The sequence below is a fragment of the Myodes glareolus genome, chromosome 8, assembly GCF_982192425.1.
Source record: "Myodes glareolus chromosome 8, mMyoGla1.1, whole genome shotgun sequence".
Taxonomy (NCBI): domain Eukaryota; kingdom Metazoa; phylum Chordata; class Mammalia; order Rodentia; family Cricetidae; genus Myodes; species Myodes glareolus.
Window position 1 is genome coordinate 19,099,316 of NC_142033.1, and position 55,763 is coordinate 19,155,078.

Consider the following 55,763-nt stretch of genomic DNA (forward strand, 5'->3'; position numbering starts at 1 on the left):
GAATATTATGCCCTCTTGAAGTATACTTGTTACAATCTTTATTTTAAAACAAAATGATTCATTGAAGAAGAAATATTCTTTTAAAAATCTTGAATGAGTAACAATCAAATTTATCACTGGATTATTTGGTATTATTTCATCTTGTATGTTAATCAAACAAACACCATTCCTAAAATGCTATCATTTCTACTTAAAAGATGTGGGAATAAAACCACACCAATAAACAACAATTATCTTGGGTTATCTTGTTACTAAGTGTTGATCTTGAGATATTGAATAATGTAGTCTAACACCTCAAATTACTTTGTTTTTATTACAGAGGAGGTGCAAAATATAGAATTCCTTCACTACCATAGATTGGAAGATCCTGCAAATTCTCTTTTAGGGGAGCATGTTCAGAAGAATCATCATCGTCATAAATGTTATGGTTACTTAAATTCTAAGGATACAGGAGACACATGAGAAACGAAGTGCACTTGTGTTAATAGTGAGATCAGCTTCCTGGCAGCCTCACTGGTTGTATATATCCAGAGACATTGCTATCCTTTATGGCTAACCTGAGGATGGGTTAAATTTCTTTATATAACCTCTGGCTTACTCAGATGCCTTTGCATTGTATAGTCCTTAGGGCATTTGGAGACTTCCTGAGAGCTCTCATCTAGGGCTTTCCGGAAGTCAGCAGATGATGAAGGTGACATTTGCAAACATGAAGATAGGTGATGAGGACACTCTGGGGGTGTACATATCTCTTCACTTACTGGAGCACCTTTCTACTTCTCTGTTATCAAACCAGAATATTCCCCTGCATTCGATCACACTAGATAATGATATGGCTGTTAAAATAATTATTGAATAGAAATTTCTTCTCCATATTAGAAAATTCACTAATTAACCCTGCATCTAAGATTTAGAGAGCCTACACACTAGCTTTAAGATCATGTCTAGACTCTCTATACTTTTTTGTTATATTTATTTTATAATAACTACATAGTTTTATATGGAGGTATATATTTATTTTTTGTAGAGAAATATGATTATTTTTGCACAAGTTGGAGCAAAGATGATGTGATACTGGACACGTCTAATTGGGTCACCCCAGCCAGGATGAGTCAGCAGTTTGAAATAGAAGTGAAATATTCTGAGCTGTACCACTGGCCCTTTAAGCAGTTATAAAAAATAGGTAGCTCAATATTTCACACAAGGGCAAACTTTCAAATAAGCAGGCAAAATTTAGCATTTATTATTTAATTTTATATAGTCTTGTTTAGTTCTCAAGCTTTAATTTACCAATATTTATGTGATATATTCTGTCTAGGTATAACTCAATTACAAATAAAGAGCATAGCAAGATGGCATGTAGCCTTAGAGGGTCAGGCAGGAGGATTATGAATTTGAGACCAGGCTGGGCTGTATAGTGAAATACTATTTTAAACAAAATAAGTAAAAAATTTACTTTATAATTTTGTAACTATATGCATTTAAAAATTAATGATGAAATATATAATATTAAATTGACTAAAGTTTTTGTACAGCAGTCACACGGTTACAAAAAATTAGTAAATACTTAGGGGAATTAAGAAATGCATTTCAAATGCTGTAGTAAAAATCAGTGAAAGTGTTATTTAAATGTTAAAATATTAAATGATTACTTCTGTGTTGATTAAATTCCAGGTTTTTAGAATATTTCCCCACTAAAACAATGACAAAAGAGAGTGAGTTGTTTATTTTTTTAAAAAAAGCTTTTAGAGTGTTTACTAAAATAATTAATGATTATTTATATTCAAAATAATTGTGGACTGTTGCAAGGAGGGCCTGCTTGTTTGTTCTGGCCACTTGGCTAGCTTAGCACTGAAAAAAACCACAAAGAAATTGTTTTACTGCCTGACCCATTAGCTCTAGCCTCTTGTTGGCTAACTCTCACATCTTGATTTAACCCATTTTTATTAATCTGTATATTGCCATGTGGAAGTGACTTACCAGCAAAGATTCAGCATATCTGACTCTGGTGGTGGCTCCATAGCATCTCTCTGACTTTGCCTTCTTTCTCTCAGCATTCTGTTTAATTTTCCCCACCTACCTAAGTTCTGCCCTATCAACAGGACCAAAGCAGTTTCTTTATTAACCAATGAAAGCAACACAAAGACAGAAGAACCTCCTACACCAGTGGACAGCCAGAACTATCTAGTTGCAATATCAAATTTCATAATTTACTTAAATATATAGTATTTTCAATTAGATTATTCTTGATATTATGATATCATACAAAATAGCATTTTATAGAATCATTTTCAATTTCTGACTTGGATTAAATTTTTTGCCTAACATATATGCACATACACACATATAATTATATAATGTACACACATATATTTGATTATGTAGATACATTCTATTTTAATGTATACTAATCTATTTTAGCTCTTTCTTAGAAAAATAGTTTTTTCAGGTTATTTTGCAAATCCTCAAATAAGATCTATGATTATATCAAATTAATTTATCAACCCTCTAGTATTATATATTAAGTTTAAATTAAACACACATAAAATTTACAGTCTCAAAACTCCATTATGTATTGGCAGTACCATTTATTAATTACAAGTTAAAATATATTGCACCTTTACCCCTTTAGTCCTTTCCATACCCTACACTGCTCTCTCTTAGATTCACATCTTCTTATTTTTTGTTTTATATATATATATATATATATATATATATGTGTGTGTGTGTGTGTGTGTGTGTGTACTTATATGTACACACACATATATACATAAACACATACATCTGTATATACTTACATACATATGTGTGTGTGTGTGTGTGTGTCTGTGTACATTTAAGAACAATCTGTTGAGTCTGTTTAATGTTTCTTGCATGAAAGTGCCATTTAAATGCATACAAAATAGCAAGATTGACTTAAGCAAGTGTACACACTAAGTTTACAATGGGTAACATTCTGAGTGGAACACAGTGGTGTTAGTTTACTTGGAAAAAATTTTAGCAGGCTTGATAGTAGATTGTAAAAGCCCAATAAAATATTTTATTATAAAAGCCCAAGTTGCTGTGGCAAGATGTTTTCATTAATAAAATTATAAATTTTGGGTAAATGGGGTATTTATATTTAAATATAAAGGACTACTAGTTATTTACAATTATTGAGTTTACAACATAATATCCCTGTTGTCTAGAATTATTTTTATAAAACAAGGTAACCCAGATTCTTTTATTTACTTACTGTTCCTTCCATTACCATATTAAAAATGCACATGAAAACAAAAAATTTCATTGTCAATTTCTATGAAGAAAAATAAAATCATGTTTATTAAATATTAAGTATCAACATTGGAAGAAGTCTTCTGCTCACAGGGAATAGTAGTAAAATAAGGAAGGAAAATTAATTTTCTCTTTCTAGAAGACATTTTATGTAGATTTCTTCATCATTTTATAATCCTCCCAGATGAGAGAAAGCAAGCTGTCTTGATCTGGAATACATCCCTACAAGCAGTATAGTCTCTGGAGCTGTCATTGCTTTATCTCAGTCATACGTTTCAGCTCATAGAGGAATAACTGCATTTACTCATGCAGAATGCTATTCTTTTCTTTTGTAAGTCTTTTGGGTGGGATAGACCAGTTGCTGGTACCCCATTTCTCTAGAACATGACAATGTTTTGAGTATTGTTAACACTCATTGCTAGCAACCCTTCTCTTATACACCTTCATGATCATGAATCACATTGTCTTTAGTGTCTTCATTTTCCTGGTGGTTAGGCATCAAACTCCTACCCAAGGAGTAAAAGGGTGTGTGAAATTACCATGACCCCTTCTGTACATACTCCAAATAGTCCATCAAGTAAGTCATTATTTAACTTTATTCTCGGAATTTGCCATTACAAGCTATGTATGCTTAGAGTCTCATGTTCCTACAAACTAGCACATAAATATGTGGGGATGTATAAATTGCCCAGGTTTAGTTTCACCAAGAATATGTCTTATTTTAATTGGTTGGAACATTCTTCTTTAAAAAAAGATTTAGCATTTTTACTATTTTAAAAATAGATTGATTTTGTTGATGGTTCTCTCCTTGAACAAGATATAGTCCAGTCCTCTCCTCTGTTTGCCCCCTTCCCATTCCCTTCTGCTGTTTCCCCAGGGTTATGCAGCCCTTTCCCAAATTCATGACTTTTGGTTTTGTTTTATGACCCATTTAGCTTAGCCAGAGCCATCTGTTGTTGGAAGGGAATTATGCCCTGAATCTGGTAGGCTTATCAATGGATATGTATATGAAGGCATAGTTCCCTGTTGCCATGAATCTGTCAGTAGCAGTTTTATTTTTCAATTGTACAATATTATGTAAGTCCAAGGTTTGGAAAATTCTTTAGGAAAATGATTTGCAACCCCAAACGATCATGTTTTATCTAACGTTGTCTATTTGTATTGCACGTTGGATTGAAACAAAATAGTTGAAACTCATGTGCCCCCTCTGTATACCATCATCCTATCAACTATTAGTTAGGTCACTTAAGACTCCATTTGCAAAACAAACCATGAAAGTAACATCTCACAAGTTCATGCTACTGATAAATATTGTTAAAATAATAAATTTTTCTTCAGACATTGCTTTTCATTAGTCTCCAGCTCTTTTTTTTCCTTATGGAACAAATTCAATTATATTCCGATTTAAATGTTTCCTCCACCTAGTGATTTTGACATTTAAAATGTCTTTACAATACAATTTGGTATTGCAAAGAGAATTTCTTTTGATATAGAAAAGCACATAAATAGCACATAAATACTTCTGAAAATTTGCAGAAGTATAGCATTCATATTTAGAACTTGGAACAACATAATAGAACATCTATACCTATCTATCTATCTATCTATCCATCTATCATTTACCTATCTATCTATCTACCTATCTATCCATCTATCATTTACCTATCTATCTAATATATATCTATCCTCTATCTACATCTGTTTCTTTACCTGTCATCTATCTGTCAGCTCATCTGTTTCCTACCCATTTTGAAATTAAATGTGTCAGGTGAAACATGTTAGTACTATGTCATTAATGTATTTCTTTTCCATAAGTACTGAAACCCTCAGTTATAATTGGATAAGGTAAACAAAATTTTACTTTTCTTAAGTTAGCCAATATTGTCAGCAGCAACCAGTCTTGTAGAAGCAGGCCACTTGTTCATCTGGGCTGCCCAGAGCTGAAATAATCACACAGAAACTATATTAATCAAATCACTGCTTGGCCTATTAGTTCCAGCTTCTTATTGGCTAATTCTTACATCTTAATTTAACCCATCTCTATTAATCTGTGCATCACCTCGAGGTCATGGCCTACCAGCAATGTTTCAGCATATCTGTCTCTGGCGGTGGCTCCATGGCTTCTCTTCTACTCTGCCTCCTTTCTCCCCGCATTCAGTTTAGTTTTCTCTGCCTAGCTTTTTTATCTATAGCTTGCTATAGGCCCAAAGCAGTTCCTTTATTAACCAATGATATTTACAGCATACAGAGGGGAATCACACATCACATTCTGACCCCTCCAGAAGTCTAAAACAATTTTTTAAAATAATTATTTCTCATATGTAAATGGAATAAATTTCAGTGATAATTGGTAAAAAAATTATCAGGTACAAAATATTTTGGCCCCAAAATTGATCAATTCTGATGGCTTTGTTATGCCAAATAAAATGCTGTATGAAAATAAAATAATGCTATCAATTCACATTTATATTGTCTTCAGATATTAGGACTTTAGATAGTCTTAAAATTGAGTAGTCATTACAGCCACCAGCAATTAAAAAATACTTCATGAGATCCCTGACAGTTTGTGTTCCGAAATCATTTTCTTGTCTATATTTGTGTATTAAGTAATTCCTGATCTCTTTAGATTGAAATAAACATACTGTTCTAAAGTATCTTAATTTTCAGTCTCCATGTGATAAATCATTTTTCTCCTGAAGAAAATACCTAAATACAGCAGACACAGTGCATAATTTTTAATCATGGTGCCTGGTTTCCAAACTTCGAGATGGGCAGATGCTTCTGGATCTGAGCTGAGATTCAAAACCACAGCTATCTAAACTCTTCATACTTCGCTTGTATCTGTTCTCTTACCAGTGGCCGTTTCCCTGATTTCTATCTATCTTAGGCCATTTAATCTTTTTCTATTATGAAATAGAATCATATCAAATCTAGATTTGAAATGTAAGAAAAAGATTCAGAGGCAAACCCAATGCATTCTTAGTAAAATTATAGAGTTGTCTTTTTTTATTGGCAAATATTTTATTAACATCTGATTCATGTATTTGACTTCTTGTCCTTTTTATAATGGAAACAAGAAGTAAATGGTAATAGATAAAATAAGATCAGATGAAATTTTTCATGATTGCTCTGAGTTTTGTATTAGAAAAAAGGTAGTAATTGGGTAGATTACTATGCAGTGATTTAAGAGCTTAAAGCAAAGGTCCAGAAATAAGGCCTGAGTTATGATGGTGTCACTGTAAGCATGCTTAGAGACCATTAAATTCTTGAAAGTTAGAAGTTTTTGCTCACCAGATTTATTGAAAATCAGACATATAACTTTAGAGAAAAAGGAAACAAGGACAACATTCAGTGTTTAGTCTTAGCAACTGACAAAACAGTCCCAGTCCAAGGGAAAATGTGTGGGGGAAGGTTAGGGTCAGAATGAAAGGGGGATCCCGGGACTGGTGAGGCTGCCACCAAGACTTCCGAGGAAGAGGTCTCCGGCTGGTAAGTGTTGTCATGTCTGTGAGGAAATCACAGGACTGATACTGATTGAACGGTAAAATGTACAAATTGAACCTGCTGTAGCTGCTGCCATGCTATCCTGAGGAGCAGATGCAGAAGAGCTATGGAAAATGGCTGGGATGGGAATGGTGTCCTGCTGCTTCTTCCTTGAGCATTATTTTAGGAAAAGTTTAGTAAGTAGCTGAAGAAGGAGGAATATGATGCATAACATTGAGGAACATGAAAGGATGGCTTTGAGCTGGGGTGTGTGTGTGTGTACTTGCATGTGTATTCACACATCTATCTGTCTATCTATCATTTATCTATCTATCATCTGTTTATCTATCTATATATTTTATCTATCTATCATTGATTTATCTATCATCTGTTTATCTATCTATATATTTATGCATTATTTATCTATCTTCCATCAATCTATCCATCCAGTCACCCATTTTCTTGGATTATTCATAATGTACTACCTCCTTCTACATATATTTTGGTTTCCATTTAACTAATAAACTTTTTCATTCTAAGTAGGAGGAACATTTCTGTTTATAAATGAAAAGAGTTTTTTTTTAACAGATATTTTGCTTCCAAGAAAATATTCAAGTGATTGGGTATCTTTACTTGAATTGAGGAAGTAACACAAACTTGCATTTTTGAAGGTTAATGAGCCTAACTGCCCCACCTACTATACTTAGTATACTTTTCCCACTATCTTCAATACGGAACGTACTACCAATTCTACTTGGAAACTGATGTCTAAACACAACCCAGTCTATTTGCTTATTAGTTTAGAGGCTGAAGACCACCACAATGTCTAATTCAACTGCTGGAACGTTTTAGAGCATTACATATTTTTTTATTCATTTTTTTAAAATTTTACTATTTATTTAATTGTGTTGTGTACAGGCATGTGCACATGTGCCACAGCTTGTGTGTGAGGGTCACAGGACAATTTACAGTAGTCACTTCTCTCCTACCATGTGGGCCCAGTGCCTTTATCTGCTGAGGCATCTCAACATCCCTAACATTGCACATGGAGTCTGTGAAGTGTTTTTGGTCTTTAAATAGCTATTCTTTATTAGGCATGGTGGCATATCCTTTAATCAAAGCCACCCAGAAGCAGAAGCAGGGGGATTTCTGTGAGTTTGAGGCCAACATGATCTACATAGAAATTTCCAGGAAAGCTACATAATGAGGCTCTGTCTTAAAAATTATTCTTCATATGGCACATGAGATATTCAAATCACCAGAGTTCATCCCAGCAAAAGTCTTATGCTTTTTATTTTTATTAGGTATAATAATAAGAGAAGTCATTAATATTTCCACCCAGTTATGCCAGAAACAATATGTTTTGGTCTGGAAGAAAGAGTAAAAGAACACTATATGCTTGTCACTGAATAAGAGGCTACAAGTCATATATAATATATATATATATTATATGACAGATTCATGTTTTAGGAATGTTAATATCCTGATGAATGTCATAATTGAGTTGTTACTTGCTATTTCATTATGTTGATTATCTAGCCACACCTATGGTGGGCTTCATGGATAGGTCTAGGAAGCTTTTGGTCATGGAAGTCTTATTGTTCTTGCTTTTCTATAGTCTAATTCTTGGAAAAGAGGCAATATTTTTCAAAATCTTCTATAACATTTTATAAGACTATTGCGAAAGACAATCTCCATATAGCACATAAGCCAATTTCTGTGAGAACAAAATGATGATCTTACAAAAATAAGAATCACTAAAGAACTGTATTGATTCCCTTAGGTTTGTCTTATTAATGATCAAAATTATTCACTTTTATTCAAAAAGTCTTTCTTAGTATTTTTTTGTTAATGTGAACACTCCTTTATTTATTCTTGCTTGGAAATGAGAAAAAACATCAGTCGCATGTACAGGCCTTCAACAATATAGAAAAAATTAGCAACAGCATCCATTGAGATCACCACTTAACCAATAAAATGATTTTGAACATATTTTAAAACATAAAGAAGTCTTTGTAACCTGGGAATTGAAAATATAAATCTTGTAAGGCTGCATCTGTGCATGGGTAGGGTGGTAACCTATGTTTATGAAAATGTAAAATCTATATATTATCATGGTCAAACCGTGGCAGGAATGTGTGGGGTTGCCAACTTGTTTAGGATGGGATCCAAGATTTATCTCGCTTAATGGATAAAGTTTCAAACTGCCTTCTAAATGATGCTTTATACTTATAAATAAGATAATTTCTTAGCTTTTATCAGAGAGGCTTCCTGTTTGTAGTAGATAGTGGCTAATATAAACTTTCAATTCACTTATAATTCATGCAGTTGTGGAGAAGAGGTTGCTATGAAGCTCTCGTCCCTGAGATATTTAACACACACACACACACACACACACACACACACACACACACACACACACACACACACACAAAACGACATGGAGAAGCAAGGGGTGGAAAGATTTTAAGAGACGGACAATGTGGCGGCGGAATGCTGCAAAACAGTGTCAGCAGGACCTGACAGGGCTGTTGCGCTCATCACTTCAGCTGCGGCTGCCTGAGAGAGATCGGCTTCTGCTCTGTGCTCCATTCTGCCTTGAGAACTTGAAGTCCGTCTGGCCACTGGCTTACTTGCACTCAAGGAGGTGAAGTATATTTTGGAAAGGCTCAGGATATGAAAATCAGTCTTTAAACCTAGGAGTCTCTCCAGGTGCCCATACTGAGCTTGCCCTGCATATCGGACTTCTGGATTTCCAACAGTTGATATTCTAAAGCTGAATTCTTAGAAGTCAGGTCTTTAATTTTCTTCCTAAACATCTCCTTGGCCTTTTCCATCTCATTAGTCAGTTTCTTCCTTTCTTCCTCCTCCCATCTACCAACTAACTTCCGGAAGTCCTCTTTTGTTTTCTGCACTTCACAGTCCTTAGATATGCTGACTGTGCGGCCTTGCTGGGCAGCCTCTAGCTGAGCCTTCGTGAACTGCAGCTGCTGCTTCAACCTGTGGATCTCCCTCTGGAGCTTGTCATTCTGTGCCTTTGTACTGCCCCCATGACAAGCAGATGCAAGGTGGCGGCGATGAATGTGGCTCTGTAGAAAAGCTTGGTTCATAAAAACTTTGTCACAAAAACGGCACTGGTAATGACAGGCTTCGACCTGGCCCAGCATCAGCTGCTGGGAAGACAGCATCTTCTTCCAGCCCCTGCACTCTTGCTTGAGCCGTCTGATCTCGTCAGCCTGCTTGGTGAGTAGCTGTTGGTTCTGCTCACAACCACTCAGGCTCCGGCTTAACCGTTCCTCCACCACGTTCAGCTGTGAGGTGAGGTACTCCTGAGAATGCATCAGGTACTCAATGGTGAACTGTGCCAGGTGGATGAGCTTCAACAGCAACGGGTCCACCCCTAGCTGACAACGCGGGCACTTCTCGTCCTCCAGCCGGCAGAAAGTGATGTTCACGATGTTCTCCTGAAGTGTCGCGATATCCGTGGCTCCCACAACTTTGTCCACATCAATGGCACCCAGCCGCCTCCAGTCCACATTCTCCAGACGAGGCCGGAATTGGAAGAAGGGCTGAGGTTCAGATGCCGACTTAGTGGTGACGAAGACCCAGGATGATAGGCCTCCCTCAAGGGCATCTTGTCTCTCCATGCTGTTGGACTGAGGGTAGTAGGTATGTTTCTGGAAGGGCATTCTTGAAAGTCACCCCTCTGCCTACCCTCCTGCTGGAGGAGAAGGGCAGTCTCTCCTTCCGGGCCAGGCCTCCTGTAGTTTTAAGTCACACACCCGGTGTGAGCAGGGGAAGACTTATTTCCTGCTTCAGCGGTTGCTGCCTAAGATTTAGATGTCTGGGACGTTGCTATGACAGCACTCAGCCTCATCTTAAAGCTCAAGACCTGTCTGCCCTGAGCATTCTGACTACACTCAAGAACCATACAAATGAGGAGCGCCTCATTGTGGATAACTTTAAGTATTACAGAGACTTTCAGTTCTTAAGACTCTTGTTTTGGGCGTCTTTGGTCCTGGGGTTGCCAGAGCTTTCCCTAGGCATCAAAGAGCCGAGAACAACCATGGAGGATTGAATCTACCACCGAGGACTGAACCAACTATTAGCCTCCCCCACCCCTGCCGCCTTTTTTTTCTTCTGGCATTTCTGTTGTCTTTGGGCTCCATTCCATTGGGCTGGCAGGATCCGGAAGAACAAGGCAGTTCTGAAGTATTATTACCTACCAGAACTTAAGCAGGGGAATGGGGAGGGGGAACGTAAAGACCGCGTGAATAAAGAAGTAAAAATTCATGAATAAAGAAGAGAAGGCTGACCGGTGGTCATGGCACAAGTCTTTAATCCCAGTATTCGGGAGGCAGAGGCAGGCTTATCTCTGTGAGTGTGAGGGTTCGAGGCCATCCTGGTTTACAGAGTGAATTCCAGGATAGCGAGAATTGTTTCTCAGAGAAAGCCTTTCTCGAAAAATCAACCAACTAACCAAACCAAAAAAAAAAAAAAAAAAAAAAAAAAAAAAAAAAAGCAAAAATAAAACAAGAAAGAATAGTTGGCTGAATCAGGGGCTAGTTCCGGAAATAATTGTTCCAGGCCCACATAACCTTGTATTTTCTCTGGGATGGCCTGTTAAAGGAAGAAACCCTTTCTCTGGTCCATAAGCCTGTGAGCTACCGTATTTACTTGTGTATCACTAAGCAAGACTGGGGTTCCCAGTTTCAGTATCTTCTTCTAGCCTATAATTACAGCCCATAATACTGTCTCTATATCAATCGTAACTAAACTGTACTTTCATTCCGTCATTCTCGGCTCTAAAAGTCCTTCTCGGTTGCCCAGAACAGAGAAGTCCTCTGAAGGCCGCTATTTGTGCCGCAGTTGGAGAAACCGTTAATTAAACTCCAGGCCACTGAGCCTTTAGAGTTTTCCAAAATGTTCCTTAAATTCTTGCAATAAACTTCAAATTTTTCACCATTTGACCATGGACCACTTTTTAATGCTAAAAAGCATTGTAGACTACAGATATAGGGCTGTAGAGATAGCTCAGTGCTTAAGAGCGCTGGTTGCCCTCCTGGGGGACTGGGTTGGATTCATGCATGGTGACATGCAACATTCAGTAAATCAAGTCCCAGGTGTTCTGTCGTCCTCCTCTGGCCTCAGCAGGTATTGCAAGCGCATGGAGTACAGACAAGCATGCAGGCAAACACCCACGCATAAAATGTTTTTAAAGTTAAGATTTCTGAGCAAAATCTATCTTCATAGAATGTTCCTTATTTTACTTCAAGTCATAATATATTTTTCTAGAAATTTGATAGGATTTTTGTCTCAACCTCCCTCCCCATCCCCACCATGCTTTTCTTGGTAGTCATGGGTTCTTTTGTAGCCCAGGTTGGCCTCAGAGGCAGATTCTTCCTGCATCTGCCTTCCCAGTTCTGGTATGATGTGGTGTGGCCATTGGCTAGCTCCATCTTTTCAACTGATATACTCTTTCTCAGCCATGAATGTACTTTAGATAATGTGAGTTATTCTAGCTGCCTGGAATAAGATGGGACCACAAGCTAACTCAGGAGATCCCCGGTTTAGACGTGGGTGCGAGGAGTCTGAACATCAAAGGCTTGAACCTTAAGAGAACTGAGAAGTTGTCTTCTTATTCACCCCAAACAATGAGCAAAATGCTGCTTAACACATTGCACATTGAAGATCAAATATATGATTTTAGTTTAATAAAGTGACTTAGGGAAAAGATCTTGTGAGTGGAGTTATATTCTCTCTAATGCCCCCCCCCCCGCCCCTTGAAGACTTCATTGGAGTTGCTAGTGAAGTAGGGAAGCAATTTGTTGTGTTAGGAAGAAGTTATTATAGAGTTATTGTGCTGTTGACACTCAGAAGTGCAATGTAAGTAGGTATTAAATGCATTATTCAGAAAAGGTGCTGACATTTTTAAGCAAAGGAAATGACGGTGGGTGGAGAAATAGTCAAAATGATTTCTAGAGGCAAGTATTTAGACACAAAAGACAATAACGTAACATATTTGTTTTGTATTCTAGAGACTGTTTGAAAAAAATGTACTTACTATTCGTACACATTTAAACTGTTTAAATTTCTTATACCTATGAAGTATATATTTTATAATTTGATGTGAAAGTAAATCATTCCATCAACTTAATTTTGTTGTATGGTCTAAGGAAATCCAGCATAAGCCAATCAGTATGAAGAGACTGCTAGCTTTAATAACACATAGTAAATGACTTGGCGAGAAAAGAAAGAACATGCAGTTTCTTCGATTTGTTCATCATCATCATCTGTAAAAAATAAAATAACATCAGTTTTGGATAACAAATTCTCAAATTTCTTACAGATAAAGCAAGATTATTTTTTTATGAGTTTGCTATGATAAACTTTATAGATTTGTCATCTAAAAATTCATGTCATAATACATGCTTAAAAGTAAAGATTTCTGCTTTTTTACAGATGCTACATTCTTACAATTATATATTTCTATAGGAATTAATAAATAGTTGAACTAAAATGAAATGTAACAGTTTATTTGAACACATATATAGGTATCAAAAATCATGGCCTTGAGTGACTGTTCATTTAGATCAATATTGTCTTTTGGTATTGAATAATTTAAAGGAAAATTCTTTCTCCATTTTAATGGACTTTTCAGAAAGGCATCATTTCCCTCTTTGCTTGTTTCTTATTGAGTATCTTACATGTAATAAACTGGAAACACATGCCTGTGAAGATGTGAAATTGTTAAGTGCATCTAATATTGAATATTATTCACTAATAAGTCTCTCATCTTAAATTCTAGTAAAATAAACAGTGCCAAATAATTTAGCAGTATTCAAGGTTGAAGTAAAAACTGACAATGTTTAATGTTATTGGAAATGAATATTGTTAGGGTGTATCACTTATAGCCCTAGTTACCATCACAATTGATTTTTCAGTGTAACTTCAGGCGTTGATGGCACCTCAGTTTTTAGAATTTTGATCTGCTTGACAGTCAAAATAGTGCCTCATCATTTATTTGTACAGTAAACATTTTTAATCATAACCTTGTCGTAGCTTTGCAGTAGTACAGAAGAACAAGAGCTTGGAAATAGTTTAATCATTTTATTTATTTTTCTCACTGTGAATACGAAAAGGGGAGATGCTCAAGTGAGCATTTTTGCCAGGACCTTCATTCTTAGGACAGTGATTGAGGTGAGATAGAGAACTTGAAACTGGGTAAGGATGCAAGCTAGTAGAAAACAGACAGAATTGTCCACTGGTCCTTAACGGACAACACTTCTCTAGAGTTTAGTCTCCATGCCATTTATTGAAGCTTGTCCTGAACTGATGACTATTATACAGAATAGTTAGGTCATAACCACTTTGGATAATTTTGAAGAACCATCTAGTCTCAAAACAGCCTGAAAAATTTACACAGTACATAAATTCATCATGTCTTAACTTCTGGGACACAGGTAACCAGTGATTGCACCTCACTTTCTCACTTCTATGTTGTAATATATGTATTATAATGTAATATACATTTGCATATATGCATATATATTTACGTGTATACACACACACGCACATATCTAAAGATAGTTCACCTACAACACCCATATCTCATTGGTACGAATTACTTACAGACACAAATGAATAGTAGTCTCTTTTCCAGGAAACCTCACTTCTCTCCCTAAAAGGAAAAGGATATTTTTATTTATAATTAAAATATACTCCGTTTGCTAGCACGAGGGCTTTCTTTCCCAAATAATTGAGCAATTCTGAGATGTCTTATAAAAGGTCAAGAGAAATCTGCTTCCAGACATGATGAGTAACATAAAGTGGATTCCCTCTCTTGCCTGAAACAAAATATATGCTTCACATTACGGGAAAGGAGCTGGGTGTGGTGGTGCACAGCTTTATTTTAACACTCAGGAGGTGTGCCTCTGTGAGTTCTGGGCTAGCCTCGATTAATAATAAGACCCTATCCGAGAACTGAAATAATTATGAGGAAGAAGAAGTTTCTCATGATTTGAATGTCATGTTGTGAAGAATAGTCATTCCTCACAGGAGCAGAAAAGGGGGACCAGTAATTATTTTCACATATTCTCTGCACAGAGTCTAGGGGTTGCACATTATAGGTTAATGTTGAGTGTTTGTGCACGCATGCATGCTTTTGTGTGTGTGTGTGTGCGTGTGTGTGTGTGTGTATTATCTGTGCATAGTACATGGGAAAATATTAATTCTTCCTATAATATGATAAATAAGGTAAATTTGTCCAGCTAATGAGTTTAAAACTTTTATATGTGCCTGGGGCATGTGGAGGCCCGAAAAGGATGCTGGGTCCCATGGAACTAAAGTTACAGAAGGATGTGGGTGCTGAGAATTGAACCTGGGTCTTCTACAAGAATAAGTATTCTTAACCACTGAGCTATCTCTCTAGCACCAGCTCATCATTTTCATCTAACAGGAAGTTTATCAAAGATGTGAGATGTGAGAAGACGTGAGAGGAAACAAGAGGCATTGGGGTACATTCTAGTAGATATATTCAAATATTCGAATTCTGAAAATTTTTTTCATGGGTATATGCAAACTCCTTATACACTTTCAATATTTATTTGTCGACTAACTGTCTACTAAAACAGCAGCTCCTAACCCTGAACAGGTGTGTTTCTTGTACAGAAGTTGTGTCTTCCCTTCTACAAGTGCCACGCACTCAGCAGTAAAGGAGGTAACCCACCTGGTACAAAACAAAAGGCAGAGGTTCTTGGCTACCAGATTTGGCCTCCATAGGCTCCGCTCCCTCGGGTTTCAGTTCAGTAGACTCAGGTATAAGAGGTTTTCCCACAGCAGACTGGCTCACAAGAAGTTCAGCCGGAGGAAGTAGGCCTCCAGCAGGCTCAAGGGCAGGAGGCCTGACTTCAGCAGCTGGGCCTACAACAGGCTCAACCGGTATAGCCTGGGCTACCGCAGGCTCTCCTGAGGCAGCTTTGTTTTCAGCAGACATGCCTCCTGGAGTGGGTTCTGCTGGTATAAGCTGGGCTGCAGCCACAGAGGGTAGTGTAGCGGGTTCGGGTGCCATTGGGTGGCCTGCAGCAGGCTCAGCTACCCCAATAGGTTCAGGAGCAAACTGGGCTGCAACAGGTTCAGGAGCGGCAAACTGGGCTGGCACAGGCTCAGCTGCGGGAGCTTTGGGTTCGGAAAGTGGGAGGGGTGGTCCAAATTTGACTGCAGTAGGCAAGCCTGAAATAGTTTTATCTGCAGGGAACTCAGGTACCAAAGCCTCGCCTACGGGAGGCACTGCCAGGGCTGCGCCAGGCTCTGATGTAATGGGTGAAACAGAAATCTTTGGAGGTATGACAAAGGGATATGGCCTGGGAGGAGGGGGTGGGGGAGGAGCAAGAGGAGCCGATACTGTGGGACCATTCAGTGAGGCCTCCGAGGGATAGTTAGGGTTTTGGAAGACATAGTGAACTTTAGAAGTTAGAATCCAGGGGTATGGAGATAGTCCTCTTTCAAGCTCAGAATTTCCAGGGAATTTGGTGATGGTATTTGCTTGGTGATTTTCAAGAGGAGGCAAAAGAAAAGGTGGTAAATTATCATTCCATAAGCCGTATGGGATATTGAGAGGTGGATTAAGTGGGTAGCGATGTCCAAAGTAATCCTAAATAGAAGAAAAGGAGTTCATTCTAGTTGACTGTCTATACCTCTATTTCGGTTATGATTATGGTCATATGTAAGTAATGTTTTTTAAAGAGCACCCACTTAGTCTTTCTTAAAAACTAATATGCATTCATGATAATTGAAATAAAAATAGTTCGAGAAAATAAACCCAGAATGTAGGAGGATCACTTTGCATATAGGCAAATGAGTGTTACACACTGAAGAAGCAGCACTTTGTGTACAGGTTAGTGTATTCCGGCAGAAGAGTGTGGACAAAGAAGAGCAAAGCAGGACGGACATAGATGAGTGGACTGGTTCTTCCAGCCTTCTGTCCACCATGTTCTTGCTCCATGCCTGCTGCGCTTGGCATGCACCTTGTCTCTAAATTTTTCCACTGAGGCACTCACTTCCGTATTCCTCTTCCAGGGATAGGACTGTGTGTGACCTGTGAATTGGATCTGTCCTGTTTTTTATCAATTTCAACTCCTTCAAGGAATTGTTATCAGAAGAGTGGACAGGAAATATGGAACTTGGCTTTTCATATATAATTTCCCCAGTACAATCTCTGGTTTTAAATGGGTATTTTAATAAAATTGATCACAAAATTTTCATCAAGTTTTCATATTTTCTTTCATGATAAGACATCCAGAAGTTCCTCTGGCTGTTCTATATTTGTCTATCCCATTCTGGAAGACAGTCTGGAAGCTCAGGTCACATAATTATGTAAGAATTCACAAAAAATAAAAATGTTTGTTGCTCATGCATACATATTTTATGTCATGTCATAAATATTTTTATGAGCAGATCATCCATAATGTGCAAATCAAGATCTTAGAATATGCATATCTTCTATAGCTGCAGCCTAATTACAATCCAAACAATTTTGAGAAACTGAACTTAATGATTTCATGCACAGTTGTTTTATTTAGATTCATTTCAAGGTGTTTTCCTAATAATAGACTTCCTTTGTATATAGATTCAGTTTTTACATTTTTGAAAGTCCTGCCTTCTCAACTATACTTTATAAGATTGTGTTTCATAGTAAAACCTACTCAACCTAGTAAGTAAGCACAATGGTAGGCAGGATGTCAGTTTGGATAAATAATACATATTTGGGTACAAATGTATGCATAAGTTGGCCATGAGAGGAAAAGAAGTGAGCATGTTCCTAAATAAATCCCTATTACTTCAAGGAAAAACATAATAAAACTGAATTATTTAACATTATTTAATGGAAAATGATATCTTAAAGCAAAATATTATAAGCAGTATATTTTTCTATTTAATTATAGATAGATGTGAACATACTTTACCTCTTCACTGGGTGAGGGTGATTTCTGAAACAAAGAAAGACTTGTTTTAAACTTGGTGTCATTGAAAGAATAAATAACACTTCAAATCCCTGTTTACAATTGGAGGAGTTGTGAGTAATGAAGTTTTTGTAATTTTCCTTTTTTAAGAGCCATAGGTGGTTGACTTACTTTTAGTTTTCTATAACTATATATCATCTTGTTATTGTTAATTTTTCTTTTGAGACAGTTATTTATGCTGTGTGGCTTTGGGCTTGGTACTTGATATATAATCCATGCTGATCTCAAAGTTATAGCAATCTTCCTAGGTTGGTCTCCTGGGTTCTGAGATCATAGGTATGTACCATAATAACTGACTCTCAGTAAACATTCTGTAAATGCGTTTGACACCTGACAATATTAGTGAGGGAAGAGTCTGAGAATCAATGAGACAATGGCCCAGGTGGAGAGGGAGGATCCAATATTACAATTCTGCTAAATAGCCATAGCAGTACAGTTACTTTTAATGATATACTACTGTACCCATAGATCAGTGCATCGCTCAATTGCCACCAGAGTATTTGCTTTTTGCAGCAGATGGCAGTTAACACCAAGACCCAGAACTGAACAACATGCAGACAGTGAGAATCCTCAGATCACTTAGGAGGCAAAGGTTGTAAGAACCAGAGGTGGTGAATGACTCCAAAAAAACAGTGTCTTCCAGACACAAGACTGATCCACAAATGAACTCACAGAGACTGTGACAGCATGCACAAGACCTTCACAAATTCTAACCAGCCACATTCCTAACACAGAGAAGAGGAAGTGGGTGCAAAGTCCCACCCCTAACCAAGAAGCTATTTGCAATTGATAACTTCTGCTAGAGGGGAGAATTGGCTTGATGGAGCCTCAAGTTCAGGAGTAGTTTATCAATACTATACAGACACTTTTGTGTGTGTGTGTGTGTGAATGTGTGTGTTCTTTTCTTTTGTTATTGCTTAGTGTTTTTTGTCTTCTTAGTTTTATCTTGTTTTGTTTGCCTGGCTTTATCTTTTTAGCTATGGGATTTTTTTGAGAGAGAGAGAGAAAGAAAATGAAGTTGGGTGGGTAGGGAGGTGGGGAGAATCCGGGAGGACTTGGGAGAGGAGAAAACATATGACCAAAATATATTGTATGAAAAGTTCAAAAGTAACAAAAATGCTATATAAATAAATAAAACTTAAAGAGTCATGTGATATACACGGCCGAGGAGACAGCTCAGTCCGCAAAGCACCTGTTTGTACAAGCATGGGGAACAATCTTTTATCTCCAGCATTCACCCAAAAACCAGATGTAACAGAGTTGGGCAGAGGGGTAAATATGGCTAAAACACATTGTATGAAACTTGAAACTCTAAAAGGACTAATAAAAAATAAAGAATATTATATATGTGGAATTATTGTTTACAAAAGCCAGCCACAGAGATATTTAACTATAATCCCAGTTTGTGGGGTGGGCAGGTAGGACATGAATACAGGAGGGTATTCACAGTTGTTGGCAGCCGGCCTTGCCTAATCCCTGAATGAGTAAGAGACGTGACCTTGGCTTGAAATTTAAGGTAGAGAACAACACAACTGTGTAAGATACCAATGTTGATTTCTGTTCTTCACATATGCGTGCACACACACACCACCATACCCATGCGCAGCCCCCTATGAACACATGAATACAATCCCCTAGCCTCTCAACACCATGGATATTCAAGGATTATGTCTACCCACTTCCAGTGTTTCTATGCTGCCACTTCACTTCCATAGTCTATCTGGAAACTTTCAAATACCGGAATCAAAACTTTTTATGTGTTTTCATAACGAGTTCCTTGTTTTCAACAGAGAGCCACATTATATGCTCATTTGTGCTTACTTTAAAATCTTAGCTATTAAATGAAGCTCTCAGCATATTTTCTCAGTAAATGGACTTTTTTAGGGACTTTGAAATATTTATGCTTTTTCTTGAATAATATTATTTCTTTATATTTATGTGTTTATATATACATATATGTATATGTATATACATATATATGTACACACAGTATTTGCTTTGTGGTACCCTAGTTGTAGGCACTGGGATCCTAGTGCCTATTACAAAGGGTAGCCAGATTTCTTTTGCAAATGCCTAGAATACTACACCTCCAGCTAGCCAAACTTTCCATTTAAAACTTAATATTGTTCTCCAATTTTAGATTGGTTCTCTAGAATTGCCAATCTTAAAGTTTTCCAATAGATCATTCTTCCACATTCCCTAAGGTATAAGATATGCACAAGAAATAACTTCCCAGGACAGGCACAGTGGCAAAAGTCAATTGTTTTTTTATTATAGGTTAAAGCACTGCAGGAGTTGATGGTTGTAAAAATCAAAAATAACAAATAAAACTCTTTCAGTTTTAAAAAGTTTTAAAAGTTTCAGTTTAGTTGTTTTTATTCAAAAGCACTGTCATCCTGGGCCATTTCTTTTGGGTTTTTCTTTGCTACACTTTTCTATTAGTGCATAGCACACTGATGGATAAAAACACTTTTCATTGGAGACAAATATTATAAAAAACCAAAGAAAAAAAATAGCATTAAGCACTTTGTCTCCTACATGGAATAATTTGTGACTATTTGCTGCACAGAAATCATGCAGTTCCTCGGGTATGATCATATACCACTTCTAGTTTCCAATATCTAGAAGAAATTCAGTCAGGAATGATGGTAGATATCTAAAATCCAAACACTTGGTTGCAGCAGGAGGATCGAAATTAAACATCATGGTCAGAGACACAGAATTTGAGGCTGCCCTGGGCTATATGAGACCTTTTCTCAAATCTCTCCGCTTTAAATGAAAAAACAACCCAAACACAAACAAAATACATAATTGAATATATAGTTGTTTATTATCTCGTGTTTTCTGTTCTAATACCTCATGTCATTGTCCATCAGTTATATTACTTAAGTACAAATTAAAAAATATCATAGATGCATGATGTTAAATCAGGACATAGCAAACTTGTACTTGTACTACACCATAAAAGGTGAGCTTTTTATGCTTCTTCTCATTAGAAATGTAGGTTTGCTGGTAAATATGTTTATCATAGGTATGCTTATATTCCATTCATTTTTGTCATCTAACATGAATAAATTAATAAAAATATTTTAATAGCAATCAAAGTTAATTGTATTTCCAAGGATATAGAGAATCTTTAAATACAAGTATACTTAATGTAAAACATGTATTTTTATAAAAACAAAAAGTTCTTACCTTATTAATGAAGGGATAGCGCCTCTAAAACAAAGAAAAATATTTTAATGTGGTTATTTAACTGAAAACACCTGCATTCAAACCTTCCTGTTACTGAAGAATTTGCATAACCTTATAATCTTTTCTTAATATGAGTCTGTGGTCTGAATTAAGTAGCTTTGCCATCATAATCATTATGATGTTTTGGACAGGAAGTGTTAATTTGACTGAACAGAATCTGGTTTGCAACACTGTGTGTGCAGAGAAATCTTTTCCATATGAAAGGTCATATGACTCTCAACAATACATGTTTTTACTTTTCTCTTTTACCAACCTGGTGCTGCTGTGTGTGCTTGTGAGTGTGTGTGTGTGTGTGTGTGTGTGTGTGTGTGTGTGTGTATTGGATCTTTTGACACTTTTTGTAGATCTTACAATGTTTTCTGGTGAAATTTCATTATGTCTTATGAATTCACCATGGTTAAGGTAACCTGAAGAATAAAAACTAGTGTAGGAAACTCAATACATACTATCTTATGAATTAGAAATTAACTTAGAAACATTTAAAGGACATAATAATAATTTGGAATTTAGCTGATAATAATTAGAAGTGTCACATTGTCTGAGTTTCTACTCCATCATGGAAATATTGCTAATCACTTTCAGTATTTATCTTACTTAGTATTCAAAGTAATTACTTGGAGTGGATGTTCCTATTTTCCAAAAAAGAAAATTTAACACACTCGTTTGTTAGTATTAAAATGCTTTCAGGTCAGGTATTGGGTGCCCACACCCTTAGTTGCAGCATCCAGAAGACAAAGGCAGACAAGTCTCTGATTTTGAGGCCAACTTGGTCTCCGTAAGGAGTTCCAAACCAGCCAGGACTGAATAGTGGGATTCTATGAATGAAAAAAAATGATCTAGAGCCCCACTGATTCACATTCCACTCATGTCCATTTACTTCTACTCCCTTGAGTATCCTTTGATTCATATTCATACCCCGTAGCTATCTCGGCAATGAGATTTCACTGCTGGAGAAACCCTGCTAAGATTATCTGTCATGCTTCCTTCTGCCAGCTTCCTGCTTGTGAATTCACCTCTTCAAGCTGTTGATATGTTCCATGTTTTAGAATCTATTATTTTGCTTTTGAAAATTTCCTTTCAGGATTTTAAAAAAGCCCAATTTATGTGCGCAGCACGTTTCTCTGATGATGCGTATCAACACTGTACTCATTTCACCGTCAGCATGACTTCTCACCAACACTTAGTGGGTATTTTCGTCCATTGCTGCAAATGTGAGATTCTAGTTACTTACCCTTTTTGCAAAAGCAACACATATGATGCAGGCCCAAAGAAGTAACTTCATTTTGATTGGCCCTGTGAACATGAAGATTTATTTTTCAGAAAGTATACAGAATGTTTTAAATTATTTCTCTCAGAGAGAAACAGGTGTTGTGTGAGTTTACTTGTCTGACAAGGATGACACTTAACAGAAAGGATGTCCTGCTAATTAGCTATGTCAGCATGGTTTAATGGGGATGACACTAAAGCCCATTCATTTTTTTTCACTTTTCAGTGATTAAACAATTTCTAAACCAATTTTCTTTATATGGAAGTAAATTCACTTTGTTACTCAAGGATATCTTTTGCAATTAATCTGTTTTGGAGGCTATATCAAGAAACAGAATTGCTTTAAGTAGTAACTCTGTGGGGTGTTTTTTTTAAGACTTTGCATCTATTGACTCAATGGGAGACTGCTATCATCCACCTAGAAAAGTTTGTAACATGAGGGCCAACTTGCTTGTTGGAGTTTTCTGTCCTGCCTGGTACCCCCAACTGTTTAACTCCAAAGAAAAATCACACAGAGATCTCTAAGTTATAAAGTTGATTGGTCCATTAGGTCAGGCTACTTATTAGCTCTTGTTGCTTATATTAACCCATTATTCTGATCTATGTTTTTGCCATATGGATCAGTACCTTTTTCAGTGGAGCAGATCACATCCTGTTGCTTCGGTGATCTGGGCAGGAATGGGAGGAATCAGCTTCCTCCTTCCCAGAATTCTCCTGTTCTACTTCCTGTCTGGTTTTCCCGCCTATATTTCCTGCCTGGCCAATCAGCTTTTATTCAAAACATGATTGACAGAATACAGACAATTCTCCCGCAAAAGTTCTCATTTTCAATGTTTTTTTTTTGCCATTGGCGTATTAGACCTTTATTTATCTCATATTTTATGTCACCTAAGAATAATGGAGTATTCATATATTTAGATGTATGTCTTTTGACTTTGTTTTTTGTGGGAGGAGGATACAGCAGCATTAAATCTCTAGTTGCTTTATTCTTAAGGTTTATAGCTCTTCCCTTCAAAAATATGAGACTCCATTCTTAAAAAAAAATCTCCATACCAAGACAATATTTCAGCATCAATCTGAGTTCCCAAATGTGAAAAAATAGTAGTATCCAAACTATATCAAGAATGATATTAAACCCTTGATCTATTTGAAATAAATATTTAAATGATCAGTATATCTAAGGTATATTTAACAACTGCTCATAGTTATATATTAACTATTCATACTGGTTTCCATAATTTTTATTTATTTCCTATAACCTATAATTTTTGTGGTATTTGCACCAATTTTATGATATGTATAGTCTAATAATATGAGGGAATTCCAAGTTTGTGAGATGAGACCATGTATAGTTGCTGCTGAACCTTTAAGAAAGTATGGTTTGTAGAGCTATGTTTGCAGAAAAAGTCCTGGAAGAAATACCCAGTGTCTATGTCTTGCTTTTTCCAACATTGCTCAACCGCTTACATGTTCAGTATATTTTGGACCACATGTTGCATGACTTCTGTTGTGATCCTTGGGTGGCACACTGGATTTTTATTAAGACATTAAAGAAAAGAATAATGGATATAATGCTGTCTAAAAATTGTAATATATGGTAAGCATTTTGTGTGTCATTCTGTTTACACATTAGCAGCATTAGAGAATTATGGAAAAATCCTCAGAGGCATTTCTTGAGTTATTTGTTTAATGATTTTAATGGTTTAGAAACTATACACACACACACAAATATATATATATATGTATATATATATATATATATATATATATATGTATATATATCTTGCTGTTGTTCTTCACTGGAAATTTTGGAATTCATTGTGCCCACATTCAGAGTTCTATAAGGTGGGTGGGACCTCCTTTTGAGATGATTCCTGCATTTCTGAATTTATTTTATTTTCTTCTACCATATTTACAGTCCTTCTCAGAATAATGATGCTTTCCTTTGTTAAAGACTAAATCCCTTTAGAAGCATTTATATGATAACCAAACAGAAAAAGTGATGTTAGGTAGTTAAAAGGATCTTTCTAAAATTATAAAATTATGTCAGGTTTCATTGAGGTGTATATTAACACATTCACAATTTATCTTACAGCCAGGCATAATTAGTATGTTATTAGCACGACTTAATGGTTGGCTATATAAATTTAGTTTACATGGTGACCACTCTAAAAACCACCGACTGCCTTTATCTTTAACTGAATTTCTGAAATAAGATTTTATTGGCAGTTGACAGATTTTCACAAGCCTATTTTATCGTGGGTCTCTTTTGGAAACTGGTCATTATGAGTCTGTGCAATGGCCCCAAGTTAGAGTATAGCCAGCACAATAAGAAAACATTGAAGGAAGCTCAAATTAATGAGCAATTCTATTAAAGACCTGGTGATCACTAATTTTATATAAAAGATGTACAAAAAATTTATTCATTTCAGAATAACTAACAATCGATAATTAGCAATACAGAATTAAAACGGTGGAATGCACTGAGAATTGAAGTAATCTAAGACTTAATAAAATTTAAAAATCTCTTGTGCTGTCTTGTCTCATGATATTTCAACATTGATACACAGGACTTGTGATTTAGTTCTTTAGAATATTCCAAAGGCAAAGAAATCTTTCTTGTTCATATAATACAGATTTTGATCTTATTTTCATGCTTATTTTCTGACATATTGTTAACTAGAGATTTTGCTTGATTCTATTGTTCAGTAAGTAACAGACCTGTGAGAATTTCAAACAGATAAAAACTATCTTGTGGAGTTTATTCCAATGACTAAACATAACCTGGTACCAGAGTGTCCAAAACAAGGAAAGAATGTGAAACCATCATGTGTTTATAGTTATTTTATTGAGTTTATGTATCTGAGATCAATCGGGAACTTTAAAGAATCAAGAGCATTTTAGAATGGGAAAAAGGTACCTAGTTTTTAGGGTAGAACCAAAGGTTAGAGATTCTGGTCCTGATTTGAACTAAATGTCTCACTCCCCTTTTCTGTAGGGATATTTATAAGAAGTCCTTTAGATTATTATTATTATTATTATTATTATTATTATTGTTTTAGTTGAAGCAAATTAGTACCAAATCTGAGGAGAAGAAATTAGTATGAGTATGCGTAGCTCTCCTCATTTCAGGAAACTAGAAGACTCGGGGTGTTATTTTTATGGGTTGTTATTTACATAGCAAGACAATCAAAGACACATTTGGGAACTCTCTGGTGCTTGATCCCTAAACACATTTTGGAAATATTTACTAGACTATATTATAGTATCAGTTAGAAGGCAAACTGAAGCAATTTTATGCTTTATTTTATCTTCTATTTAGCATTTGATATCATGAATGAATAACTACTCTTCAACAATTTCATTCTTCCTGTTTCAGTGATATAAATGAATTTCAGAGAGTTCACGCTAAGTGAGATTTAGTCTTTTCTCCCTAACATACCGCAAAACCTTCCAGTACTTCAAAGCAATCTAGCAGGGAGGAAACTTCCTGGTCAGGACAAACTTGATTTCTCCATGTCAGGTGTCAAAAGTGCATGGTGTCTTTAGCAACAGGGTCTTACCATCTAGTTCTGTTGACCATCCAAGAGCACCCAAAATAGGTCTTGCTTCGAAGGTCTCTGGGACATCTGTGACCAAAAACTAAAGGGGAGGTAACTCTACAACTATCATTGAACCTTTTATTTGACATAAACTATGACTTCTGAGAAGCATTATACCCCATGGAGGATTAACTCCAATTAAACTATTTTATATGAATATAAAAGGCTTATAAAATAATAGGTTTCTATATAGTTTTCCAAACATCCTTTTTACTGCCTCCTATATTTTATTCTTCTACCCCTCTCCACTTAGACCTCTCTCTCTGCTACCCTTTCCTATTTCATCTCATCTGGGTTCTGCTATACCCTCCCATATATTATTTCTTTCCACTACACATCCATACCTCCTTTCTAATTCCCTGAATTCTACAGGTACTGCAAGATAAACACACAAATCTAATAATGATCCTTGTGGCAAGATAAGTAGATTCCTGCAATACTGGCAGGAATGTTTTTGGGTAACCGACCATTTTCTAATTGAAGGTCTGCTTCTTAGGAAGAAATAAATGCCCAGTATGGCTAATCTGGTCAGGAACCCATGGCTAGTGAGCTTAGGGGTTCAAGGGTGGATCTGCTACTCTTGTTTTGATAAGAGAACATAGTACCAAGCTACTCTCCGAATTTATATCTCTGTATCTACAGATTAGTGCAGCTCTCTGTCCTCATCAGACGACTTTCTGTGTGAGTGAAAGGTAATTAGTGCAGAAGCTCACAACTGGTTAAAGAGCAGAGAGTGTCTGTGGAGTGCTCAGCTGCAAATGGGACATCTATATCACCTACTTTCCTAAGGCTCAGGGACTATTTTGAAAGAGAGAACAGCAACTTTATAAGAGTCAAAAGACAGGTAAGACCCCGGTAAAAGAGATTTTTCTGTACATTACAACATTCCAGGCCATATGAACTCACATTGGTTATGGTTGCCTTTGCAAGACCTCCAAAAGAGCAAACAAATTAGCCTTCTAGCATGCCAGAGGGTAGGTAAACAAGCTCCCATTCTTAAGTGATATTGACAACTGATGACCTCTGGGAGGAGAGCCAGTTTTATTTTTTATAAGTGTATGGCCTTTTTAGGTGGCTCACAGTTCCATGTATGGCCCCACACTCATGGGTACATGGATAACACAAACAGAAATCTGTTTATAAACCAGAGTACAATTTGCTGAAAGAGGATGTCGATAGTTGGGGTGAGTCTGGAAGAAGTTAGGGAAGTGACTGGAGGGTGGATATAATGAAAATAAATTGAATGCACACATTTAAGTCTCACAGACTTAAAAATATGCTTAGGCAATGTGGATTTCCTACTGTGAACAAACATTAAAAATGGAAATAACTCTACTATAGTATAAACTTATTGGCAATCTACTATCTCTTTTTTTTTTTTTTTTTTATTTTTTTTATTTTTCGAGACAGGGTTTCTCTGTAGTTTTTGGTGCCTGTCCTGGAACTAGCTCTTGTAGACCAGGCTGGCCTCGAACTCACAGGGATTCGCCTGCCTCTGCCTCCCGAGTGCTGGGATTAAAGGCGTGCGCCACCACCGCCCGGCTTCAATCTACTATCTCTTATAAAGTGTTATATAAAATAACAAATGACACATTGCATAATACTGTCTAGACGCTCCCTAGTCATACATCTGAGCAATATGAGTCAGCTGTTGGATGCTTGTTTGGATCCTTAAAATAGCTGTAGTATTTTTCAGGAGTGAGTGAAAATCACTTTGTAAGTATCATGTGGCTGCTCATGTAAGAGACAAATACAACTCTCTACAGTAATGGTCTCTCAGAAGACAATATATGGCTATGTACCAGCATAAACATATTTATTTCACCAATGAACTATAACATATAATAGACACACAAAAATTAAAACTGCAGAAAATCAAGAAAAATGTCTGAAAATTATAAAAATACTGCAATCAGTTGTTAGTGTAGATTTTTGAACTCTCAAATCCAGTGCTTAACTGTAATAGCGTCAAGATTCTGGTGATAAAGGCAGAAAAGATGAAGGTTCACAGGGGAAATTTTGGCAAAGAGGTAAGAGCTATTTGAAGGAACAAAATGTAGATGCCAGGAATCAAAGATTCAGTAATGGATAAATGGAATGTTTTTAAATAGTTGATGCAAAATTTCCCAGGAAAATATCCAAAAACCTAAAGATATTCCATAAAGAAATTACCAACATGAAACCCTGCCTAAACAGTAAATGTCTAAACACATTTGTAGTTGCAAACACAGGAGAATCAAAGAAAAACAAAAAAGAGCAGTTAAATAAAAAATGACCACGAGTCTTCCAAAATTGACAGACGCTGAAAGTAGGGATGCACATTAAAGATTACAGCAAACACACGTGAACACATATATACACATGCGCGCGCGCACACACACACACACACACACACACACACACACACACACAGAGAGAGAGAGAGAGAGAGAGAGAGAGAGAAAGAAAGAGAGAGAGAGAAAACAGAACACAAAACCAAAAATATTTGATCACAGACTTGTTAGACTTACTGTAAAGAAGAAGAAAAGAGAAATGAACCCCCCCCAAAGAACCGAAGAAATTGTGGTAAAATGTAATTATAGTTCTTAAAGAGCCAAGTATTAGAGATGAGACTTGGAACTTTAAGCTTCAATCCACAGCTTGAGACAAGTCCACTCCTCTTTGCCATTCTGTCTGGGACACAGAGTTAGACACTGTCTACTTAACAGCTCCAGGCTAGGGTTCCTTTCATCACCATGCTTCTTGTCATGCATGCTATGCCAAACTTAATCATTGCTGGAAAACTTTTGTTTCCCTAAATGGTTATAGAAATTCACACTGTCCTGGTGATTGCTTTGAGACTCCCTGGGAGGATTAGCTGGGTTGGTTGCTCTCAAGGCTGATGTCTGAAGAGACTCCTCTGGCTTCCTTGCTCAGTCCCTCTATGGAGACTTTTTTTTTTTTTTTGTCTTTCTCCAGTCCTCCCTTTCTCCCTTACTCTGACTCTTTTTGAAACTCCCCTCTGGGCTGTAAAGGGAAGTCTCTCCCTAGCCCAGATATTATTTTGTGGTCATTCTCCTTATTTACTGGCTCTGCAGAAGGTAGATGTTTACCTGCAGAAGCTTTGCAGAAGGTAGATGTTTACAGCTGAATAGTCAGTCTTATGTCACCCATTCTCTGTATCTTGTTCAGCCACAACTCTTTGTGTACATCTTTGTTTACGGGTAGAGGGATTTCTTTAATTAAGGCCTACAGTGGCAATTGTTTATGACTTTAAGCAAATATATTTGGCAGGCAGTTGGACACCATGCAGTTTAAATAAACAACAGAATACAGCCCTGATCTCATGCCCTAATCTCATGCCCTCCCTTCCAGGAGGAGTGGGTGTCTCCATACCAGTAGTGCCACCATAGCACAAGTGGACACACAGGATATACAGACCATCGATAGCCTTTCTCCCCAGCAGCCTGAATAGAATTTTCTAGGACCATGAAAACTGCCCTGTAGGGAACAATTTTCCCACTCAGTTCCAGCCCACTTCCTCTGTCTTGCATTTCTGAGGTGTGTGGTGTCAACAACAATAGGTCTTATCATCTAGTTTTGGGGTAACCAAATGGAATGGCAAGCACATACTGTGTTTTAGAGGTCTACCCCACCAACATCATGTTTTAAATAATTTTCAGTTCAAAAATGCTGATTGATGGTAAATAATTTTTTGGGAGGCTTAATTCTAAAGGTAACTTTATATTAGTAATTGAGCTTCCTTTTTCAGCAAGGCCAGGCTCTGCGTTTTTATTCTGTTAGATTCACTTTATCTGAAATTTCCATGTCATCCTAATTTATTGACTTTTTTTTCTATTTACAATTAACAGTAATCACTGTTAATGGTCAAACATTGTATTCTGACTATTACTTACTCACAAGCCCACTACTATACATAAATTCCATCACCCTAAAACTTACTTTGAGTGGGTTCTGTGCACTCAGCTATTTTACTCCCCCATAATATTTAGCAACCACTCACTAACTTTTCAAACTCATATTTTTGGTTCCTTTCCTCTCGTTTTTTGTCATATTCTTTCTATTTCCATCTCCCAACTTTCCTTCTCATCTCTATTCTCATCTCCCCTTCTGCCTTTTTTTCTCTTTAGTCATTCAATGATTATCCGGCATTACTATAGGTCCTGGAGATTTAATGATAAATACAATAATATATTTATTATTGTATAATAATAATTTCAAATGGTTTCATTTAAAAAGGTAAATGATCTGAAAAGGTATCAGATTTTGTGAATGTAAAAACACAAGGCTGTGATGTTTGTAATATGTTTTATGCTTTAATGTTTCTAAATCTCCGGTGGTGTCACCAAATGTAGAAAGAACAAGTGGGGAAAAAATATTATCAGTCCAACTATGTCACAGAGGTCCATCGTGAATCTGGACTCTGAAAACCCTTAAGGTTACTTAAAATGACAAAGGGAGACATGATTGGTTGCTTTGTTACAGTTCCTGTTACAGTAAAATATTGGTTCCAAAATATATGAAATAAGTTCAATACTAGATAATGTCTTAAGTAATGGAAAGAAATGATGCTTATTTCTTAATTTTATATTACAGTTATATAATTTTCTTAAAGCAGAAATTGTAGGAAGATATTCAGAAGATAATTATGTGTATAGCTGGAGAGTTGGCAGCACATTTGAAATGAATTTAGAGAACTGGAAACTACATTTTTAATCAGCAAATCATCAGTGTAAATTTAAATGATTGAGTGAAGCAGATTGTATGGAAAACTTGTAAAGTTAGAAAATATGTAGCTGAGTTGAAAGCCCTAAAAACACTAGTATTGTGTAGAGGATAGGAATCCGCAGAATATACCTTGGTGAAGAATTATCAGACAGTATATCATGACAAGAACCATGTGGCATAGTACTCCCGCAAGAAGCATTTCATTTCTGATACGAATTTATCACCATTGAGCTACAATATCAGTAGCTATATTACTAATAAAATAGAAATAAATTTTAATAATCTTAAGGTTAGTTCAGAGAATCTATAAGACACCTTAAAAACGAATAATGCCTGACTAATTTTGGGTAATAAAGTTATTACTTTTGATAAAACATTCCCTCACATGTATAGAAAACTTGGGAATTAAAAACTGAAGAGAGTTACTAGCTTTGAAGTAAGGAAGATCATATGCCCTTAGGAACTTGAGGGGAGAGTTAAAATTATTTTCAGATTTAAATCAAGTTATCAGCATATTACACCAAGGTTAAAATAAAGTTATCAATGTATCAAGAAGTGGGTTGTATTTATATTCCATGGATTCAATATTGCCAAATAGAAACTGAAGTATTTTTGAAGCTTAAGGTAATTCTAGGAAGACTGCTACCTTAAATTCTGGCAAGAAAAGGATACAACGAGATGTTCTTAGCAACCATCAAAATTTAGAAAAGGAACTTACTTTGAGACTCAGCTGCTCAGAGTGAACGGAAGTAAGCATTCGCTTTAGTCTTACATTGCCAGATATTGTCCAGGAAGAATTGCTCCAGTGTAGAAAGGCAGAAGATTTATATCGACTATGAGGATATTTTCAATTATCAAGGATGAAGTCTGGGAGAAGTGAGGCCACCAGAGAATGTAGCGGGCAGAATGCAGCATCATCAGATTGCTAAGGAATGGAAGTTCTAGGAGGACAAAGAAGAGTTCTCATAGCTTCTAACTGCTCTGTCTTTTCAAAATACAAGTCAAGTCACCCTTTTCAGAAAAACTGTTGAACCTTTAGACTGTATAGGAAAGGAGCTTGGGCTAAGAGGGAATGATAGACTGGACTGCTAAAGAAGTAAAGGATGGGCAGTTTATGGTGTCAAAGATACAGACTTCATCCCTGGTCTTTGAATCAAAGACATCCTGTGTTACCTACAAATCCCATCTAATGCTTCCCCTATAACTAAATATGAAAAACAGATTTCCAAACTGAAATAAACACCATCCTTGTTCCATTTTGTCTACTTCTTAATCCTTTTCCCATTCCTCCACCGTCTCTGGAAATACTGATGCACGCAGTTGCTCACTGCAGCTCACACAGGCACTGGCTGAATTCTTTTGTTATTCTGTTATTTGAGAACACACATAGAGGGATTATGTTCTAGCTGGAGTGACCAAGGTATCGCCAGCTTGTCCTGACTATTTCATGATAACTGTGTAGACAGCTCTCAGCCCTCTATACCCCCAACAATCATGTTGGCCTTGGCAACACAATTGAAAATTTCAAACCCTTACCATGGTTCAGATGTGTTAACAGGAATAATTAAGTATAAGAAGGTACAAGTAAAATATAATCATCATATTATGTCTGAAGTTACTACTTAGTTCTGCCAAAAATAAATGTTGCAAGGTTTCTGTACTCTGACCTTCAATTTTATCATTTATACAATTGTGTTTTGTCTTTTAAAAATGCTATGTCCCTGAGTTAAAACTAAAAGCTAATACCTGAGCTGATGCCTTAGCCTGCTCTTCATCACTAGCCAAAGATAAAGGCTTTATAAACTCTTAATCAACATAATTGTTTGTCCCTTTCTCATGTAAATTATTTCATCAGCAGGGTTAGGTTCTCAGTGTCTGATTTCTTTGCTGTGTCTGTGGCATTGGAGGGAACATGTAGGGATTTGGTGAGGCTTTGGGACTAATGCTGTGGCAAATTGTAAGCAGAAATAGGCAGAGACAGAGTAAAATAATGGTTTAATAGAACCATGATCCTGTGGTCTTTGGAGTTATGATCTAATTGTTGAAGAACTTTATATTCCTGGCACTAATCTTCTGGACCAATATAAGTAACACAAATAACAATCACACACAAAAGAATGCACTTAAAGTTTTATTTTTGAAAGGCAATGGAGTTCAGTGATGTAGGGACAGTGGTGAAAGCATAGTTAATCGTCTCCAACTCTGCTGAGATGAAACTCACATATAGACCCAACATAAGCAAACAAGAATAGAAGCCATTCAGGAACTGCTTTGCCGTCTTCCTTCGGCTCAGCATTTCTGTTTCCTTTATACATCTCCCAATATACTGGTAATGAGAAGCAATTATAGTAGAAAAGAAAGTGGGGATATGGATTTTCCGCTCAAACCTGTTTAAAAAGACAATAATGGATTTATGTTTATTATCCAAAAGATAATGTTTATTTGTATATAAGATACAGATATATGTCACAATTCTAGTTTAGCACGATTTTAATATTTATAACTAATATTAGTATTTGCCTACATCCCAAATTATGTCGAATACATCAATATTTAAGAATTATTTGCATTTATGCTTAATGGAAAGTACAGAGAAGCTTGTTTATAACTTGTACTTATTAAATGATGCGGTTTGCCTTTTGATTAAATTTTGAAGCAATGTTTTAATTATTTCATAGTACTAGGTAAATAAAATTTTACCAGCAATATTCAATCTAATTTTTTATTGAAGTTGAACATACATTATGTAAAAATATTAAGCACATATTCATTACAGAACAATCTTATTTAGATTATCACTTAAATTATCGGCACACTTCAAAAATAAGATAGATACACTTAATTCAAGAATCTTAAAAATAATTTAGAATATAAAGGCAAAACTCATTATATTGCCTTATTTGTGAAAATGAATGAACCAAATTTATTTTAATCTCCATGGAAATATTTGCAATATTCTAGTTTTTGCCATCTTCTATACAAGCATCACATATAAAACTTTTATCTAAGTAAACTATCTTTAAATGCTACATGTATATCAAAGACTGCAATAAAATGATGTCACTGTTCATATCTAATATGGTCAGCTATTTGTATCCAATATTTAGACAGAAATCACATATTGTTGATTTTAAATTGCCTGTTTTCTGGTTTCAGTACCCTGTTTGTTTTTAATCAAGTAGAAGATAAATATCAACCGAAGCTTATTTAAGCTACTGTTAGGATTTCAGGTGCTTTAAAATGCACAAACCTGTTGATTCAACAGTTAAAATGGTGTTGGTTAACATTTATTAAAGACCAAAAAAAGTATAATTTTAATTTCAGAAAATTGGCTTATTTATATAATGTATAGTTTATTTTTTGCGTTAGTGAAACTTCATTACAGTTCCTTTCAGGTTCTTTACTTGAAAAATTATGAAATTTCCTCTTTCACTTCTTTATCTTACTTTTGCTAAAAATTTAACTAAGCTTCATATTGAAAATAAGCATGGCACACTCACCAGGCTGGGGGTGTATGGGTGATAGCTCCGTAGGTTCATAGCTTTCTGATATTGATGAAGCAGCTGCACAAACTGAGGCCAGGTGATCATGCTGCATGGTTTCACTTTGTTCTAAGAAGAACACATGTGATTATTAGACCAGTCTCTCATGCTTCAGAAAAGACCTGGACTTATCGAAGGAATAAAGATCTCATGTGGATAAATTCTTAATGGCAGGAGAGGGGCTGTTTACTTAAACAAAAGTATCTCCGAGAGTGCATTCTCAGAGGAACCGTAGAGTGTAGACAGCCTGTGGTCAATTCAGATCCAAATGCTAAGAAATGAAAGGGAAAGAACCAAAAGGAAGTGAAAAGGAAACAGGTACAAGAGCAGGACAGCAATTTGTTAATTACTAAGATAAGTGTCTTAGCCCCGTGTCTTTCCCAAGTGTGTAGGAAAACCCTTAACTAAGCTACTTTGTCTCTGTATGTTAGCTGTCTGGCAGACGTAGATGAGTTAACACTCAGGAAACATGCTGCATGGGGCATCCACACAAATCATGACTGGTAGACAGTCTTCACATGCTCTGTTTGGAATCGTCTCTGGACCTGGCCATGGATTGATTATTTTATAGGGATTAAAGCTCCCATTAAGCTCAGTGGCCTCTCCCTCTAGGATGAGTTCCAGTTAACAAGACGCACTTATTTACTTATTGATTTATTTGTTTGTGTGTGTATCTCTGTGTGTGTGCATGCAGAAATCAGAAGACAGCTTGTGAGAAATGGTTTTCATTTCTATCCCATTTCTAGGGAGTGAAAGACTATGTGGTGAGAGCCTTTACCTGCGGAACCATCTTTCTAGCCCTTCAGTTTTTATAGACATCAATGTGATGTTGAGAATTACCATGAACTGCTTGTTGGCTGGGTACTGTTTGGAAAAGAATCAATATCCTGAGAGCCAGCTCTGTAGCAGCCTTCACAGGACATGAGGAAGACTTTTATGGTCATTATCCTGAGTGTGGGGAGTGGAGTTGCAGGGATGAGGGAGGTCTGGAGCAGGAGGATTGACTTGAGTTCGACTCTAGCTTGGGGTACCTAGTAAATTCCAAGACTCTTTTGTCTCCTTCTCAAAAACAAACAAAACTCCCCTCAAAATTCACCACCAACAAAAAACCCATCTTTCTCTAAAAGTTTCTTTTAGTCACTAGAATTTCAGCAGTGTCCAGGAATGAGAGTGTGTTAAAATGATTGTATGGAAAGTTTACCATGTAGTCTTGGATGGTCTGTTCTTCCTCACTCATTGCAGTTTTCTGTGAAGAATAAAGATAGTTGTTTGAAATGCAAAAGAAAATGTTCTGGACAGGCATTTATCTAATTGAATAGAAAATACTTCACCTCAGTGAGAAACACTGTTCATTCCTTAGGGGCTGGGATCTGCTACACTTGGATAATCTACTGACAAATTTGTCTATATCACTTTGAACAATTCAAGGCCATATCCTACTTCGAAAAGTTACATTTTCCAGGAATGTACGACTTTAAATCTTATCAGACTGTGATCTCTCAGTGAAATAGTTAACGGAAAATATGTACTACTCCAACTTCAGATTCTGAATTTATCTTCCTTGTTCTTACCATTTTCAAGTTTCAAGCAATGTGGGAAGGCAGAGGAAGACAGAAGATGAAAAGGAGGAAGGGAAACTCCTGGCTCTGTTGAGATGTCTGGCCGTCCTCAGGCCTTTTCTCGGAAGACCACTGTTTTATTAGAAGCCTTGAGATCTAGGTTAGCAATAAGCAGAGGAAGTACACTTGCCAGTCACTGAAGAGGAAGACTACAGGCTATGTCTCAAGCCACTAGGCTCACATCCAGCTGCACCTTCTCCCTGGAAACCCTGTCCCCAGACGAGCTCACTTGTTTGTCTAATTCTGCATGATCAGGCATTTCTTTCATGTGTGGTTTATATGATCTTTGGTTCAGTTCAGTAAACAGGGTTATAAAGTCAGAAGCGGAGGCCCTATGTTAACTATAGTCAAGGGGATTGAAAATCCCAGTCTTGCTTTGGTTCATTTTGAAAGTGCCTAGTTCCATGAACCCAAAATTCAGTCATACACATTTGAGAGCATGGGGAGTGTGGATGGCCCTGGCCAGCAATTCATTTCTTTGCATGTGTCTAATTCTTACAAGAGTTTATTTATTTCTACTGGATACCATGAGGGAAGGAGAGAGGTTAACTTAGTTGTAGAACACTTGCCTAATAAACACACAAACAGACCCACAAAGACACATACATTTTATTGGGTGTTTTGTTAAAATTAACAACACCTCATTTGATTATAATAGTCATCCAATAGCAAGAAAAAGCAGTATTTCTCAAGAAGTATCTGGTTACTTGGTATTTAAAGGTACTGATCGACTCACTAGATGAAGGACTAGAAGATTTCCTGAGAAGTAAAAATAGTAATCATAATATTAAGGAATCAATGAGGGCTACTGAATTCTTTCAGGTATGTTCTCAGTATTGTGGAATTAAAGATCTTTTTCATATGACAGGACAACAGTTAAAAATGACAGGGACCAACTCCAGTAAAGCTTGTATTTTTTCTAAGTTCTTATTTTAAAGTTTGTATCATAAAAACAGCAAAATTCTGATTTAAAAAAAAAGAGAGAAGGAAACTGAGGAAACTGTAAAACTTAGTGTCTGGGATAGGAAGTTTACATAAGAGGTCTTAACCAGAAAGGTTTCAGCTCAGTTGAGAGATGCAGAATTAAGGGGCTAAGAAAAATCTCATGTATATTTTAGTCATCTGTTGGAAACATGAACCAAATACAGATCAAATAAAATCAATTCACCAACCTATCAATAGTCATCTTTAGGGTTTCTTTAAAGAAATAAATAAAGATTAAACACATTATTCTCACTGTGCTGATTGTACATAATCCTCTCTCTATATATAGAAATTTCCAACAATAACTTAATAAAGAGAAATGTAAATTAATTTGTAAAACTTCCTTTAATCACAGTTGTATATATCCTTCAAATATAAAAGTATGTAAGGGGCAGAAAATTTGCTGAATATGTATTTTAAAATGAATGAATAATAAATGAGTGAATGATTCCCTAGGGCTAACTTAAGTAATAAAGAAAGTAATTAATTTAATAAACTAAATATTTATATGTTTATGTTGAATGTAGAAACATATAACTAAATTGTAGAGCTGAGTGAAATACCCACAATTTGTCAGAAAGCAGAAAGTAAGTGACTGTAGGGTGTTCAGCCCTAAATAAGACGTCTTTATTATCTCCATCTCCAAGTAGTTCAGGGAACATAGTAGAAGAGGGAGCAGAAATTTTGTAAAAGCCAGAGGCCAGGGAGAATTGCTGTAAAATGATGTCTTCTAGATATGACAGGGATACTATAACCACAAACCAACAGCAGCTGCGGCTACCTGCACAAGGCCTGCACAACATTAAGTTAACCAACTTTTGAGAAGGAAGGGAAGAGGGCCACACCGCTAGTTGAACATTTAAGGCTGTTGGGAGATGTCAGTTTTCTTCAGTTACATAGTCTCTTGTGGTTATCATGTTCTAGCGGATGGCCCTACACCGTGTACACAAGGAAACCCTAATCAGTCTCATTGGGTTATTAGCATACATGCAAAACACAAGGATGTAAAATTGGTAGATATGAAGGAAGGGTTTGAGAGTAGGAAGGAGAGGATTGAGGAATAGGTTTATCAATGTACATTGCATATATGTATGCTATTTCTGAAGAATACAAACATTTTAAAAATGTTGGTCTCAAATTAAGGTTACTCTGTCCTTTAAAATTTATATCCTGTCTTAATTAGACTTACTATCTCTACTGAAAAACAGCAGGAGCAAAACCAAACAGGGGAGAAAAGGGTTTATTTCATCTTCTAGCTTATAAACCCATTCCTTGGAGAAGTCAAGACAGAAATTCAGGGAAGGAACCTTGAGGCAGGAACTGACTTAGAGGCTACACAAGAATGTTGCTTGCTGGTTTGCTCCTTATGTCTTAGTCAGCCTGCTTTCTTATAGAAGCCAGGACCTCCAGTCCAGGGATGGCATGACTCACAGTAGTCTAGGTGCTCTCCATCATTCAGTAAATAAGGAAATGTTCAATAAGATTGCCAACCTAATGGGACATTTCTTTTTCAGTTGAGACTCTCTCCTCCCAAATGACTCCAATTAAGTTGTACATCACCAATGAAACAATAAGAGATAAATATTACCTCTCTGGCTTGCATACGCATGTCCATTTTCTGGTTGTGTTGCTACAAAATAAATAATATTATTCTATATATAAATGTAATAATGGCCTATAACTAGCCAATATACAGGGTAATGAATAAGCTTCAGGTGCTAGGTAATAAATTCAGTGTGAATATATTAGTATAGGAGTAGCAACTAAGATCCTGTTGAACAATTGACTTTTCAGGGTTACTTTTTGTACATAGAACCTTCCTGATGGATGGAAGATGCAGAAAATTTAACTTCTTCTAACAGTGATGTAGGAATGCACATTAAAAGCAATAACAAATTTAAGTTAAAATTCCAAATGCATTTAGTCCCACTTTCAAATGATTTACTGTTGTATAATGTTTCCAAAATTAATCTTTTTTTTCTCTGAAGCAGCCTAATTCAGTTATGGCACATCATTGTTTTGGAAACAGGACTCCTCCTCAGTTTCAACTTAGTGATTTTGGTTGTTGGAAAGAATAAAATAAGCATGTACCTCCTCTTTAAAAATGAGTGCAGTACGAGTACCCATTTTGATAAACTTGCAAACAAATGATTATAGAAAGTCATGGACGATTAGCAAGAAATTATTCCAGTTATTCTTAACTTCTACAGTGTGGTTCACAGAAGAGTACAATTGTGTCTTACTTAGACCTTCACATGTATTCACAATAAGTAAATAGATGAACCACCATTTTTCATAATCCTAGGTTTTCAAAGCTGTAAAGTGTTAAAACACACATGCATTTACGTTGTATATTATTTCAATGAAGCAATAAAAAATAAATATTACCTCTCTGGCTTGCATATTCATGTCCATTTTCTGGTTATATTGCTACAAAGTAAATAACATTATTTGTAAAAATGTGAGCAGTGAAAACAAAATAAAAATAATTTCTTAATTATAGTGGATATGATGATTTTGACTTACTTGCTGAGAAATGATGTCAGATTCCTTTAAAATGAAAGAATAGTTTTTAATTACTTTTTTACAGTGATCAAGTTTAGTTATTGTTGCCTAGCACTAAAATGTCTCTATCATCTCTGACACTTGGTAAGCATTTGAATGGCAGCACTTTCTGTGGATATGAATGAGCTAGAGTTCAAATCCAGGGTGAGCCGCTGGCCTGCTCCCACCTGGGTTTAACATCCATATGTGTGCTATATTCTTGTTATAGCCGAAGTATTGATACATGTCCTTATAAAAGAGGAAATGATATTAGGAGTTTGGCAGTGTCTGCTAGTTCAAGTCCACTTTGTGATCTCCTAAAAGTTCACATTGGTGGCCTGATCTTATCCTATGTTTCTTATAAGGCTGTCATTTAAATTCTGTGGATTCTTTAATTTGTATGTAGTATTTATAAATGAGGATGAAGAGCATCTACTACTGTATGTGACATATTGCTATACACATGCTTATTGACTATAAAATAGACAAAATATACATTCATTTAAGTTGTATCTCATCAATAAAATAATAAAAATAAATGTTACAGTATAATGTTTTCTATAATAAATTGCTTTACCTCTCTAGCTGAGACCTATTCTCTATTCTCCATGGGAAATAAAGGAAAAGGTTTTGATTTTATGTTCTGCTCGAAGGACAATAAACACTCATATTTTATTCCTAATGAAATAAACTGGGCTACCACTGCCTTATAGTTCCTCAAATCATGATTCTCCTACTAAATAAGGACAATGGCTTTTAATTTCCCCCACAATAAAGAATGTTTAGGAAACCAATTATAAGGAAACATGATAAATTCCCGAGGGCACACACAGAAAAGTTAAGTAAAATTTTGCATTATTGCTATTACTGACAATTATTGTTTTATTAAGACTATACAGTAAGTTTGTTTACAATTTAGTTTTTCTTCTTTTATTGCAAATCAATTTCCCCCCTCAAATAATAGATCCAGATTATGGTTTCCCCTCCCTCTTCTCTCATTTTCATCACTGTCTTTCTTTCTAAATTACAATTTGGGATCTTTCAACACTAACTACTTTATGCATTTTAATACTTTACTTCTTGCTTCCCCAATACAGAACTTACCAGAGCATGAGGGAAGGGGAAGGCAGGGTTCACGATGTAACCCCATGGATTCCTAGCAATGTGATATTGGTAAAGATTCTTGAGGGCTTGAGGTGTTTTGAACTTCTGAGTAGATTGGTAGCATTTGTTCTAGAGAGAGGATAATATTTAAAAAAATAAGACAGAATAAAGATGTCAGAAGGAAACAAAAATACAAATTAGGAAGAAATTGAAAATTGTGCAGGAGTAAAAATATATATTTTATTTTTTGTATGTTTTTTGTTGCTTGACAGCTTTTTGCTTCAGTAAGTAAAGAATGAATGGATTATCTGGGCTATAAATTCATTATTTAGAGAGTGAAACTTTCATCACTTTGCTCTAAAATTCAGGCAAATGTGTTATCTACCCATTGACCGATGTGTATGAACTGAAGCTTTGTAGGTAGTGCAAATAGCCATGAGATAAGGTAAATAACATTTTCTTCCTTCCTCTCTCTCTCTCTCTCTCTCTCTCTCTCTCTCTCTCTCTCTCTCTCCCTTGTCCATGACAACCGTCTCCCAGGAATTAAGTCCTTACTTTTGCAAGGTATAGTTATTTTCACCTTACATTTTATCAAAATTATAAATTAAAATTTTATTTATTAAAAGTTTAATCAAGAGATGAATAGCCATTTTCCTAGTCCAGTAAAACTTGATCATTTTAACTTATTAACTTTAATCAATACTTATTTATTGAAGCTATTTTATTTTCTCTTAATAAAAATAAACATTTCATTTATAATGGAGAAAAGAAATATTTTCATTATTTTACCAAAACTGTAGAACCTACAATAAAGAGCCCCAGGGCTTTGCTATTTATTACACCAAAAGCTGTCACAATTTGGCTCAGAAATTGATATATCACAGTTCATTTATTTCCTGTTTAGAATATCACATTTAAAGCATTTAGTTTGGAATGATAGTCAAATATTTAGTAGATCACCTTCCAAATACCCAAAGCTGGTGGCAGCTCCAGGAGGCAATAATATTTTTTATAAACCAAAACCAAACAAACAGAAAATAAAAGCAAAAGTGTATATTTATTTACTTTGAGAATTCTTGGAGTCTAGGTATGTATGCATGTATGTATGTATGTACGTATGTGTGTATGTATGTATGTATACCATGTTGTACATGCAACCTTCACCCCTACATTCTAGTTTCTTTGGTGTGGGAAGATACTCTGCATTCTACCAAAGGAGAAATATAAACAGCAACCCATCCACAAAATCTTTAACCTACAATCTGTCCTCCATGCAAGATATGCTAGAGCAAGGACGGCACAGAACTTGTGCGGGTACAAATCAATATCTGACTCGATTTAAGGCCTAGTCTACGAGATGGAACCCATACCTGACACTGCTTGAGTGACCATGAATCAGAAACCAGATAGACTACAGACTTAGGGTCAAATCAAATGCCACTTGTCTTTTTTTTTAAAGTATGAATTAAATGACTCCTAATGATATTCTGCTACACTCATAAGTCAATGTCTTATTCAGTCATCATCAGAGACCCACATATTATGCAGAAGGAAAGAGAGAGGAAAAGAGGAGGGAGGATATGTGTGTGTGTGTGCGTGCGTGCGTGTGTACCTGCCTGCCTGCCTGTCCGTCTGTTCGTCCGTCCGTCCATCCATCCATCCATCTATCATCTGTCTGTCTGTCTGTCTGTCTGTCTGTCTATCTATCTATCTATCTATCTATCTATCTATCTATCTATCTAACTAGAGGGTGGCAGAATTGGAATACTTAGCTCTAAATGGAATATCTCCATCAAATCCCTACCCTCAGAGCTCAGGAAATCCTTTGGAAGAGGAGAGAGAAAGGATGGAAAAAACAGGAGAACAAGGTTTCCAAATCAGCTGAACAAGGTTATGAACTCATAAATACTGAAGAAGCAAACACAGACCTTCACGGGTCTGTACCAGGTCCTCTCTCTTTATATATATAATTATGGCTTTCAGTTTAATGCTTTTCATGGGACTCCTGAGTGTGTGAATGAGTGTCTGATTTTTGTACCTGCTCTTGGGTTATTTTTTTTCTGTTTATAGTAACTTTAGTTGAATAATTTTTTTGCACTTTTCTTCTGGTTCTTACACTGTTCATAACGAAATTACTTTTTCAGATGAGTTATTGGCATAGTTTAATATAATTCTCAGTTTTATAAGGTGGTTGTTTTTTAAGTGTTAATCCAGTAACAGTTTAAAATATGATACACACCTATCTACATCACAGAATCTTTAAATGTCTCACTATCATGACATTCCATGTTATCTCGTTTAGTTTATATTAACCACTAAAGCTATCACAGAACAAGTGTTTTTGTCAAGTAGCATAAAATACAATGTTTAAATCTTTTGTGAAGAACTGTCATGGAAGCTCAACTGTATGCCTCTATTTCTAAGAGTAATCCAATAGTATTTAATTTAGTAAGCTTAAACTTGTAGCTTTCTCTAACAACCACTCCAGTTTTACTTGAAGAGAGTTACTATGTTTAAGAGGAGTGTTGAGAACTATTACTGACAAGAGAGAAGGGAAAGTGTGGTCAAGACTAAAGGGTGAAGAGACTGAAGCATTTTTCTAGTCCCTTAACTGAAATTCTTACCTAGTACCTCCCCTTAGTTATCTTCAAATTTAAGAAGTAACAAACTCTAGTTAATATCTGTGAATGCGATATTGTAGACACAAAGAAAGAAATGATGTCCCTGTGAAAAGTGAAGAAGGAAGTTAGCAAGGGGAATCGACAGTGTGGACTACCATGTAGAACAAGACCAAACAATTCCCTTTGAGGAAGTAACAGAGCATATATGCATCTTCAAAAATATACACATGAAGTATTCATGCCTGAGTGTAGCATTTATGACATGATACTGCTGTAATATCTCCACTCGAGTGGAGGGATTGCTTTGTATTTGGATAGTTGGAAAGTAACGTGCGAAGTTTCCCCATTGCTTGCCTAAAACGTTCATATTCTGAGACGTGATAGTCAGGAATAGTGACTTCAGTTGAAATCTTCATTTTTATCTGTGTCTTTCTCATGGTGTCAGAGAAACAATGAAAAGAATTCATTGTTAAATACAAGCAAGTGTAGAAGAAAATATCCCTAACATTTCTTGCAAGTAGAGTTCTAAAGTAATCATGCCTACATCTGTGTCTTTATAGAATAAGGCTAATATGTCTTTGACTACGGGTTCAAAAGAGCACATTCTCCTTTCAGTCTGTATAAGAGCCTCACTCTTCATTTCTAGATGGTCTTAACTTTCTCACGACACTTACCTGCTTTGCAAGAGCAACAGCCAAAAGGCAAGCAAAAATGAGGAACTTCATGGTTACTGAGTGCTGTAAAATAGACAGAAAGTCAATAACTTTTTCTTTCTTTAACATCGTGTATGTCTTCACTGTTGTATATGACTCCATGTTTATCTCCTCCAATAAAGAAAGGAGAATGGGGATTGTCAAAAACAGATTAAGTTGGGAGTCACGTGTATGCATGTGACAAGCTCTTCATAAGAAGAGCATAATATGAAATTTTTACTTACGAGATACAGAAACTCCCTCCAGTCACAGTAAATTAAGAAGGCCATTGCTTATGTTATAAGTAATTAATTTAGCAATTTATTCATAGTTGTTACCATATCCCAGGAACCTTCATAGATCCAAAGATACAGACTATCTATTATATATGTAATATGATATATATATATAATATAAATATATTAGAACACATTATTTTTAAGATACATTGATTTTTAATTATGCATGTGATTGTGATGTTAGTGAGTATGTACTCATGAGTGCCAGTTCTGACAGAGGTCAGTAGAGGGAGCTAGTATGAGCCAACAGCCAGGAATGAAGAAAGTACAAGTGCTCTTAATATCTATGTCATCTCTCCAGCCTTGGGACACAATTTTTCACCATTCGTTTTCAATTTACAGTTAATTTTCAAGCTCAGGTAGAAAATGAAACAGAAAAATAAATCGGAATTGGACAAGCATTGTGAGTTAAAGAAATGTTTTCTAGTTAAATTTTTTTAATATGTTGGTAACAGAAACAGAAATAGATGCAATAAATAAGCAGCTACTCAAGCCAAGAACAGAGTTAAGTATAAGAAATGAATAGTTAAAGATGATGTCTGGGTACCAAACATCAAATACACAGTGACCTAGATTTCCAAAACTTTTATTTTGGTGACCTTGCCTTTAAACTAAGACTTAGACACTCATCCATATGTAGAGTACTGCAGTCAGTTGTTTCTAATGATCATATAATAGTTCATTCTACCAACACTGAAAGAAGATGAATTGTTACCTATTTTTCTCAGTTAAAATACATATTCTTAAAGCACTTTAAGGTACTGTGTATTAGTTGCCTTAAATTTTGGGGAACGGCACAATGTCATTCTGTTTTACAATAATATATGTTATATAGATTAGTAAAAGAAATGGAAACATTACCTTGCTTCCTAAATTGGAGACAGGCTGTCCAGGCAATGAGAGACCCAAGACGAGTTATCACAGCACTATTTAAATCCTGTCTCTCCAAGATATGGTAATTGAAGGGTTCAAAGAAACCTAAGAGAGACTAGACTTCTAAGAAGTCAGGCTGATTAGAAATCAGTACATTTTGTGTCACATGTTCCTGGGAGTTCCTTCACTTAGGCTGATCCGGAACATGATAACACAAAATGCGGATGTGGTGATGGATGAGGCTTATCTGGTCTCTCTTTGACCAGCTCACATTTGCCTTGCCCTGGCTGCACCATCCAATGTAAGGATTTTCCCCAAGGGTTCTTTGATGTCTCTCTATTCCAAAATGCTCATGTACATTTATTTTCTTTAAAATCCTAAATTCTACTTTCTGAAATATAGGTTAGCTCTAAATTGTTTGACTCGTTTTGATACTTCCATATTGTCAACATTTGACATCATTTGAAACATTTTCTATGTTTGTAATAAATTAAAACTATAAAATATGATTTCTGCTTATAATTACAACTTAAATAAGGTTTTGCCTAGATGATAAAAATTTGAAACACCTGGATAAAGTGCCAACTCCCATTCATCTATAGGAATTGGAAAATTGATTATTTTAGAAACCTGTTTTTGATTAGCTGAAAAAGTTAATCACCAGGATTTTAACAATGCTGGTGCCTTTTTGTAAAAATCTGTAAGGAATTTATAATAAACAAAAGTAAGTTTTCTAAATCTGAAGATTACTAATAGGTCTTAGATCCTGTTGCCTGTTATTCTATTTGCAAAATCCACTTCTCCAATAGTTTCCTAAATACTTCTTTCCAAAACAGATTTAACAGTTAATTGTGCTGAACTAAAATATTTTTGTAGGTTTTGTATTATCTAGGATTCAGCATATTTTTCTTTTTCCTTTTGTTTTTGTTTTGTTTTGTTTTTTGAGACAGGGTTTCTCTGTAATTTTGGAGCCTGTCCTGGAACTAGCTCTTGTAGACCAGGCTGGCTTCAAACTCACAGAGATCTCCCTGCCTCTGCCTCCTAAGTGCTGGGATTAAAGGCATGCACCACCATTGCCTGGCCATATTTTTCATAGACTCCAAAACCTCCAAAAATCTTCCTAGTAGTTTGATTCTCCTTTGGACTTGGCACACACACACACACACACAAACACACACACACACACACACACCACAGCACACCACACCAATCCACAATGTATCTGGAGCATGTCATAAACACCATGGTTCCTTCATTTCAGAATAGCCATTATGCAAATTCTATATCCCAGAACTCCATGTTCTCAAGAATCTTGTATTCATATTTGAACCCATCTCTGAAAAGATTTCCCAGGTACTTGATAACAGGGACCCTAGTTTTTCATGTTTGCAATCACAAACCTGCTGTCACCAACTAAGTTGAAAATAAGATTGAAATTATTTACTTTATAGATTTGGTAATTATTTTACTACTTAGTAAATGCCAGGAATTACGTTAGTCATTTAAGCCGCAGGTAATGAAATGTTCCCAGACTATCTTAATACAAAATATACAGCTTTAATAAGCAGAAGTAAGACTTACACCAGCTTACACCAGAATCCAAACTATCCGTCCATGCAGGAGCCAGGCGAGAGAGAGCTAGCGGGAGTGCGCTTGCTAGGTTTATAGGCAAGCTTTAGCCTAAGGGCAACACGCCCCAAAAACAAAATGTGATTGGCTGAACTCCCCTATCTTCTCATCTTGAATAAAATGTGATTTTCAAATCTTCACCAAGACAGGATATAGTTAATATACTAATGGAAAGAAAATACTAGCAGATATATAGAAAGGGATTAGAGAAGTTCAATTCAATAGCACACAAATAGCATGTGAAAAAGAATTCTTAATGTACAGGAAAGTCAGTGTTATTTCAATGGGTGTGTACAGACCTACCCAAGTCTTGAAGTACATTATCATTTAACATCTAACCATGATGATAATGTATGCATTTCATTAAGAAAGTTATAGCTAAAATTTTTTCACAAAATGCAAGCAAAATGCTCATCAATCGAGTTAGAAACAGATGTGCTGATTACATTAGGAAGATTAGAAGTTGATTATTGAATATGTAACCACTGAAAGCTGTCATTAGGTTCTGAGTCTTAGTGGAAGTAGTCTTTTGTAGGAAAAACACTATTCTGAATTAATTTATGTGAGTTGTAGAGAATAAGTTATATTACATAATTCTGAGGTTGTAATTTGTTATTGCATTATTCTATAAAGATAATAGTAAGCTTAAGTTTTGATACATTCTGAGGCCTACAAATGCAATCTAAATTTGAAAATTAAAAATGTTGTTCATGCCTCTAATCCCAACACTCAGGAGGCAGAGACAGGAGGCAGAGTCAGATCTCTGTAAATTTGAGGCTAGTCTGGTCTACAGAGTGAGTTCCAGGGCAGGCTCCAAAGCTACAGAGAAACCCTGTTTTTAAAGACAAAAACAAAAACAAAAACAAAAAAACTAAAACCAAAACCAAACAGAGGATTAGGGTTTTGACAAATGCTCAGTTGAAAGACAGAGCAAAAGTAAAGAGAAACAACTGTATGTAACAGAATTATATGGTCTCCAAGAGAATACTTACATAGTTATTTCTGCTAATAATACTTCTGTTGAAATAGAAAATAAATATTTCCAAGTTAGCGCATCAGTAGTTTGTGTGAATAAAAATATCTTGCACCAGGGTCAGGGAATATTCACTTTTATAGAAAAAGAAAAGCAAAAATCTTAATCTTATTACATGTTTGGGAATAGAATTTCTGACTAGTGTCACCATTATCATTCAACACAGGATTTGTGTAGAAATATTACCAGGTAATTTCTTAGTTGCTACTTTTATTTAAAGTTGTACAAGCAGATAATGAATGGCGATTTGGATGAGGGTCTGTCCCAATGCCTAGGATTAAGAGTAATTTAGTTAATTGCTTGCTTGGCTGATATTGTCCAGGTTTCTGCCTTATTGTGTTTCTGCGGTTTTATTCTCTTTTCTGTATTTCTCAGCACTTGCGTGTCATCTTAACCTCAGAGAGCAACATATTCCGACAGTAGAGCTTTCCACCTAACACACATGACTTTTCTAGTAATTAGAATGAGAGAACATCAGGGAGAAAGATCTGATCTCAGTAGAGGAAGAAGAAGATTAGGGAAGTCATGTGATGGGTGTGCAGCTTCACCTGGACTCCAGTCAGGAAACTACAGTTTTGTTCCAGTCCTTTTCCCACTAAGAGCACTGTGCTCCCTTATCAGCCCATTTCTTTATTGAGCAACTCTTCTTGAATTTGATTATGAGCCAAATACTTTTGAGGAAAAAAAAATGTTTGTGAGGGTGTGTCTAATCTGTACGAAAATATGTTTGGCTATCAGAGAGGGAGTGGGGGGAGTGGGAGGGTGTTGGGAAGAGGGGCAGAAATGGAAACTTTTATAATTTAATAAAATTTACTTTCAAAAAAAAGCTAATTTGAAGAAATTACTCATGTGTAATGAATATAATTTGATAATCAATCTGAAAAGTACAGAAAAAAATTATTAGATTTTGTTAATCAAACGAGTAAGTATTTTCTTCTCCATTTGTACATGGGTGACAGCAAGGAATAGAAAATTGATTTTTATTTGAATTATTCTAATGTGGTGCATACAATAAAAGAAGCTCTAATTTTATTGTGATATAAAGTATTGATTTAGTAGTGTGGGTAGGAGAGTTGAGCTACATGTCCTGATTTCAAGCAGCTTTTTCCACACATATATAAAATAGATGGTAGATGTACAGACAGATAGATGGTAGATAGATGATAGACAGATAATGGATAGATAATAGAAGATAGATAGATTGATTAATAGATAGATGATGGATAGATAATAGATAGATAGCTAGATAAATAGATATTGTTAGACAGGGTCTTTCTATGCAAGCCTTGTGTGGCAGAGGTCCATAAGAACAGAAGAGCCGCGAAGATAGGTCACTCCTCTCTATCTCCCCTGCTGCGTCTTTCTGCCTTCCCCCTCCCGTGGCATTCTAGCCATTTTCAGGCCTGCACCCTATGTCTTTAGAACAAGCCAATGAAATTATATGTTGCCATGTGGAGGAGAAAAATATATGTAATCTGTCTCACAGTACTAGAGGCTTAGTTTCTCCTGATGAAGAGAAGTACTAGGGGCTTAGTCTCTCCTGAAACATCACATATAAGCAGTTTCCCACTGCAGAATGGAGTGGCTCCAACTCACATGCTTTTGCCACCTTAGAAGGCTGTATCCATAAAATTATGATCTCAATTCTGCTCCTTTTAAAAACAAAGAACCCAAAACCAAATCAAAAGAACAAAAACACCACTGCACCACAATCACCAGAGACATACAGCAAACAGAAAAATGAGACCAAAACCATGAAGTCCATTTGGCTTTGACCAGCTATTCCTGATCATGAGGATAGTATCCCTGAAGGATAGTTTATGCAACTGGTTTTTCCACTGGAAAAAACTGACTTTTTACTCTTCCAGCAGATATAAATTGCCATTCACCATTGATGCTGTGGGCTAATGTATGCACTAGTCCTGTCATTTACAGAGGAAAATTTATACCCTTCCCTCCCAGGTTACAGATGTTAAGATTATTTTCATCCCCTTTACATGAGACGTTCCCTGAGCTGGGGAGTGAGGAGGGTGAGTTATTCGTAACTCAGTCTATTTAAGACTGAGCATGCACAATGTCTTTCAACACTTTTACCAGTGATGAGTCTCTTCATTAACTACTGGCCTCTGCAATAAGAAGCTGCTTTGACCATTCTTGGGAGGAAAACAAATCTATAGATATCAATAGAAGTGTCCATCAGTTAAAGACTGGGTAAAGAAAATGCTGTATACAAAGACAAAAGGAATATCACAGACCTTAATAAATAATTCTTGTTATTTTGACTATATTAATAAGCATAGGGAACAACATTACGAGCAAAATGATCAGTCACAAGACAAATGGCATGATATTGCTTTTGATAAGAGTATTAAAAACAAACAAACAAACATATAAACCCAAGAATTGAATGGTGGTTATCAAGGAGTAGAGCAAAGGAATGTTGATTGGGGAACTGTTGGTCAAAATGTACAAAATTTCCATTAATTAAGAGGAATAAGTTATAAAAATTTATTGTATGACATGCTAGTTAGAATTAATAACCAACTAGTTAAAATTGTAGAAAGATTCTAAGTGTCCTCGAAACAAAACATAGCAATAGCTTAAAATAATTGATATGCCAGGTTGTTAGATTCATTCATTTCCCAGAACCTATCATAAAGTCACTTATAACATAAATATGCTCACTCTTTATTTATGAATTTCTAAAAAATGTGTAAACATAAAAGCTAAATTTCAAGTGATATTGGTTTTACACAAAAGAAGATGTTTTAAAGCTTGAAGAAACTTATACCCTGTGCTGTTTTTAATTACTAAATTTTACATATCAAAGCTCATTTTATTGAAACTTATAATTCAATAAACTTTATAAAGCATACGATCTTCCAAGTTTAATACAAAATTGGCACTGTACTATTATCTTGTGGTTGTTTGCTAGAGCGGTGAGCAACTCTAGAAAACTGCCATTCTAGAACATATGCTGTCATCGCTCAGTAAAGGAGGAATGTACACTTTCACCCAGGACTGAATGCTATGCTCTTTAAATGGCAATGTTTTTCTTTCACTTACATAGCAAAGCTCAAAAAAAGATATTGGTGTTAGCACAATATCATAGTTATAAACCATGACCATCTTTTATTCTGAGATTTCTGATTTATGCTTGTAAATCTTTAGGTGTAGTCTATCATCATCAAACTGTACTGGGAGATACTCAAATACAATTTTTAAATTCTTTTGTCAAATTCTTATTGTTAAAGTCTCTTGAAAAATTAAAAAGATTCATTTTAATCACCCCCCCAATTAGATACGTGTTGTATTACTGTTTCAGTTTCTGGAACAGTCTTTGAATGCAAATGTGAGGGAGTTGTGATTTTATGTCCTGGAATCTCAATGACAAAACACTACCATTATCTTGAAGGTTCTTGCTGATTATCTTGTGAGACAGACGAAGACAAGGGATGTCTAGGGGTATACGAGTACCTATGGGCATTATAGGATATAGATAGTAATTAAAGTCGTTCCTGTGGCTGAGATGAGACAGGAAAAGGGCAGAGTCAGAACGTAAGTGTGCTGAAGTCAGAACCACCGTAAAATGGTAGTGCTGTGTGCCTGAGACCAGACAACCACTCTAAAAGGGCAGGAAGAGACAATTTCATGAGGTGGTGCTTCAGGGATGGATTTGAGAGTGGGTTTAACAACAGGGTGAGTTGGGCCTTGAAGAGTGACCTTGTGAGTCTTCCCTTCTCTGCTCTAGGGAGAGTCTGAGCAGGATTGGATTAATTCTTACAGTGTTAGAAATCAACAGTGAAAGCATCACATTCTGATGAACTTTTTTTTCTTTGAACTTCAATAAACTTTATTACGTGATGAGCGTGGGATGTGTGTGTGTGTGTGTGTGTGTGTGTGTGTGTGTGTGTGTATACCAGTGTCACAGCATGTTTGTGAAAGTCAGAGCACATCTATTCTGGTGTTGGCTTTCTTCTTCCACCAGGGATGGAACTCAAGTCGTTAGCCCAGTGCTGCAAGTGCTTTTGCTGTCTGAGCCACCTCATTCTCTCTGATCTCACTAGCACTTGCTGCAGGCAGAGAACTGGTCTGGGGTGGGTTGCAGCCGTAAGAGCCAGAGAACTGGCCCTGCCCCTTACCAGCCCTCGGGAGAATGGATCCTGCACCTCACCTGGGCAACACAGTAGAGTTGGCCCTGCTGGTGTGGGTGCAGATGAGTAGGACCGAAGGGATGAGAGCAAGAGAACTGGTCCCATTCCTTAGTGCCTGTTGCAAAGGATGAGTTAGCCTAGCTCGAGCTGGAGCGCTTGCCCTGGTGGTGAGGAAGAGGGAGAACTGATGGATTTACCAACCTAGCCACCCAGGCCCAGTTCCAGGGCTATGATTTGTCCCACTCCAACATCCACCCATCTGTGACCTTCTGGACCATGTGAAGGGGTTGGTTGTGCAGATCCAAAGATGCAGGATCTTAATAACATAAGGCAACAACAGGGTATCCAAGAGGAGTTCCTTTGAGGGCCCAGTATCAATAGTATAGCAGAAGCCAGAGGCCTCCAGCCAGACCAGCCATTGCAATGAACACTTGCAAGTAAATATGTATGGACCAAGGGGTATACTGTGTGACTCACCATCTCACACTACCCCTTCCATGACAAAAAGTTTTTCTTTTTCTTTTAAATTTTCTTCCTTCCTTCCTTCCTTCCTTCCTTCCTTCCTTCCTTCCTTCCTTCCTTCCTTCCTTCCTTCCTTCCTTTTTCAGGGTTAGGTTGCAGAAGCAAGGAGATGGGAGATGAATGGGATCATGATGCAAGATGTGAAATCCACAAAGAATCAATAAAAAGTTAAAAAAACAAATAGTTTCAGGACAGATTCAGTACCTGTTTCTTTAGTGATGTGGTCAGATTTTCTATTGTTGATGAATCTTCCATTGTGACAAGTAATATCTAGACTCATTCTTCTGGAATTTATTCAGCTCTGTGGCACATAGTAGGGAACAGGAGTGGGAGTGGGCCTTGAGTCTGTAAGGCAGAGAACAGAGAAGTGTCCTATTGCCATCCTTTGATACGTTCCTCTTCATATGAGCTTCTGCACCCCCTGCTTCTCCTTATGACCCTACTAGTGACTCTAGATTAGAGTTTTACCTCTAGTTCTACTAATTTCCCCAAGGGAGATTGCCTCCTTCTTATAAATTTTGCTTTCATATTTCCATCGCAATTTAATCCTGAACAATTTCCTGTAATCTATAAATTTGATTGATTTTTTTGTAGATAGGATACCAGTGTGAGTCTATGTCCATTGACACTAAAGTAGGAATAAAAGATTGTTCTGGGTTTCCTGAATTTATCCAATTAAAATAATCAAAGAAAAGTTGTGCTTATTATCATGTGTATGCACACTTTGTTAAAATGTTCTGAAATCTCACATTTTTACTAACTGAATAAATAAGTGATTAAATCAGAGATTATAAAACCACCTGGCACTGTGTTTCTTCGTAAGTATCATTAGATGGAATACTACATTGACTGCCTTCTGAAGCAAAAGTGTTTTATAGGACAACTGAAATAATATGTTACCTAATATTTTAAAGATAATCCTTTGTTTAAAAAGTTTTTTTTAATAATTATAAACAAAGAACAAAATTAAAAAGAAAATTAGTTTGTAAAATATAGTCCATCTATACACTCTGAAACCAGTGAACAATGTTTGTAGATTTGTGATATTATTGCAGTTCACAGATTTGAATTTTGAGCAACTGTTCACAGGTCATTTTATTTGTAAATGTTATTAGAACATGATAGAAGGCAAACTGAATGCTATTTTAAATGTTATTGTGATAAGAAGATACCTTAAAAAGTGAAAGATGTCTGTATTTATCAATGTTGCTAGATGTACAAAAGGATTTTTGAAGAGAAAAAGCAGAGTATATACCAAATACACTGATTTCCCAACATCCTTCTGGAAAAACAGAAAGTTAAATGTATAGTACTTATAGTGTGTGTCATCATCTTATTAATAATATCATCTTCTGAAGCTTTAATGTGTATGTAACCAATTGTTGTATTGTCTTACAATAAAAATAATCCTCTCCCTAACACTTCTTGGTTGATTGTTTAAAATATTACTAAAATTATACAAGAGAGTTATGTGATTTGAATAAATTTACTGATGTCTCTTCTATCCCTTTACTCATTATCTTCTTTAAAATTTTTGTTAATTTTATCTCAAATATTTAACATTTTTAATGGAAAATTGGCATTTCTTTTAAGAAGTAGAGAGAAACAGTTTCAAGTTTATGAAAGTCAGTACTCTAAGAGGAAAGAGGGAATATTTCTCCTTTTCCCAAGAATCAATTGCCGTTTTTATTTTCCCTCAAAGTTAACTATTAGTATTGGTACAAACATGTTCAAGGCTGTTGCCATTACTTAGGCATCCTCCATAACCAGGCCTTGTGGCTGTTGAGAGGGGACTGGGAGACAAAGCTGCAGATTTCAGTTCATAAGTGAGTCAGCTTTCTGAGAAAAGACCACAGGGAAGAGAGCGGCATGGTGAGGCAGTGCTGTGGGACAGTGGCTTGTACCCTGTCAATTGTATTTTAACAAAACGCTGATTGGGCAGTAGTCAGGCAGGAAGTATAGGTGAGACAACCAGGGAGGAAGTAGAGGCAGGGCAACAAGAACAGGAGAATTCTGGGAAGAAGAAAGCTTGGTCCACAGTTGTGTCCCAGCCACAGAAGTAAGTTGTGACTGCCTCTTTGAATAAGGTACCAAGCTCCGTGGCTAGCATAGACAAGAATATTGGGCTAATGTAAGTTATAGGAATTAATAAGAAGCCTGAGCTAATGGGCCAATTGGCTTATAACTTATGGAGACCTAGTGTGATTTCTTTGGGACTTAACGATTGTGGGAACCGGGCAGGACAGAAACCCCGACAACAAGGCAGTGACTGGATTCTACATAGTGCTAGTTCTAAAAGTACTGATGTTGAGGGGGGCACCTGCAAAAAAGTTTGGGTGGAAAAAGGGGGTAGGGAGAAATGTCATAATTTTGCTATAATTTCAAAACAATTAAAAAGTAGAGACGAGCACATGAATCCAGTAACAAATGGTCATCCCTGAAAACGCACTTCCAAGTAACACATAGACTGAGGCGGTTTCCTTTAGAAATATATATGTATATGCATATAAGCTTACAATGACAGTTATAAAAAAGGAGGCTATGAATTTTAAAGAGAGCATGGGATGTTTTGAAAGGAGGGGAGGTAAGTAGGAAATGATGTAATTACAGTATAATCTCAAAAACAAAAGATACAATTAAAAATGGAATAAAACAGATAATAATACTCATTACATTCTGAAGTCACGAAGAATATGATATACATTTTTAGAAATTTGACATATTCCTAGTTCTATTTGAAACATTTATACTCAAGAAAATGCATATCTTTGAGATTTTGACTTTATATCTCCTTGACCAGTTTCAACTGTGATGCAAAGACTTCCTAAAATGAATATATATAGTGCTATACTTGCATGCATATGAAACAGCTACTTCATCTAGTAAACAATGTATATCAGAAAACTGAATGTAATCACGCAGAATACTACAATATTCTTCCAAGGTTACATATGATAATCCCAGTAATATGCTATTTGTTTGAGCTAAACATTAAAATTGAACTTTGATTTTGCATCATGCACTTCCTTCCTCCTTCCTACTTCCCTCCCTTCCTTCATTTTTATTCCTTTCGTCCTTCCTTCTTTCCTTCCTTTCTTTTTTCTTTGTTGGTCTTACTCTGTAGTCTTAAAACTCGTGGAAATTCTTCTGCCTCAGCTTCCCAAATCAAAGCATTTTGTGTGTCAGCCATATTGCCAACATGTATCAAGTATATTGTGGAAATACTCATAAAGCATAGTCAAAGGACTCTCTGGGATGTTTTGTTCCCATCTAGTTTCAACAAAACATATAGACTAGTGTATGCCCAAAGAAAACAATAGTTCAATTCCCTAATTTTAGGAATTCATTTCTAAGCATTTTAGCATTGTATATGTATGTAATTTCTTTTACATCCTTTGTACCCCTGAAATAACTTTTCTAAAATTACAGTTTGAATTAGTAATTTCTACTGAGTAACAATGATTAGTTGAGTATGTCTTCCTTTCTTTGCCCATTTTCTTATTTTTTTAGTCATCCTTTGTG

The 55,763-nt window shown here is 36.0% G+C and overlaps 2 protein-coding genes and 1 pseudogene across 3 annotated transcripts; all 3 read right to left on the reverse strand.

Annotated features, from left to right (window-relative positions):
* Positions 1–8,265: 8,265 nt before the first annotated feature.
* On the reverse strand, positions 8,266–10,687 carry LOC125395904 (cilium assembly protein DZIP1 pseudogene; annotated as a pseudogene).
* A 2,265-nt stretch (positions 10,688–12,952) lies between these two features.
* Prr27 (proline rich 27) lies at positions 12,953–31,551 on the reverse strand. Of its 2 annotated transcripts, none has more exons than XM_048427943.3 (7): positions 31,344–31,551; positions 22,261–22,322; positions 20,970–20,993; positions 17,718–17,741; positions 15,482–16,405; positions 14,386–14,434; positions 12,953–13,046 (listed from the first exon to the last, which is right to left on the reverse strand). In XM_048427943.3, the coding sequence occupies exons 2-6, from the start codon at positions 22,309–22,311 to the stop codon at positions 14,423–14,425; spliced, it is 1,035 nt and encodes a 344-aa protein (XP_048283900.3). In that variant the 5' UTR covers positions 22,312–22,322; positions 31,344–31,551; the 3' UTR covers positions 12,953–13,046; positions 14,386–14,422. The 2 variants fall into 2 exon arrangements, with proteins under 2 accessions (XP_048283900.3, XP_048283908.3); XM_048427951.3 differs by lacking the exon at positions 31,344–31,551 and adding an exon at positions 25,859–25,912.
* Positions 31,552–32,759: 1,208 nt separating this feature from the next.
* On the reverse strand, positions 32,760–44,961 carry LOC125395897 (alpha-S2-casein-like B). The gene is made up of 9 exons (XM_085691469.2): positions 44,892–44,961; positions 43,714–43,776; positions 40,419–40,547; positions 39,297–39,320; positions 39,159–39,200; positions 38,359–38,400; positions 35,369–35,413; positions 34,126–34,236; positions 32,760–33,012 (listed from the first exon to the last, which is right to left on the reverse strand). The coding sequence occupies exons 2-9, from the start codon at positions 43,762–43,764 to the stop codon at positions 33,007–33,009; spliced, it is 450 nt and encodes a 149-aa protein (XP_085547595.2). The 5' UTR covers positions 43,765–43,776; positions 44,892–44,961; the 3' UTR covers positions 32,760–33,006.
* Positions 44,962–55,763: the final 10,802 nt, after the last annotated feature.

What these genes read in the sequence shown, in the direction of transcription:
- Prr27 (XM_048427943.3), bottom strand. Translation starts at nt 22,311, where the DNA reads ATGAAGTTACTTCTTTGGGCCTGCATCATATGTGTTGCTTTTGCAAAA. An exon ending in GTGTTGCTTTTGCAAAAAGG is followed by an intron (nt 20,994 to 22,260) that starts GTAAGTAACTAG and finishes TCTTTGTTTTAG; the next exon opens with AGGCGCTATCCCTTCATTAA. An exon ending in GCTATCCCTTCATTAATAAG is followed by an intron (nt 17,742 to 20,969) that starts GTAAGAACTTTT and finishes TCTTTGTTTCAG; the next exon opens with AAATCACCCTCACCCAGTGA.
- LOC125395897 (XM_085691469.2), bottom strand. Translation starts at nt 43,764, where the DNA reads ATGAAGTTCCTCATTTTTGCTTGCCTTTTGGCTGTTGCTCTTGCAAAG. An exon ending in TCCCCTTCCCTCATGCTCTG is followed by an intron (nt 39,321 to 40,418) that starts GTAAGTTCTGTA and finishes TTCATTTTAAAG; the next exon opens with GAATCTGACATCATTTCTCA. An exon ending in TGCGTATGCAAGCCAGAGAG is followed by an intron (nt 35,414 to 38,358) that starts GTAATATTTATC and finishes TATTCTTCACAG; the next exon opens with AAAACTGCAATGAGTGAGGA.